General features: G+C 41.3%; 1 protein-coding gene across 1 annotated transcript; it reads left to right on the top strand.

Annotated features, from left to right (window-relative positions):
- Positions 1 to 5,061: 5,061 nt before the first annotated feature.
- Positions 5,062 to 57,571, top strand: fbln2 (fibulin 2; the record flags this gene model as incomplete). The annotated part of the gene is made up of 16 exons (XM_028405929.1): positions 5,062 to 6,751; positions 25,730 to 25,853; positions 26,425 to 26,557; positions 27,206 to 27,392; positions 30,513 to 30,722; positions 32,415 to 32,543; positions 38,677 to 38,778; positions 45,705 to 45,836; positions 47,018 to 47,155; positions 48,724 to 48,867; positions 49,089 to 49,217; positions 49,842 to 49,967; positions 50,711 to 50,827; positions 51,295 to 51,423; positions 51,909 to 52,032; positions 56,712 to 57,571. Coding segments are annotated over 16 exons (3,975 nt in total), but the record flags the coding sequence as incomplete, so codon positions are not given.
- Positions 57,572 to 61,735: the final 4,164 nt, after the last annotated feature.

Genomic DNA, 61,735 nt, shown 5'->3' with positions numbered 1-61,735 from the left:
CGTGGCAAAAAAGGCAACCCCAAAAGTACTATATACATAATGCATAATACAATCAGACAGCAAAATAAACAAATATGTGCAATTTGTTTTCTGCAAGTTAGGTCATATGAGAGCTAAGATTTGATTAGTTTAGCTTTAAAAAAAAAGTAAAGAAACAATGCACCTCACTGTGCAGTCATTTCCTGTAACAGTGTTCACATGGGCCCCAGAATAGCTGTTGTTTCCAATGTGAGACGTGAGCATAAATATATATTATGAGAGATTCTGTTGCCCCAAAATATGATGAATATGAAAGATATTGTCAGAAGCCGCACATCATCTGACACCATCATGTATGGTTGTGGCTGTGGTGGTGGTGATTAGTAGTTTGATTCCCGACCTGCTGTGTGCTGTGTCCCTGGGCACCTAAATCAAAGTTGCACCATTTAAGTGGTTGCACCATTAGTGCGTGTGTTTGTGTGTCCAAAAGGGTTAATGTGAAGTAGTGTAAAGTCATTGTTGGAAGTTGTTGGTTTCATGGTTTGAGCCAGGGCTTTTATTTTGTATTTCTTTTGCTTTTGCATTAGTTCTGGTTTTATTGTGTTACTTCCTGTTTGATTTTGTATTCACTGTTTCCCCTCTTGTTTCAGGTGTCTTGATCTTCCCTTCCTCGTGTGTGCTCCCTCCTTCCCCCGTTGATTGCCTGCTCGGCCCTAATGTGTCACACCTGTGTCCTATTGTCTTCCCGCCTCCCTTTGTATATAGTCTGTGTCTTTCTTTCATCTCTTTGCCAGTTCGTCTTTTGAGTAATTTGAGCGTACCAGCCTTCCAAGCAGCCTGTTGGCCCTTGTGATTTTCCTGTGTGTTTTTGGATTCTCTTGTGTTTTGACCTCGTTTAGATTATTGACTTCTGTTTTTGCCTTTGCCCTTTTTGATACCTCTGCTATGCTGACTGATTACCTGTGTACCGAACCTTGGCCTGAATTAAACACTGAGTTTTTGCCTTTTACCTCTGGCTCCTCTGCATTTGTGTCCGCTTTTAACACCGCCTGACACTTGGATCTTTTTCTTTAGTGGAATGTGAACACCTCAAAAAAATGGGCTAGCTGAAATGACATATTGCAACAAACAGATGCTTTTAAACAGCAAAAAACAGATTTATATGCAATCATCAATCAAATATGTAGACATACCACTTTTCTTCTTAACATGACAAAGTGATGAAGTTGTTTGTTTCTGATGAAGACACGTTGACATTAATCAAGTTGTAGCCAAGTTTTTAAGTATGTAACATGGCAGCCAAATATTGTGTTTCTCCTATATATATATATATATGTTATATATACGCTTAGTGGATCTTCTTGCTTAGAGGCACCACTGCACTACATTCCTATTAAACCACAGAAATAATTATATAACGCAGTGCAACTGTTTCAAATAAGTGGCTGCTGAGCTTGTAAACCTCGTATAGGCTGCTGAATTGATCCCACTAAATCAGCCACAAAGTGGATGTACGTCTGAACTACAGTCTTTATCATCTGAAGTACACATGATGATACATTCACGTACTGTTGGACAGGCTGAAGTGCATTTGAATGGTCATTGAATGGTTTGCTATATGCTAAACGCTGCCGTCCTTCTTCCTGTCTCCTGCTCCACACGTTACATTATGGACAAAAGAATCAGCCTGTCTCCACTGAGCCTCAGGTGGTAGAGTGGTTGTCCACCCACTGGAAGGTCGGTGGTTCGATCCCCGCTCTGCCTGCAGGCCAGTGTGTCCTTGGGTAAGACACGGTTGCTCCCAGTAGCTTGCGTGTGTGTGCTTGTGTGCGCAAAAGGGGGGTAAATGTGAAGTAGTGTGAAGCGCTTTGAGTACTTGAGTAGGTAGAAAAGCGCTATGTAAGTACAGACCATTTTCCATTTAGCCTGAGTTTATTTATTCATCAAGCGCCTGAATAAAGGTCTCAGGTATTTTTTTTCCATCCAAAACTCTCTTTAACTTTCTTCCTTTTTTATATTAACTAATTACAAACGAAAGAAATGTTGTCACCCAGCTGCCTCCTCCTGTGTACCAGCGGACGGAGTGTGGGCCGGCCCCCGCCAGCAGAGCCCTGTTCTTCATTATGGATCATGATGGGATCTCCTCCGGAGTCTCCAGCAGGGGAAACTTTTCGGACCTCCCCCTCCGCCCGCCCGCCTGTCTGGTCCCCGCAGCGTGTCGATGGTCAAAAGGTTCCCACTTTGCAGCACTCAAAGGACCCTGCAGCCGGCGGCTCTCCAGAACCACCAGTCTCGTTTACGGTAAGGTAACACAAAGCGGTGTTTTTCACGCGATTTTCTACCAAGGATAACCTGCGCGCATGCGTAAAACTTATTTCATGAATATAACAACTTTATAAGTCGATGAGTTTTTCTAGTTTTGTTGCAGCATTTGTTTCCACTTGTGGCTGCAATCTGGACAACTTTTCCACTCATCAGGTGGAGAGAGCTGCAAAGCAGTCAGCTGTAACTAATCCTGCCAATCAACTGTTTAAACAAGTGTTTTCATGCCACTAACTGCAGCACAATCAACACAAACATACCGTAAGCTTACAGTGATCAGCCTATTTTAGATGATCTTGAATGTTTCACTGTATAAAGTCTACTCCAGGGTCAGTTATTCATTATTCATTATTCTTGCTATTTCTATGCTTTTTCTTTCTAAAAGGTTTTCATAAGTGAAAAGTATCTTTTTTGTACATTTTGGCAGAGCTGCATCACATCAGGGACTGTTTAGTGATCAGCTGTGTGTGTGTGTGAGTGTGTGTGAACAGAGAAAGGGAGGAATCCCCCCAGTCCCTCCCTGCTCTGGGAAACACCAGACTGCTCTTATTGCTCTGCAGCCATTCCTTGCCACCTTTTATTATGTCTCCTACAGTAACGGTGTGTGTGTCACTTTGTCTGACAGAACCACAGTAAACTTCACAGAAGAGGGTTAGATCACTTTAGTGACAGGAGCTCCTCCAGGGCAGGATGGAGCTCCTTGTCGTGTGTGTCCCTCCTGTAGAGGCTGCAGCAAGAGCTTAGGTTTTGGTTCAGGGGTAGAATTACCAGCTTTTCTGTTTCACAGTTTGCATTGAGTGGTTTGAACTTCTTGGCTTCAACAGTGTAAAATATCAGAACCAGACATTTTATTAGAAAAGTCTGTGAAGGAAGAAACATTTAATTGTAAATATAACAGCTTGTGCAGTCCTGTGGGATAAAACACAATTGTTTTATACAGCTTTTTGCTAGAAGGAGCCTCAGAACCTAACTATGTACTACAGGCGTTTAAGTTATTGATTAGCATGAGAATGAATAATCATTTGTTCTTTTTAAGCAAAAGATATGTAGTATTTGCAGACGTCCACATCTCCAAGGAAAGTATTGTCTGCATTTGTCATATATCACTATTAACTGAATATTCTGGGAGCTTTTTGTTCTGCAACTACACAATGTCAATGTTTCCATGGACCTTAAAGGGTGACGGACCAGCTGGTACACTGTTGTTATTAACACCTTGTGAATTTTTTAGTCATTGTGTCTGTGTGATGATAATGACAATTCGTTTTATTTTCACATCCTGCAGGCATTATTCATTAGCTCTTTGCTAATTAGTGTGTCCCAGCCAGGTCCATCACCTTTTTACGGCCCCTGGAAACGTTGTATGACTTTCTGACTGTGTTGTATTTGTATTGCATGTGTTGTCAATTTAATGATGATGATAATGATGATGATGTTTTGTGTTGGAACAAGGAGGGGTGGTCTGGATGTTAATGAGAATATGTAGATTCTAGGCTACTAAATTAAACAGTATTTTGTCATAAATAAATAGGATTACAAAGTATAATTTGATTTGCACATTCAAATCCTTGGTGGCTTGAGGTTCATGCACACTGTGGAGGCTCTGTGCCAAAGTATTTTTAGCTGGCATAGGCTCCAGCCCCCTGTGACCCTGCACTGCAGGACGAAGCGGGTTCAGATGATGGATGGATGCTCTGAAGTTTAGACTTTATTTCTTGGAATGTAACCTTCCTGCAGCTCCGTGTTTATTTTTTTCCTATTTTTCCCATATACATGAGCATCAAATACCGGTAGTTTAACACAAAGTGTCAAGCTATTGATTTGTTTTTTAAAGGTAACTGGTCTCCATACATTTAATGAGCTCAAACGTAGTATGATCACCTCACGATGAGGACACTGTGGCAAACCAGTGTCACATTCAGCATGTAGATATTTTTTGAATATCAGCCCAAGAGCAGAGAGAGTTGATGTGTGGGTGTGTGTGTGTGTGTTTGCTTGCAGAGATGACCTAAAGGCTGAGGAAAGTATGCCTAGCATGATGATGATGAATTAGATCTGTCTGAGGATAATGTGTGGTTCTTGGAATTTTCTCAGGTTCAGAGCAGTGCAGTGTGAAGCAGGATGGATCTGCAGAACGTTTTTGGCTACGATTCTTCATTTACCATGTGACTGTTTAATTTGTGCGACATTTGACCCTTGATCTCTTATGAAGTGATTAGAGTCGCTTTGCGTCTGAAGCTGCAGCTCTTATCGTTTTATTAAAGACATAATTTTGAACAAGACTCATTAGTCAGAAGAGGCCGGGCCCTTTGGTACGTAACCTGCTGATTACTTTCCTTAAAGTGTAATCAATTCAGTTCAACAGCTTGAGGCACTGTGAAGCGTCTCTGGTCTTCAACATTATTAGAGCTGTTGTTTAAGCTCACATATGTGGTAGAAATTTAGAAGTTGGGCTGATTCCAGATTTCATCATCATGGTTTAATACACTGTACTCCAGCTGATGTTAATGAGGAGCACATATTATAAATTTTAGGGAGACTTAAGTCTTATGAGCTCAACTACAAAGCCAGATGTTGGTCTGCTTCCATTCTGACTGTCGGTCTCTCTGTCTGTGTTACAGAGCAGAGGTGATTCACACAGACAGAATGTGCCAGAATCCCTGAAGATAAACGCAAATCCTGGGACGAAACCTGATCTCATCTTTGATTGTTGTACGAAAACACTGTGCCATGGATCCCACTCAGGTAGCGCTGCTGCTTTTTCTCTACTTGGGTGTCTGCTTGTGCCAGCTTGACTGCACTGGGGTGGACTGTCCATTGCTGGACAACTGCATACAAGAAGTGCTGGAAAACAGTGCCTGCTGCTCCTCATGCATACAAAAAGGCTGCACCTGTGAGGGATACCAGTACTACGACTGCGTCAATGCTGGATTCAAGAATGGCAAGGTTCCCGAGGGAGACTCGTACTTTGTCGACTATGGAAGCACCGAGTGCTCCTGCCCGGCGGGGGGTGGGCGGATCAGTTGCCATTTCATCAGCTGCCCCGAGATGCCGCCTAACTGCATCGAGGTTTCAGAGCCTGTGGACGGCTGCATGCAGTGTGAACGTGTTGGTTGCATCAATGGTGAGCAGAAGTATGAGGCCGGGCACTCATTCCACATTGAACCATGCCGGGTGTGCCACTGTCCTAACGAAGGGGGGAAGCTAATGTGCTACCCTGTTCCTGACTGTGACCCACAGGCAGTCCATAAACCCATGTTAGCTGCCCCCACAGAGGAAAACACAGCCAGCAGACCTGATAGCTACCCCTACAGGTTTGACAGCGCAGATCAGTTCTCCTCACCGTACCACCTCTCTACTAATGGGAATCTTCCTCTGTTTAAACCTGAAGACTATGATTATGGTCCTACAGACTTTCCGGAGACCTACCAGCAGTCTGTCCTCCCTACACAGTCCTCCTCCTCCACCAAAGGAGCATCTGTGTCCCGAGGCTCTGCCAGAACCTCTGGCCTTCAGAGCTCTGGCAGGCAAGACAAGCTGGAGCTTAGAGAGCGATATGGAGTCCACGAGCATCCTGCAAACATGGAGAAAGCAACAGAAAGCCTCCAGAGTACTGTCAGGCCACATATGCATGCCACCACTTCTTGGCAGCCCCCACAAGACCTAACAAGCACTAAGAGCGTGTTATTGGATGATCAGACGGAGCTAGAGAATCCGCTGAACGCACACAAGAGTTTGGGTAGATTCATACTTCCCCTAAACCAAGTGATAGTGAGTGAAAAACATCCAGAGTATCAACATGTGACTTTTGAAAGCACCATTCATTATCAGGTTGCCACTGACGCTGAAACACATCCTCAAAAAACATCAGACAGTGTGACACACAGTGAGGGCAACATTAGTCATCCAGTGGAAGGTACAGAGGCGCATACCAGTCAGGAAGGAGGATCCGATACAGACAGTTTTCCACTGTACATGCCAAGGAGTCCAGAGACTCCCATCCTTCCCCAGGGAAGCATGCGTGGTCACGAACAAGAATTACACACTCCAGATGATGAGGAAATGCTGCATGAAGATGACATTAAGGAGGAAAAGGAGGAAGAAATAATGACTTTTCAAAGTGTCACAGGCCCCGAAGACAATGATGTCCCTTATAAGATCAAACTGCGACAACAGGAGAGAGGCCAGGAAGACTCAGAGGGCAGTTTTCCAACCAGCACCTATGAAAAGACCACACCCGAGCCTAGCACCAGGCATGAGTACCAGACTACACCCATGACCCATGTTATCACCACCACCCCCACCACTCAGCCACCGCTAAGGGTCAAAGTGGACGAGAGTCAGCCCAGCAGAAAAACAGGTCAGCACCACAGTGAGGAGGGGAAGGAAGAGGTGACGAAGACAGAGGAGGAGAGGAAGCATCACCCTGCACTTGTAAAACCGGATGGAGGTAAGTCAGAAAGAAGTCACCATAGGAAGCAATACTCAATACAGGCTTAGAAGTCAAAGTAGAAATTCTGTCATTATGGATTATTGATTGTTAATATAAAAATTAAAATGGGTGTATCAAATATTTCTATGTTCTATGCCACATAATGTGTAATTATAATGTTACTAAGTGAAAAAGTAATGGGAGCATTTACACTCCGTTTTGCACATCCTCCGTTGAATGCCTGCAGATTATCCAAAAACATGCAGCAACTTTTGTCACATGACGGCTGGTCATGCGTAACTCAATCATAGCTTCATAGTTATGCAGAATATTTTTTTTTTTGCAGAATTGTATTTGTGCAAAGAGTTTATTTGAAATGTTTAGTTCAGGCATAGATTTGTTGCTTTCTAGGAAAATTTGGAAGTCAGACAATTGGTTTTGTTGTTACAGTTTCAAACTGTGATGGATGGTGTCATTATGACTGTTCTCGATGGCTTAGACTTCTAGAGATGTTTTTATCACATAATTAATCTCTGAAGACAGAAAAGATTTGACAAAATAACCCGACAACAGAAATTGTCTTGCATTGCGGTGAGCCACAAATATGTCCAACTGAATAGAGGGTGTCTTGTTTGGTTAAGCTTTTGAATTGTTTGGCCTTTCATAGGACTGCTTGCTGATGTAAGAATGGTGGAAAGACAGTTTTTGACAGATGTTTTGACTATTTCAACTATTTTCTTTTGTTTCTAAGAACATTTTACATTTCTCAACCTGAATAACTTATACCGGTGAGTACCTATGCAGCACCATATAAATCACAATAATGGCCCAGACAAATATATTTCAGTCCACACACCACTCTGAATCCTTTATGTTTAGCTGCACAAACGTGTCCATGCAGAACAATGCTCCCTTTCTCCGTCTGAATACCAAGCCGGGCTATATGTCAAGTGCTTAGAGTAAGGAGTGGAGATGCCTGACGGTCCCCAGGTATCAGTGCAGGAACATAAATAGTGAGGACCAAGGAGTCAAGCTCTCCTCCCATGGTTAACATCCTCTCATACCAGTCACCACCATCCCTCACCCAGCACACCAGGCCTCCACTCCCCCACAGGACAGTCTGGACGTGCTCATAAATTCTCTTAGGGCTGCAGCCTTCAGGTGCTTTTATTTGAGAGTCGTTTCCTGGATAAGGAAAGTCCTATCTCTAAGAAATATATGCATTCTTGATATATTGTATTGTATTGTATGTATTTTTAAAAGGTATGTTTCACTGTCATATAGGAGTGATCGCTGCAGGTGTTGAATATTCAGCTCTCTATTTACATAGAAGAAAAACACATTTTCCTGTTTATCTGACCCATCAAACACACAGATTGAATGACAACATCGAGGGCAATTATTAAAATGTAATAGTCAGACTTGTGAGTGCATTTCACGTGGAACAGACTGAGTTGCTGCTGATGCACATGAGCTGGCTTTTAAGAGAAGTGTGCTGTGTGAGGGAGCAGCAGATCCAGATGTTGGTGTGGTGCCCTGAAGGGCTTAGATATACAGAGTTACATATGTACTATGGCAGCAGAGGGACTGAACACAAAAACAGAAAGACCTGCAGTGTATACTGATGTCTATAATCCATGAATGCTGACTGGGGGCTTGGATTTAAACTCTAGGATTTCCTGGACAAACTTGTTATTATTAACATCTGTTGCAGCCTGTTCCAGCATATTAAATGTAAAGATCAATGTAGAACCACCTAGATGTTTTTTAAGGTATTTCTGCCTTGGTAGCCTCTTCTGAAGTTGTTCTAATAAGCAGCCCTCTGTAGGCTATAATGGAAAGCATGCAATTCCTTAAAAAACAATTTTGACTTTGTGAAAAGTGTCTTTGTGAAATGGGTCTGAAATCCCTCCTCCGAACAGCCAGTTCCAGCAGTTCCGACGGTCCTGCCCCTTGGAACTTAAATCTACAGACCAGACTGATTCTTTGTAGAACAGAAAAGAATTAGGATGGATGGACAGGCTAATTTGAAAACAGAGATTTTGTCTCTTTAAAGGCTACATAGTTTGCAGTTATGCTACTTACGTTGAATTACAATAGAAAAAGTTATTTTGCACACTTACCTGTACTGTTAGTGCTTGAAGTGCTTAAAGGAAAAAAGGGTGTTTTGTATCAACATCAAATGGTTAGTATGTGTAAATGAATAATGTCTCTCCTCCCTCCATGCAGCCAGTTCCTGGTACATGCCCCTCATTTACCAGCAAGAGTCCACTGGGTGATGTAAAACACATCATCTGGTGGACTGAGCTGCTGCTAAACCACAAACTGTACTTCAGTATTTTTGCATACTTGTTGCAAACTACATCTCTCTAATGCCAGACACTATATATGTATATGTGATGTAAAACCACATTAAAAAACTAATCTAAACACATTCAGACAACAGACAATAAGACTGATAAATACAAATGTAATATTATTATTATTTATTAAGACAACCTAAAGGCTTCACCAAGGTGCAGGCCTGAATGGTGATCACAAGATTGCTTTTTAAGTGGGTACATCAGGCCACATTCTGTTGGATAGAAGCCACATTTACAGTGACTGTTCATTCCACTGCACAGAGGTGAATGGATCAATGCATGAGTAGGCAAAACACACTGCTTAGTCGTTACCTGAGGAGTTGGAAATGTCTGGGTTTTCTGTACAGTGGACAACCCTGTTGATGAAGATTCTCAGTCATCCAGGTCATATTCATTCAAAGGGTTTAGGCAAGGCATCTGGACTTGTAGAGTTTTCTTGAAGACATTTTGCTGCTCATCCAAGCAGCTTCATCAGTTCTAACCATTGACAGTAAAAACTATGGACAGGACGTCACCCGTTTGTTTCTGTAGAGCCGTTTTGAGGCTCAGTGGGAGGCTCCAGGATGCTCTGCCCAGACCTGATCACATCTGCCAAAACTCCAAATATGGACAAAGAGCATGAGCATGAGCACAGTTTAGTGGGGCTGGCGATCATGGAAGCAGGAAACTCGCACTGTGATATGGCAACCGCCTGTCACTCAAAGCGGCAACGCCCATAATTATGTGTAATTTTAAGTCTGAATATAATTAAAACGACTGAGTTGTAAAAAAATGTACCCCCCGTACAATTGACACTAGAAGGGAACCTATCATTTGAGACCAGAATGGTTTTTTGTACCAGGCTGTAAACATGTTCATTTCTGCTGTGAAGTTGACCATAATAACCACATAACTCGCTTCATGAGCCAGCCCCCTGCGGTTGCGTCGTGAACTACAAGTTTTGTCCCCTCCACATGGGCTTTAAGTTTGAGCCGCGAAGGTTGCCACTGTAGGTTGTAACTGTTTGTTGGGGAAACATGGTTTATATATGGTGGAGGACCTCAGTGGGTGGGTCTGTGAGAAACAAAAGGTAGCTCTAAATGTCTCCATGTTTAAGTGTGAGGGTCTTACTGACTGTGTCAGGTGTGTCTAATGACTGGCTAAGAGACTACTGAGGGGCTGTCCTCAAAGGAGTGTCCTTTCTCTTTAAGGTGGAGGTGAACAGCTGAGTCTTGTCCTGTGGAGGTGGCTGTCCTATGCTGTGCCATTCTTCTGTGGTTGTTTAGTTTCTCCAATGTACAGATCAGAGCATTCCTCACTGCACTGGACTGCATATGTCACATTGCTGTGTTTCTCCCTAAACCTAACAGATAATCCATCTTTTATGTTATGCTAACAACAGTCTGTGTGTCATGTTAATATGTGTCCTGTATGAAAAAAAAATATACAGTACATTTGGCACGTGCATGCAAAATACTCCTTAAATAGTGCATGACCGTGATAAAGAGTTCAGTCCTAATCAATTAATCTCTTGATGAGGTAATGTAATTACATAATCACCGCATGCCATGTTTGATTTATTCTCAGGCTATTTTCACAGTCATCCACGGCGATAAAGAGTGGACTTGCTGCAGAATCACTACCTGATCCCAAAGTTCATTTAAAAAAAATGACACATGGCCGTGTCCTCTGCAGCATAATGCAGGAGGATAAGCTAAGGAGAAGTTATCTGTCATAGTGGCAGAGCCCGCTTAGTCCAGATAAAATGCGTTCTTCAGATAGAACCTCTCTGGACTACAAACACATTGCTTAAAACCCCTATAGTGCAGATAGAGAAAGGGCCTCTCTTCAGGCTGCTGATAATAAAGTTTATCAGTGCTGATGTCACATTGTCTCAGGATAGCAGCAGCAAAGGAAGTCTTTAACATCCGATCTGAGGTGTCTTGAATTTTTATGAAAAAAGGTTTATAGAGCATTTTTTTACAGTGCAGTACAGTTGTCAGGTACCTTAAAGAGTCTGTCAGGGTGATACAGGATACTATGACTATCTATGACAATGACCTGTAGTCCATCTGAATTGACACCAGTACAGCATGAAAAAGACGCCAGTTTCTCCCTGAAGTCCGAGGCTAATGCTAAAAGCTAATCTGTTACAACAACAATTCCCTTTATCATCACTCAACAAATTATGATGTAAACTTCAGATACACTGGTAGCTGGATAACATGTTGGAAAAGCCTGAAATCTCATCTGTTGTGGTGCCAATTGACAACCCACCTGACTGGGTTTTTGGATTTATGTCCTGCTATAAACCTGTTATTACAGCTTTAAAAAAAAAATAAGATACACAACTAAGAAGATAATTGAATTCTCCATAGCAGAAAGTATGTTTTTTCTTGCAGCCTCCGCTGGCCCCTGTGTGCCGCTGTGATCCACATTCAAGGTCCCAGACACTCCACAGAGACAAACTGCAATCAGGATGCCAGTCACACTCCTAGTCCCTGACAGATAGGATGGTCATGGAATACGCTTTCACACAATCTGGACCGCTCATGGCTGTCGAGACAAAAATAGTTTTAGCGCATCATCAGAATCGCTTTCAAATTCTCAAGAGCCGAGCTCCTCGAGCAGACTCTCTCAGACCTGCGTGGAATCGGCATGTGTTCAGTTAATGCGAGTCAAAAGTTTCCATCTGTTTCACGTATAATCACGCTGCTTCCTCTTGGATATACAACAGCAAACACTGAGCCTGTGTGCTTTAGAGAAATGTGACTTTGATCTGAATGTTTGGAGCATCTCCAAGAAGCAGAGCATGTACACAAAGCACAGAAGACACATGTTTTTATGTGTGGATTGCGGATAGAAATGATTTGCTTCCTGAAGCGTATTGCTATAAAACTGAGCATTGTATAACATTTGATGACTATGAAATGACACACCACATGTGATGATGGCTGGGTGGACATTTATCCTACATCGCACACTTCTAGTTATGTCATGTTAAAGTATTTATCTCATATATGAAGGAATTCAAACCACGTGGTCAAACACAGGTCAGCTGCACTGTGTGTTTATTTGTTCTTTTGTAATGACATTATTGTTAAAATTAGGATGCTCCAGATTTGGAAAAATTTGAGACGTCTTTTTTTTTTCTTCTTTCTTCTTTCTTTCTTCATCTTTTTTGGAAAAAAAAGTGTTTTGACTTTTTAGGTTTTCAAAAAAAAAAAAAAACAACCTGTTTAGACTAAAGGCCAATTTGTGCACTGCATCATGGGACCATTTGCATATCAGAGTGAAGGATTATGGTAAGTGTGGAGTTCTTCCTATGCCTGTGTGAGTTTTCTCTGGGTGCTTTGGTTTTTTCCCACATTCTAAAGACGTGCTTGTTAGGTTGATTGGTCACTCCAAATTGCTTGTAGGTGTGAGTGTGAGTGTGAATGGTTGTATGTTGCCCTGTGATGGACTAGTGACCTGTCCAGGGTGTACCCCACCTCTCACCCATAGATACCTGGGATATACTCCAGCCCCGTGACCCTGCACTGCAGGATGAAGCGAGTTTGGATGATGGATGGATGGAATATGGGAATTCAACCAAAGCAGAGACAAAGATTGTTAATTAACATTCAAGAAACACATTGAGCAGTCATTTCCTGTGTCTCACATTGTAATGATTGATACTGAGACGGAGAAATAGGACTCTCACCACATCACACACATGGGCTTTTTAACTATACCCAGACCGGAAACAGGTTCTGAGTCTATATTGATCGTAAAGGGAGAGGTGAAAGTATTGTGTCGCTCTATCATCAACAAACTAAATATCAAACCTTCTTTCATTTATCACAAGCTACGACGTTCTGACACCAACAATGTCTTGTTTTTTCGATGGACAAATGTGTTGGTCTGAACCATGATTGGTTCCAATCAGCACATAGCAGAGAGCCTGTCAAAATGGGTCTGTTTAAGGTTGCTGATACAATATGTTTGTAAAGCTGATTGAGTTTTTCTCTGACTGAATCATCTTTGATTCAAACCTTCCCCCCCTGTCAACTTGAGTTTGACAGCCCTGGTGTACACCATTTAACCAGTAGGTGCACACAAAAATACTTTAAATTTAAATTATGAAATAATTATTAGAGTAAAACTCCAGCAATGCTGTAATAGTTTCTTCGTTTCTTGCCTCATCAGCTCAGTAGCCTTCTATGTCACTTAACAGATGAGACACCGGGACAGCCAAAGGGAGCAGCTTCCTATGTGACACAAACCAAGCCGTTAATCACTGCTATCGGTCTTAGAGAAAGAAAGATTCATTTATTTATTTTTTACTCATCCCATCTATAACTCTTTCCCATCCCAGCACAGACACCTGTGCTTCTATCTATAATTATCAGAATGGGTTCACCTTAAATACTTGCAAATTACGGTACTTTTTTTCATTGCAGAAACAAACACATAGAGTCACTGAAGTCATTTGCAGTTTGTCCTTGGCCCTGCTGCTTTTATGCTTCCTCCACCACCGGTGCTGATTAGGAATTATGATTATTTATACTGACTGCCTCAGAATGGTAAATTAATTAGTGTTGGAGTGAAGGAGGGAGAAGGGTAATGGGACAGGCACAGTATTTTAATAGTGTTCGCTCAGAGACAGAGCTTTCTATCATTAAAGCGGTGTGAGCCAACAAATGTTCCGAACACATGCTGTGGTGTTTTTGGGGATAGGTTTCTGCTGCACATCAGGTGATGAGCTTTATATTTCCCAGTTATTACAATTAACTAGCTAATTAGCATGAGTACTGATAGCTGACAAAGAAATATGCACATGATTATATCCAGTTAGCTGCTTCCATCGAGTGTTGTCAGTGCTCTGCAGTGCTTTCATTTGTGTGTCTCTGGTATTTGTCCTTGGCTTTCTTCCCAATATGACTATATATGTATATGCAGTCTGATGTCATACAACTCCTTTAGCAGGTGTAATATTTATCAATCATGATTCAAAAATCAAAGATAAATCACTGACATATTGTATTGTCTTTTTGGATTGTCTTGTAAGGTACTTTTAGCTACTTAGCTTTATTTTTTTTTAACTTCTTGCTCTCTAATTTTAGCAAAAGTATCTGTGTATAATATAAGTATAACTCCTTAATCTGATAGATTTGTACAGTGTATGCCAGATAAAAATTGTGATCATACATTAAATCAATTATATTGTAATTTATTCTTAGATATGAAATGGTCACTCTTTTGCATGCAGCACGGCGTCTCTCTCTCTCTCTCATATGCGGACTAATTTCCCAAGTCTTACAGCAAATAAGGTGAACATCAAAAGCCATTACTTCATGAAAAAGTGTAATCATTTTAGTTTAATTGGTTTTCTCTGCAAGAAGTTCAGACAAGACAAGAAGTCTGCACATCAGGTGGTCAAACATTCATTAGATATTTAATATTTATTTATCGATAAAAACTTCCCACCTGTAAATGTGTAATAATATTGATGATAATATTACAAGAGAAATGTACACATGAAAAAAAAAGATTTTTTTAAATATGGTTGCTCCTCATAAATAATATCCCTGTCCCATGTCAAATAATCATTTTCTAAAAAAACAAATTGTTTTGTTTATCTTGTTTGTTTATATTGCTTTCTTTCCAACTTTTTACCAAATGTCTAAGAGCTTTGGCATTGTTCATCCCTTTTGTCCCAGTGTACCTCTTCAGTGGATCACCTTTAACCTGTTGTGTTGTCATTGAATTAGTTTTGATGCCTCATCTCGTCAACACGAAATGAGCAAACCACAGAATTGTTGCAGCTCTCACAGTGTGATTTTTCCAGTGGGTTTTTCTTTGTTAAGTAACTTTTTCCTTAGCCTGTGTGTTATTTAATCAATCAGAGAACCCTGTGTAAGGGTCTCCTCTTGGTCGATTGACCTTTGGCAGATCAAGTTATTGAGGTCAAAAGGTCAACAGTAATACCTTTAAATGAAGTCAACCAGGCTGCTCAGCAACAGGCACATATCATCAGGCCCTCTAACAGTGCTGCAGACAGGATTGACTCGGCTGAGGCAAACACAATCCCAGTTATTTACGCCTGGCTCATTATCGGCTCCAATGCTGATGACCCTCAGGTGTCCTGCTTCTGTCCATCATCATCCAGTCTGCTGATTTAACGCCAGATCCTCCGCTGCCTTCTGGGCTTTTGTGGTTGAAAAGCTAGGGTTGCATGTGATGAATGAGAGGGGAGTTAGTGTGACCCCAATGCGTTCACAGTCCCTGGATAATACCACTGTTATGAAGGTCTGCTACCCTCCGACCGCTCCTGCTTGCGGTGTGAGCTCGACCTACTGTATGAACCCAATCACCAAAACAATACTGCATTCAGTGCAGCTAAGCACACAAGACTGCAGACATTCAATCCCCTGAAAATGTTACGTTAGTATGTGTAGCAGCACACAAAAGAGCCTTTCAATATTTGCATAGAAAAACACTGAATCTAGCTTCTACTGATCCCAATTATGTCATTGTGTTGTAATGACAGAGCAGAATGTAAGATATTTCCTTTATTTTTCACAGCCTCTGGTATTTTCCTGAGCTCTGAGAGGAACGAAGCTCTTCTCCATCTGTCAGAAAAGCAGAGACATTTTCTTATTGTTATTGCAAATAATATAGACTGCTTAAGATGTCTGCATTATATGTAACTGGCACAGATATAGTGAATAATGGATGATATTGATTCTCATCTCCTCAGTTCTTGCATATAACTCAGCCTGATGGCTTTTCTTTTTTACATATCTTAAGTGGATCTGTGAAAGCAGATTCTCGCTTTGTTTTCAGGGCCGTTTTGCTGGTGGGGCCCCTCACTGAAGCAAATCTTCTAAAAAAACAAAGAGGGGGGTGGGGGGTTTGGAGGATGATGCAGAGCAGGTCGCTCGTCTGTCACCGGGGTTCTTCTTCTTTCTTATCTGTGAACGTGAAGAAGTGGCTGGGTCGTGGTGAGCGTGCCCGTGTTCCGTGTAATAGCAGAGCTGCCTGCCAGCGGGGAAGTGGGGGCATCAAGCAGCTAATCATACAAAGCTGCATTTGTTTCTGTGTTTGTAGGACATAAACATGAGACTACTATCCCAACACAACACTCATTGTTTCTCGAGGAGATGTGGGTGCAATTAGGAAAAATTGTTTTTTTTGCTTTAAGCAACAAGAAATTATTGTAATAGTATAGCTCTGAAATAACAGCATGAAAAACTGTAGGACGGAGTGAGTGCAGCTGTTTGAATGAGTGGTAGTAGATTGCTAGTTTGCTAGAGAGGCAGGCGAGCAGGAGAGTGTGTGTCGCACAGGGAAACAGAATGAATTCAATATCAAGATTTGCCGGATATTGGAGCCAATATTCACTAAATAGCTACTAATCTAATAATGGGTCTGATCTATGCACTTCAGTTCTATGTTTGATCTGGTGCCATGTCTGACATCAGCAGCACACACAGCAAGCTGGTAGCTAATCACACACAGCAACATCACAGAATCAGTCAAAGCTTCATGGAAGTATGTCACACTTGCTGCAACATGGTTATGTGCAGTGTCTGCAAAGGAGAAGGGGATTGGTATCAGGTGTTGGTGAATACACAAAGCTCAGGTATTGGTACTGACATCTGACATAGTCCTTTAGATCAATAATCAATCATGAAACATAGCAGAACAGAGAGAAGAATGTATTTGCTTAAAGTGTAAGACATAGTTGCTATCGGTGGACTGATTTAGACCAAACGTAGGCTTAATAAGTCAAGAAATGCTGCTTAAATCTAATTTAGTCAATCAAATTTAGACCATACACTGCACGTCATCACTTAGTTTTGCATGGACAAAAAAGTGCGAGTTTGCAACCAGCCCTCAGAGGCCATAGATGTGAATGATAATGTTTGTGACACTTTACTTCTTAGACCGCGGTCCTACCGAACAGACTCTGTATATTAAGAGGCGCCACCTAGCGGTTTGGAGGACAACAAACAAGCCGGATTGAGCACGGACACGCGTGTGTGATAGCCAGATTTGAAAATAGGTCTGACCGTATCCAGTTTAAAGGCTATCCAGATTCAAACCTACTCTAGCTGGATTGACTTTCTCCAGTGTGTAGCCCTTAGTAAATGATGCTGATGATGTTGCTTGAGTCAATTTATTTAAACATAAAAATAATCTGCAATTACAGCTATTTATTTATGTATTTATAGCTATTGTTTAGTGTACACAACTTCATACATTTTTGGGGGCTAAAATCTCTCCACTGTGGGGCTGCTATGACTGACAGATGTGAGAGGCTGATTCGATTTTGTTGGTAGGTGGGTAAACTCCATTTCTTTCAAGGCCAGAGCAGGATGGGAGCATATAGCTGCTGCTGATGGATTCCTACCAAAGGGATCCTGCATCACCAGGCATACCACAGTTTGACAGAGAGAGAGAGAGGATATCCTGTAATATGAAGGAAATGACTCATTACTCACTTTTGCCTAGAGTGTGTTTGTGGCTGTGCTTATCAAAAAAGATAGTAATAAACTTTTGAGACCAATCTGGAACATTGACTTGAAGTTTGTGGTACAGCTATTCTTTGTGCTGTCTCGTGTTTTAGAGGGAAACATTTCACAGTGAGCATTCGGAGACAGACCCAGGGGTGCAGCCATGAACAGGCTGATGTTGACGCGCGTTTGGGGGCTGATAAATTGCCAAACATGAAAAGGCCTGCCTAGTTGGAGGCTGGCTATGTGGGCATGCCGGGCATCGTTGGAGATTAGCATTTCCATGCAAAGAATAATGACTGTGGAGAGCAGCAACAAAGCTAAATCGGGCTCTGTTGTGTGTCAGAAACACAAAGACAAAGGTTGAGTGGAAAATACAGTATTTCTGTCCCCGGCTCCGAGGACCCTGCTGTACCATACGGGCCTTTCTTTTTCAATTTTTCACGAAACCACATATTTTTGGCTCAGCTCCGACTCTGTAAGGACAGTCCTTTCAAGTCCACGGTTCATTAAACTCTCATGTGTTTTACAGATGATACCCTGTGGGTCTGAGAGGGGAGAAGGCTCAGATGATTCTTGCATTTTTCTGTGTCCTTGAAGTGACCTTCAAATCTGTAGCTAAAACATGACTACTGGCCATGGATTTTCACTAGGTGACATTGAAGAGACACAGAAATCCCACTACAAAGCATTAACTGACAGCTTTACACACACACACACACAAACAGAAACACAATTCTATATAAAAGCATACCTGTCTGTCCAAGGAAAATTAAAGTGCCTGCCAAGCTGACGGCTGAGATTGTTGCCTGGCAATGTTTTACACTAAATACAGAGAGAAACATTCATCTTCCACGCTTCTTCTACTGAAGTGTTCTATCACAGAGTATTCATTGATCATTAATTGCTAAGTTGTGATCTACTGAATTTACTACCTTCATTTATATGCAAGCTGGGCTGAGCTTGGTGTCTCAGATAGGAAGCCATGTGCAAAAATTCAGCGAGTGTTTGGAGGCTTTCTGTATTTGATGGGTTTTAGAGGATAGTGAAATATCAATAGCATGCAGTCCGCCCATGTTTGCTCTTATGTTCTTATATTTTTCGGATTTTTCTGTCTTTCAACATAACTATGTTTGAGTCTCTACATGTAGCCACAGTGTGTGTGTACAGAGGTGCATGACTTTATATTCCAATGAGTCCGCAGTGACTAAAACATAACATTGAAGTGAAAAACACAAAATTTGCTAAGTGCCCTCTGACTGCTAAAACTGTAATTCCCCGAGTGGCCACTTGAGGCTGGTCTCAAGTATAATATCCCGGCATTTTCGCATCCAAACGAAGAATATTAATCATCTGTGGAAGCTATAAAATGGTAAAAACGTCAGCCAATCCTCCGGGAAGACCCTGCGCAGAGTATGGGCTGGGTGTAACTCTCTTCCTGCTCTGCCGAAGTCACAGACCGCAGCTCGTCTTCAAGTCCATGTGATTGGGAGGCGTAGCTTTGGGGTGAGCTCTCACTAAGTTTTCAAAATCTCCTACCCTACCTTTAATGTCAGCTATATGAATATTTTTATTCATATATTCTTTCACCTACTTCGAGTTCCACCTGTCTTGTGATGTTTTGGAGTTACATGGACTCTGTTTTCATCTATCCTTATTAACAGGCTGTCGTTTAACCCCGAAATATGATCTTTTCTGTGTCATGGGCCAACCTGTGGGCAATAAGTGAAGAGAGAGGCTGGAGACATTCCTTTTTTACAGTGTATTTTGTCATAAAACTAGCTGACAGCTACTTAATACTTAATCAGCCCGTCATCAATGGGTGGACTTACGTTACCACACAGTGTCTAACAGGCTAATTCACTTAAGTGAAACTAACGAGCCAGCACTACATCATGGTTGAGGGACATTACACAGCACGCAGGATGACACCTTCACTCTCCATCTGCATCCAGAGTCTGAGCTCCCAGCAGCCCAGCTGTACAGTCCTCGCTGTCGGCATGCAGATTCCAGCCGTCTGTCCAGTTTGTTGTTGCTTAAACTGTCTTCTCATAGGAGGAGTGAGTGGTCTCTCCTCTGCCTGGTTTATTTGTGTAGGAAGCTGATGAATGATCATCACTGTGTTTTTCGGAGTAATAAGGGAGCTGAGGCAGCATCCTTGCATTGTTCTGAACCATTAGCTGCTCAGATTATTGTTACATCCTAAAACCAACATTTCCCGAGTGCCTCTTCAAGGCCATTAAAACTGGCTGCACAAACAAACATATCGAGACGGAATCCTTCAACTTTCATATCTGTGAAAGTTCAACAAGAACGGCTTGAGAACAGTTTGAGAACATATGGTGGAGGCTGTTGTTTTATCTTGGTCCAGCTTATATGTGTGCCATGTGCACCTCCATCTTTCTTTTCACTTCATATGTTTGGACCAGTATGGGTTTTATATTTAACAAGCTGGAGACACACAGCTGTGGAACTGTGGACACAGATTCATTTTACCAGAGTGGATAGTTCTGTTTTATATAGTCTTATCCTGCCATGATGGTAGTTTTACAGCAGCCACGAAACTACTGCGAAACACAAGCGCCGCCTTTTTATTCTGACTGCCTTTTACCTTCTGATGTCAGAATAAAAAGCCACAAATGTCACATCATATAAAATGCTGTGTCTCTACTTCCAAAATGTTCTGTGCCGGTTGTGATCAAACATCAGCAAGATTTCAGTCTCACAGCCTTTTATTTTGAAAGTCTACCAGAAACCTGGTGTTCTGGTGCCTGACTTCCTGTCTGCTCGATGTGGTTGGTGCAAATTGACGTGTTTTGGGTGCGACATAGCTCCAAAATAGAACTGCAGTGTAAAGTTTTGTCAAATTTGCAACATTATATTTTATTATTCTGGGTTAGAGGAAACCCCACATCAATTACAGACCTTCAAAATAAAAGCACCAAACATGAAACAAACCTCAGCATATAATAAATGACTTACATGGCCTTTAAATAGTACATGTTTAAATTGTATTATAACCAATTTCTGAATGTGTAAACCATCAATTTTCAGCTGTTACATTAGCTTCTAACTAATGTTACTATTTCAGTAGTACTTATGTAAATAAACAGTAGCATGCACAAGAACTTGTGCTGTGCTTTAATAGAAGCTAGTGTCTTAGTACACTAAGCAAAGACTTGATTTCCAGCTGTGTAGCATTAGCCTCCTGCTGGTAAAATAGCTGTAATTCAGCTCACTGGTACTGTGTCCCCATTTTATGTGTCAGTGCCATCTTTGGGAGAATTGTCTCTAACTTGTCTTGGCATTTTTGGTTGCATGCTGTATATAGGTAGGGATTGACTCGCTTTTGGAGCCAACCTCAAGTAACCAATTGAATAGGTGCATTTTTTGTCACTATAATGTTCTTGGAAAAGACCAAATCAAGAGCTAAAAGGAGAACGCAAGGAAAAGTTTGCTAAATTCTTCAGCCAACATCAACTTGCATTGTTATTCTACCAAACAGGCAGCTCCTAAATTGTCTGTTAACACATTTAAGCACAACATATACATAAAAATTTATATATGGTGTTTTCCATGTTCTTTAGAAAATTTGAATTGTTAGAAAACCTCTGTACAGGTCAGGGTGATTGGAGAGATCTGTGATAAAGTAGCTCCTTTCACATTACACACATATACGTACTTAATGGAATTAATGGACATAGCAGATCTGGATTGGTGCAGCTTAAAGGCCACTGCAGTCCGTCCTCAGTGTATATAATGTAATGAAAACATGTTTTGATGGCTACTTACTTTTTTCAGTTAGAGGGAGCACTTATCACTTTTCATACAGAGTCAAGAGCAGTGGTCAACACAAATTAGCTGACATTTCTGGACAGCCATGCATCAGCGTGATTAATCCAAAACGCATTATATCATCACCTCATTACCTCCTAGAGCAGAGACATTACTACCCGTAAGCATTCTTTACATAACACGCTGCTGTCAGCGCCTGGATGTTGTCATGCATTCTCAGGGCGGGGTAGATGTGTTGACATACGTCTCAGTGTGGTGTAGGCAGGTCTGTGTTTGGCCAGACGGAGTAATGATGGGAGAGCAGTGTGAGGCCCGGCTAATCTGTCCAGACCAACTCACATGGGAGCTCCTTAAGTGGACGGATGTGTCTTATTTTTGGTCTATTTGCTACAGAACAGGCCGGTTTGATGGGAAGGCAGTGCTGCCATCTCAGTAACAGTGTTGACTTTTTAAACGATAGCTATTGACAAAAATGTGGTCACAGAGGCTATATATACATGAGCTTGTTTCTCTGGTAATTAGAAGGACGGTTAAGCATCTGACCCTGCAGTTGAACCTCATGTTTGGCCTTTGGCAAGGACTCCTGGAATACTTCACATAGCTTCCAAAAATGAGCTTTTAGATTATCTAAGTCCCTCGGTTTCTTTTTATTCTGATCATGTTTTTACTTCCTGCCAACACTTCTGTGATGAAGGTTACAGTCTCTTGGAAATCCACTTGCAGGTGAAGTGCAGATAAATTGGAACATTTTATTTATTATACAGGCTAAAGATGTAAAACCCAATGTGAATTTAGTGAATGAATCTGGAAGGGGAAACACTATCCTGAAATGATGGTTATAATCAGATTGCTTTTGTATTTTATTTTTCGTCACAAGGCAATTTTTTTGGATTGTTTAGTAGAATAAAGAGTGGTGTAATGGCTCATCATTATTCACTGAAGACCAAATAAAAATACCTTTTTGTTGTCCAACTAAATCCCACAAGCACTACATTCAAAGAAAACTGGGAAACTTGTGAAACATGACATTTTACAAGCTAAGCTAACTACACAGAACAACACAGAACAGAACAACATAGAAGTGCTAAAAACTGCAGCTCCTCAGGTGGTCACTAGAAAAACGTGAGTTAACCCCCTCTCAAAGTGTCCAATATGAGTAAATTATAGTAGAATTAGCATGTAAATCATTTTTAAAAATTAAATTCTACATTATTAGGAGTTTGCCCACATCTGCCTGTCTATTCATCACAGCTCCACATGCACTCCTCCCTCTTTGCCCATATTTGGAATTAGGCTTAAGCAAGATGGCTATGGCTAGCATGGGCATAAATGCTTATAATGCTCTCTTTCTTTCTTTTTTATTGCAACTATGTAACATTTAATGATGTCAGTTGATGACAATTTTCAGTCGTGATTAATCCCTTGATTTTCATTTTTACCTCACCATTAATGGCACATACCACTGTTTGTTTCTTACATAGAAACATATACAGTACACAATATCCTTACAATTTTATTATAGCATAACTCACCTTTTTAACGTGGTGTCCACAAAAGGAACACAAGACTCTTTCTGTCTCCCTATGTAAAATACTCTTTTTAACATGGAGGTCTATGGGGGTGACTCACTTTTGAAACCACTCTCAAGTGGCCATTTAAGGATAATTTCGTCACTTGTAGATATTTTTAGATACTGAGGCTTGGTTTCATTGGAAAATGAAAATGATAGGCAATAATGGCACAGCATTTTTACTACAGAGCCATCCAGGAGTTTGTGTAAAACTCCCATCATCAGAACTGAAAGGCTGCTATAAGAATTAAAAAAAAAAACATCATTTAAATTGTTTCTTTGATAGGATTAGAGATTTAATGAAGGTTCGCTGTGAGGACATGGATTGTATGCAGTGACACAAAACAGATTTGGGGGTAAATTAAGAAGTGGCTCTAACTTTTTAAACGTCTTCTTTCTTTCAACTTGATGCTATTTTGTAAAGACAGTGCTTATGAATTATGCACAGGAAGCTTCAGACTGCTTTTGCTTTTAAATGTTTGTTTATGGCGCTACAAAGGATCCAGGACTGGATGAAGCTAAAAGTGAAGCTAAGCAAAAGGAAAAAAAGAGTTTCAAAGTAGAGCTCAAAGCAGAACTATTTATAGCCTTTCATCTGTCTTTTTTTTTACTTGAATGAATGTACATTGTACAGTGTGCGATTAGCATAGTTTAGAGATATTACACTTGAAGGTCGATCAAGGAGGCAGAAAATCTGATATAAATCTGATCACACTGCTTTATTTGACAGCAGTATCACTAATATTATATTTCAAAGAGAACACTAATGTATTTATGGCTACATGAAAGCACCTCAACAGTTTATAGAAATACTCCTGTATATTTTCAATAACATAAATGAGGTTCACATCCTCACAGTTCTAAATCAAAGTAGCATCAATATGAAGAATATGCAAATTCTCTGCTCTGTATGTAATAAGACAAAGAGGGCTCATTGAGTTGAAAAACAAAAGCTCTTTGTTGGTGGCTTTTCTTCAAAGTGCACAGAGCAAAGTTTAGCATGTGTGTGTTTTATAGTGCTCATGCTAATATGAGGATCAAGGCAGTGAGGTGAGACAGCTTTGGGTCCGACGCCGAGGCGATGGGGAGGCTGACGAGCTCCTGGCGCTCTGAGATGCCAAGCAGCAGCAGCACAGCTTGTCTAGCGGTGTGTTCATCCACCGACTGAGCTGCCAGGCTTACACACTTCAAATCAAATGAGCTGATCTGGAATCAGCCAGTTGGAAGTGAGACATTTTTTTCTGCATTAAGCATCAACTGAAATGGTGGTTCATAAACTTGAAAGGCACTCATTCATTTATGTTTAAAACAGCTTGTATTCTCATTTCCCTCATTTGATGACAATGAAATGATGTCATTTTAAAATAAGTGGATGGAAAAAATGGTTTTGAAGAGGTTTTATTTTGGTGTTCTTTTTACTGAATGGCTAAAGTGGCCAGTTAATGGTGGCTGATTAAATTTACAGTCATTAAAGCCAGCTTCATTATCAACTGTTATTCCCATAATACTGTATAATCAGCTCTGAGTCAGAGAAAGTCTCTGCTCTGCATGGTAGGAACATGACTAGAGGGTTCAGACATGGTGTCAGTCACAGTTAGAAGCTTTGTTCCTGTCATATACACTGTTTATACAAAAGTATGGAAATATATATGTTTCCAGACATATAGGAGGGACTGTGAGGAGGGTCTGTAGACTGAATATAAAGATGGATGACGTGACAGCTCCCCCAAAAATCTGGATTAGCCCCAAGTGGCTGGCTGCAGTGTAGGTCATAAACCATGCGTCCTCCATGCTCCAGTGGGTGGGACCACAAACCAAAAAATGAATAGTACTCCTCAAATAGAGGAGTTCCCAGTGATGGTTTGTGGTTTGTTAACAGAACTTGTCATGCTGATCTACAAGAGATAATAATGAGGCTGAAACCTACATTCATTCTGCCTCGATAGGAGGTCAGAGATTATTTTTTTATCTCCCTCAGGATGAATAGTAACAACCTCAGTAGTACATCAGTGCTTTAGGCTAAACACACATGGTCAGATTGAAATTCATTTTCCCCCAGACACCACAGATAGTGATAGAAAATTAACTGCCAATCATTTAGATCACTTTCAAACAAATAATGTTCAAACCTCCCCCCCGATGCCTAGTTTTATTTCAGGAAAAAATGGCTACCATTTTCTGACATTTGGCAAACTCTCCAGGGGCCTGTGGATCTGAGGCCTGTGGAATTTGTCAGAAAATGGTGACCCAGGCCTTGTTAATATGCTATACCAAAATGCTAACTATGGTTAACATTTTACTAGCATGCCAACATCGTCAAACAGCCACAGAGCAGACCTCACAGAGTGGGACTGTGGTCTAACACTTCTTGGGGTAATGTAAATGCAGAGAGTGAATGGAGATTTTGCTCTCTCCCCTGATGCTCCGTCGTGGCTTGTGGCAGCCTGCACATACTCTTTGTAATCTATCACATTTTTTGTTCACACCCCTACCAGAGGACTGCCACTCTAACTGAGCAGCTGAGTAGAAAGTTTCCAATCATAAAATGGACTACTGTATTCTGCAGCTTTTTAGTCAGCTGGAGAACTCCTAAAGGCGCCTCCAAGGCCTGGTGCAGTCTACCATATGTTTCTGTCTGACAGCTCACTGTGTTCACTGCATGCTTCAGGCTTCTGTCTGCTCCACTCAGTGTAGCTGTGCACACATGAAGGATTTACTGCAGCACTGTTATTATTCCGTCTGTCTGCTGTGTGCTAAAGTATGCATACCTGCATGTCTCTGTCTGCAGGCCCAGGTGTCTCTGCTGAAGACCTGCTGCAGGACTGCTGCGCCGCTGGCCACAGATGGGCCGCCAAACACCATCACTGCGGCCACATGCCTCTGCTGAACAACAACAGGCACTCTGTCTGCAGGTAAGTAAACAGACAAGGTGTCAGGTTTTCTGTAGGAATTAAATACAGCTTAAAATGAGATTTGAAGGGGCATTATTTCTATATATAATGCTCAGAAAAATAACCTGAGCTGAACTGAAGATGTATATTTTTTAGAGAGAAATGTTGACTTTTAAGATTATAAATCATACATTTGCAGCAAATAACACTAATCTACACTACCGTTCAAAATGTGACCCCAAACTTTTGAATGGTAGTGTATGAGAAAACATAGGATCATCTCTGATATTATAACATTATTAAAAGTTAAAAGTCATGAACTACCAAATAAACAGAATCATAATATTTAATATTTAGGTCTGAAATTTACAAAAAAACTATATAATACTGAATAATATATATAATAATGATAATTATTTAAAAGTCATCAAAAGAAGACTTAAATATATATATATATATATATATATATATATATATATATATATATATATATATATATATATATATTTACTTGACACACTTTGCATAATAGTGTGCTGGCCATACCTTCAGTGTAAGCTTGTGTCTGAGCGTGTGTGTGTGTGTGTCTTAGTGTTGCACAGACGCAGTGCTGCCTCAGCTCTGTGAAGGAGAGCTGGTGTGAGTCAGGTGTGACCTCAGCCAGACGAGGGGACACCTGTGAAGTGGAAAAGAAGGACGACTCGTGCACAGATGACTCCCATCAGGTACATTCAGTGTAAGATTAACAAGGACGGAGACATGACATCATAGGTGGATGGTGAACCCACTTATCTCCGTAAAACAAGCACTGAACTGATTAAAGGGTACATATGAGATCAGAATGAGTCAAACAGTGGATTATCTGCCACAATAACAGGTATTTTAGACTTGAAACTCTTTAAACATCCTCTCATTGTTTGCCCAGAGTGACATTTAAATTCAGTAACCAGTGCCAGCAGAGAGGTCTGTTTGTGTTTGTTGGCAAACAGGTTCATATGTATTAAGAAAAACTGCCAAAATCTCCTGTTTCTGTTTGCTGTGAATACTTCCATATGGCAGTGGGACTCATGCTTTTGCTCTCCCTGCTTCTCCAAGAGGAAACCCGGTGGTTTGGCCCCCGAGCCAAATGCTCATGTGCTCAGATCATCGTGCCAGGTCATTCACTCACCAGGTTGCAGAGGAAAGTTATATTGAAATCCTTTGGAGTGAGATGAACCAGGCTGCTCATCTGTTTAGCTGGTATCCCTTCCCCTTCTGCTGTTTACTAAGCAGGGCAGAAGTGGAGGGCTGTACAGAGAGGTGCTGATTACAGATGTGATGGGTGCCCCGCTGATGCAGGATTTGCTGTTTTGTGTGTATGTGTGGATGGGCAGGTGTGCTGCAGCTGTTGTGCGATCGGCTTACGAGTGCGCAGCGAAGGCCGTGGTTGCGATGCTCACAAGCACCTGGGCTACCCTTGCGGTCACATTTTCCTCACCTGCTGCGAGGAAGAAGAAGGGCCAGGCCAGATCCCACTGAGGAGGAAGCAGAAGCCAAGACCGACTGCCCTGCCTAGAAAAGGTATCCATTACCCACTGCACTGCAGTTTTCCAATCATGTTATGGAAAACACATTCATCATGCACATTGGTACTGTTAGGATTTACTGTGTGTGGAAATTAGCTTGTAATTTAAACACTCCACCAAGCCACAGTTTCTTTCTATGAACTGGAAATGACCCTTTACATTTACTGTTGTCAATTAAAGTGCAACTATGGAAAGCAGAAAGGGCAGAATTTTCTGAAAAACAAGAGAAAGGAAAAGATTTATTACTTTTTTCTCTCCTTCCTTCTCAAGCCACAGTCACCATTTTTGTAAATGTTTTGCAGCTGTGAATAGCTTCTTCCATTTTATTTATGCATTCCATAAACAATAGTATACTTAATTTAATCACTTTCCACTAAAAACCCCAAACTTGCTTAGAATTAGTGTGTAGTCTGGAACAGAGCTTCATACTAGAAATATATTACTGTTAAGCTAAGCTAGTTAGCTAGCTTACCCTTCCTGCTTTGACATTCAAAATTAGTAGAACATTTCTTTAAAGGGACTTGGTTCCAGGAACCAGGATTATAAATAGGTCTTTTTTTATTTTAAAGATTTTGGGTCAGACATTTTTTACCTAAATGAGAAATTAGAACTTCTACAGTGTGAAGTAGAAAGTACATACACCTAGCAATCCTACAAACCGTTACAAAGAGAGAGGTGGCTCAGTAGGGGGCCATTACTGTAAACACAATAACTTACACCTGCCCCTGGTTTGGTTCCTGCAGTGGAAAATGATCTTTCATATGCCTCAACAATCTGCAGCTGTTTTCTTTGTTTTTTATTGTGCTTTTGTTGAACACTAAACAGAGAGGAAAAGATGAGAAGGGATTCAGATGAAATTGAGAAGGTCTGTCTTGAACTTTTGCATTAAGGTTCTCTTCCTGTTAAGGCTGTTGCATGCAAGAATGACATGCTCTCTTTGAAACATGTGACTAATTTGGCCTATATCTTCACGGGTAGAAACACTGATAACAAAAGGCCCAAGGCTTGGAAAGTTCTTGGACAGGACTGGCAGCTTATAGTTCTAAGTTGAGGCCAAAAAACTTTTCTTAATTCAACCTTATCATCATTTGTTGCTTGATTTGACAAAGTCTGCACTGTGCCTGTACCTGGGAACAGACGAGGCTTGAGCCATCACTGAACTTTTAGGTCAGAGGTGGGGTACGGTCCGAGTTTGATGTTGCAAGAGACAGATGCTTTGTGTTGATTGGTCAGGAGTCAGGTATGTGTGATGAATCAGGAACAGATGGCAGCTCAGGCTGTTTGTCCTCTGATCCATCAAGCATCAGATGACAGGGACAGGGTAATGCATTTTCAAGCAGGTAAGGTTCAATGCAAAATACTGCTACACCCCTCTCCAACTTCTTATACTGAGAATACTTTTCATCAGTGACATCAGAAGTGTTTTAATTAACACTTTAAATTTGTTAGTCTGTTCTCAGTGGTGTAATTATATCCTCTTACAGGTCATTTATTTGTGGTTTTGTATTTTATACATTGGGGCCAAACACACAGCATGCATTAGAGTTCATCAGTCTGCCTTGTCCTTTAATGGGTATAGTTACATCAGAGGGTGCTGGTGAGGTAAGGTCAGTGTGCTGTTATTCTATTCACAACATCAGAGGAATTCCTCTTTATACTGCTCTTTAATGGTCTCTGCTCTAACCATCCACTGCAGCTCATTTCCTTCAACTTTAAAAGGGAAATGTAAATGATGTCACTCCAAAGTGGGAATCAATTAAACTGCTAAAAGCTGCGAAATCTTGAAGAGCTGCTCAGTCAGTTTGTGCAGTAACGCTCACACACACACACACAAACACACACACACACTCAGGATGTGTTTTGTGGATGTAAAGGGTGGATGAGATGCACCGTAATTATTTCCATGGGGGATATGTTTTTAGTCACATGATCTGCTGCCTTTTAATTAAAGCAGGAAACATTTAATTGCCTTGCTCCTCTGAATTTAAATTGAGGGTAATGACCGTGAGAAAAATTTACTTAAAACCCACAAAGTCCACTCATTATTCATAAGATATATATATATATTTTGGACTGTACTCCTCATTATGTATTGATTTACAAAATGCTGAAACTTTGTGCTGAACATTAATTGAGTTATAAACAATACGTCACCTTCTGACATCTGTTTGTACTACAAAACATGAGATAAGTGTGTGATTAGAGGCAGCTAGAAAAAAAAGTTACCTAGCACTCATAGAATGTAGGACCCCCCCCCCCAAAAAAAAAAAACAAAAAAACAATAAATGTAATGTGTAAATCAATCCAAGTGTTTTATACCTAAATCCAATCAACCCAAATATAGACGAAATGTAAAACAGCAAGACAGAGTGGAAGTAAACAGCATGGTATAATGAGAAGTGCAAATGGAACTTCACAAGAATCAATCCCGGATCTCAGGGTTTAAACTCTGGGATGACTCACCCCTCACCTTACCCAGTGATCAGCTGTCCGATATGTGACTTGGCCTTTTTTTTTCTTATTGTTGTGCGCACCTGATTCTTTCCTTTGCACATATGAAACTTTCTCGATTTACACCTCCTCCTCTGGAGGTGACTGGTAGTTAGATTAGTTTCTGCTACTTATGAGAAAGAATCCAGTATTCACTTTGAGAATTTATTCATTCTACCTTGGTATGCTTGCTATGGCTGGTAATGATTGTTAACACTGTGTCATGACCATGTGTATTTGGAGAGGTCACATGTTTCTGCTGTTTAATGGGGCGACACAGACATGAAGTGTAAGGCAAATGTCATAAAGTGCATGGTATCATCTCAGTTTAGGTGCAGTAATACATTTTAATCTCACCTCTTCACTCTCATGTTAGTGTCTTGTTGTTTAAGTCTCACATCACTGGTTGCTTTTTTGTAATGACGGTAATACAGGTACTCTGTATAAACCGTGACTTACACACTGAATGTAAATGTAGAGGAGGAGCAGATGTTGTTTTCATGTCTTCATGTCAGTTCCATGAGGTAAGTGTGCAGGATAAATTATACAGGCAATCTGGTTCTGTCTCTAATTTGAGATACACCCCCTTCCTAACCCTCTTCTCTCACTTTCTCTGTCCTTCCAGTCTCAGACAGCAAGTTCCCCAAGGAGGCCTTCTCCATCAGTGCCACAGATGAAGCTGCCAACGCCGTGGAGGAGCAGGAGGATGTGGATGAGTGTCAGCTGTACCTTGGCCAGCTGTGCCAGCACACATGCTCCAACACATGGGGTTCCTACCGCTGTGGCTGCCACCAGGGATACATCCTGCAGCAGGACAGGCACTCCTGCGCTCCAGGTAGCTCCCATTAGAGGGTTGATTCATGTGTAAATGGTGTATATTTCAGGATGTAGTTAAGCCACATAAGCTCATAATCCAGATTTAAAACCCCAATGAAGCAGCCAGGTGTTAAAGGATAATTTCATTTTTTGAACCTGTAACTAATATTTCCATGGCTGCAGTGTAATCAATTTAGTCAATTGTCTGCAGGGCAGACTGCAGTAAGTAAGGTGAGTGTCCACTTGTGTAGTCAGATAGTGAATGCTAGTATCAGCAAGGATGATTTATGTGCTGCGGCCCACCAGCCGCTGAGTCTGAAGAGCCGTCTGTAAAAGAATGTAAACACAACCAAATGTGCAGGGGAGCCGATCAGATGAAATGTGCAGACTCACAGAATATTTACCCTCACTGTGATGAGGGACTCATCATCCTGACAGAGTAGATTTGTTGTAATGACCAACCTGCCCATTTCTCCATTTAGCACGCTGCTGCTCACTAAACAAACAACAACAAAATGTGGATTTCCTGGTCTTTAGTGAGTGTTTGTGGTGCATGGAAGGAATGTAGCATTGTTCTGCATTATTTCAGTTTGGCTGGATTTTGGTGGTTACACCTTTCTCATAGTTATCCAGCTATTTCCTCTCAAAATTGTAGTTTTGATCACACTAGGCAGGGGCAAGATTGTCTTTTTCTGATCTTTCTTCTGCCCATTGAAGGAGATAAGACCAAAAGTAACCATAGAAAACAACACAAAAAACATAGTTATAAATATTAGGGGAACTTAAGAAGTTAAGAAATGGAAACTGTGCGTTCTCATTTGGTGCAGATAACTTTTGTCAGACCATCAATTTTAGAGTATAAATACAGAATTTGGATGTTTTTTTCTCTGAATTGTGAGGGGAAAAAGTCAGAACTGAAATGTACTTCTCATCGTGGCTCTAGTAGTCCTCTGTAGGTGCACAAGCTGTAAAGACATAAAGCATCACCTTTTCATTGTGGGCTTCTGTATCATTAGGTTCATTATGAGCAGGTGCTCTGGGATCCTGCTGCTGTCAAACCAGCTGGGAGAATATATTACATGCTGGCTCCTCACATACACAAATAAGAATAGAGAGATAGAATATTTGACTGTTTTGTATTTCTGTTCTGTAACATAAATATTCCCTAAACAGAATATTCAAATTATATTGAATTGAACAGATATCCCGTCATTACTGTGGAGCCATATTTGTAATGCATTCATGGATTTTTCCTTACAGCGTTTAAACTCTGTATATGGCCATATATATTTTTTTAAAATACCACTCATGTTGTCCTCTGTTCGACCCTGTGTTCCTTCACTGAGATCTAGATGTGTGATTGAATCACTGTCATGAGGCAACTTTAGATCAATAAAAACTTTATTTCCACTAAAACACACTTAACTACAGGAATCTTTATTTTATTGGATGTGCATTTATGGCTGTCATATGGTCATGCTGTGGTTATACACTCAACAAGCACTTTAGCATTTAAAGAATTTTAAAAAAGCTCATCCAAATTCCCCAAGACCTCGAGTAAAAGATAATTTATAAAAAACTTCCAGCACGGGTTTAGACCACGTCCCTCATTGTATTGCTCTTCTTTAAATTGACTTCATATTTCAGAAACGTCAAATTGTGATTTGCTTATTTTAAATTTAAACCCTTCATGTTCTCTGTTGATATGCAGTAAATCCAGAAGAGGACAACAGAGTCAAAGAGGTGGACAGTCCTGCTGGTCGCCTGACTCAGACCACCACCACTACAACCACTGCAACCACTACCAGTCCTGTCCACCGGGAGCCCTGTGCAGGTAAGGGTTTATGAGGGGATTTGTATTTGTTTATATTATAATATTATAATTATTTATAATTATTTATTTTTGCCATGGAAACACTGTTATTCTATGGTTGGTAAATTTTTGTCTGACTTTATAATAGTCCTCCAAAGTACCATGTGACAAAATCTGAGCACAGAACAAAATTTAATAAGAATTTGCCTTATCTGCATGCAGCTGATTTACAAAGTACAGTTAAAAAAAACAACTTGTTTGTAGCGCTAAACATCCAATATGTACTTGATAACATTGGTAACACCTGTGGACATTCTGTACTGGTCAGTCTGATTGGTGGACGAGCCACAGGTGTGATGAAGGCTGCAGGACCACTGATCACCCTCAGGTGTGTGTGTGTGTGTGTGTGTGTGTGTGTGCGTGCGTGCGCGCGCGTGAGAGGAAGAGAGAGAGAGGCTGTGTTCAAAATCACTCTCTAATCACTATATATGGCACTATATAGTGCCTTCGCCATTTTGTAGTGTAATGTATATATATATATATATATATATATATATATATATATATACACTCAACAAAAATATAAACGCAACACTTCTGTTTTTGCTCCCATGTTTCATGAGATGGACTTGAAGATCTAAACTTCATTCCAGATACACAATATTACCATTCCTCTCAAACATTGTTCACAAATCTGTCTAAATGTGTGATAGTGAGCACTTCTGCTTTGCTGAGATAATCCATCCCACCTCACAGGTGTGCCACATCAAGATGCTGATCTGACATCATGATTAGTGCACAGGTGTACCTCAAACTGCCCACAATAAAAGGCCACCCTGAAATGTGCAGTTTTGTCTCACAGCAAAATGCCACAGATGCCACAAGCATTGAGGGAGCGTGCAATTGGCATGCTGACAGCAGGAATGTCAACCAGATCTGTTGCTCGTGCATTGAATGTTCATTTCTCCACCATAAGCCGTCTCCAAAGGCGTTTCAGAGAATATGGCAGTACATCCAACCGGCCTCACAACCGCAGACCACGAGTAACCACACCAGCCCAGGACCTCCACATCCAGCAGGTTCACCTCCGAGATCGTCTGAGACCAGCCACTCAGACAGCTGCTGAAACAATTGGTTTGCATAACCAAACAATTTCTGCACAAACTGTCAGAAACCGTCTCAGGGAAGCTCAACTGCATGCTCGTCGTCCTCATCGGGGTCTTAACCTGACTCCAGATCGTCGCCGTAACAGACTTGAGTGGGCAAATGCTCACATTCGATGGCGTCTAGCACGTTGGAGAGGTGTTCTCTTCACGGATGAATCTCGGTTTACATTGTTCAGGGCAGATGGCAGACAGCGTGTGTGGCGTCGTGTGGGTGAGCGCTTTGCTGATGTCAATGTTGTGGATCGAGTGGCCCATGGTGGTGGTGGGGTCATGGTATGGGCAGGCATCTGTTATGGACGAAGAACACAGGTGCATTTTATTGATGGCATTTTGAATGCACAGAGATACCGTGATGAGATCCTGAGGCCCATTGTTGTGCCATACATCCATGAACATCACCTCATGTTTCAGCAAGATAATGCACGGCCCCATGTTGCAAGGATCTGTACACAATTCTTGGAAGCTGAAAATGTCCCAGTTCTTGCATGGCCAGCATACTCACCAAACATGTCACCCATTGAACATGTTTGGGATGTGCTTGACCGGCGTATACGACAGCGTGCACCAGTTCCCACTAATATCCAGCAACTTCGCACAGCCATTGAAGAGGAGTGGACCAACATTCCACAGGCCACAATAGACAATCTGATAAACTCTATGCGAAGAAGATGTGTTGCACTGCATGAGGCAAATGGTGGTCACACCAGATACTGACTGGTTCTGAGTCCCCAGACCGCCAATAAAGCAGAAACAAAATGCACATTTCAGGGTGGCCTTTTATTGTGGGCAGTTTGAGGTACACCTGTGCACTAATCATGATGTCAGATCAGCATCTTGATGTGGCACACCTGTGAGGTGGGATGGATTATCTCGGCAAAGCAGAAGTGCTCACTATCACACATTTAGACAGATTTGTGAACAATGTTTGAGAGGAATGGTAATATTGTGTATCTGGAATGAAGTTTAGATCTTCAAGTCCATCTCATGAAACATGGGAGCAAAAACAAAAGTGTTGCGTTTATATTTTTGTTGAGTGTATATATATGTATAGGGCCCTCAATGTATCCCACAATGCATCATGAAAAGTAGTGTCCATCCGACACTTTTAGCCACTACTTTTAGCAATATGTTCCATCTTGCATTGCGCAGACCGGCAAAGAGAACAGGAACGGATGTTACGTCACCTGACTTACAAAAATAATGATGGTTTAAAGAATGTAGCATGACCGGCTGTGTTTGCTTTATTTATGTTTTGCCATAAAATGTTTGTTGGGCTATAAAGGCACAAATTATAACTGCTAACAACAGAGATTGTTTAGCTGGCAGAGATCGGCTCGTTTAATTTGCGACAGCAATGACTTTATTAACACCGACATACAATGAGGGAGGTAGTGTCCGAAATGTTTGAAAATACTTTCACAATGAGTTCACTATATAGTGCCCTGCATTGAACTCCCCATATGGGGTGTAGGGGGTGAGTGAGGGAGTGATTTCGAACACAGCCAGAGAGAGAGAGAGGAGGACAGGAAACACAGAAAGAGGAAACAGAAACCCCAGAGAAGGTACAGATCTGAGGTCTGTACAAAAAGGAAAAAAAACATTTGTCTGTCATTTCAGCTTAAATCTGTTTTCTGTCATGTACCTGAGTCTGAATTTTTCCTGTTGCCATAGGGGGCACTTACAAGTCTAGAATGAATAGGGTCCTATGGAGCTGTAGGCCAAAAATCGATTACATATAATTAGTTTGGTTGCCCAGCAACCAAACTCTTGTTCTTCTATGTCTTTATTATTATTATTACAATAATACACTAGGGCAGAGTGTATTATTACAATAATACACTACGGCTTTACATTAGGCTCTGCCAATCATCCCACTCCGCTAGAGTGGGATGATGTCACGCACTCTAGCTTTCCCTGTTTTTTCCAAAACAGAAAAAAAAGGTAAACTACTTCAATTTGCGGCCACACTGGGTGCTCCACATACATAAATATGCTATCAAAACGTAGGGATTTTTGTCCCGGTCAAGCTGGTGCGCCTCTCTTTGTCATGTGACCCACGGTTTTTGGTCAGGTGACCCTCAAGCGAAGGGAGCGCCACTCCCTCCTCCCATCCGCTCCCATGTTAAACTTGGCCAAGATTTCAGATGAAAATCCTGATGGGCAAGGCATTTCTAACCTGCCAGAAAAATCACATACATCGATCAAAACACATGAATTTGAAAATGGCATTAGTAGACAAGTGTCTGGCGCTCACGGTGAAAGAATTTTTCCTCTGTGACTTTTCGTTGTCCAGTAAAAAGAAGTTGTTTGGGAGGCTGTTTCTAGCTGCCTCTGAGTTTTCTCAGAAGCAGCTACAGAGTCTGTGCTCTCTCCCTCTGCAACAGAAGGGAGGGGGCCGTTTCCAGGGTAACCTCCACAGGTGCTCTAACTGACTTGGAGGCTTCTCTGATTACATCACCTAAGATGGCCGCTCCCATTGACAATGCATTGGGCTCATTGAAACCAATGTAACTAGACTGTATTGATCCATACAGAGACAGACACACACACCTCTGCAACAGAAGGGGGGCTGGGGGGGTTGAGGCAGCCGTTTCCATGGTAACCTACCCAGGTGCTCTAACTGACTTGGAGGCTTCTCTGATGACATCACCAAAGATGGCCGCTCCCATTAACAATGCATTGGGCTCATTCAAACCAATGTAATTACACTGCATTGATCCATACAGAGGCAGACACATACATACATACACAACCATACAGGAACATACACAACTACACTCACACATGCACACAGACACACACACACACACACACACACACACACACACACTGATTTTCAAAATAAAAGCCTCCAAATCATTACAGACCTTACTAGGCCTGGTAAACTACACACAAGCCACCCAAAAATATGCAGACACACACTATACACACCTGCCAACACACAGACACACAAACAGGGATCAAAATAAAAGACCCTGCACAATAACAGGATATGGCTGACATTGAGATTTTCAAAATAAAACAGTTAAAAATGTTTTAACATGCATTAGGAAGTGTCCCCAACCCACCCCCGCACCCACACACACTTACACAGACACACACTGTTTTTCAAAATAAAAGCCCCAAATTCATTACACAGCTAACTAGCGCTAGCCACCCCTACAAATTATACATCAAATCGACCGGCTCGGTCGGGACTACTACCCTCTGAGGTTTGGTAGCGATCGGACAAACGGTATCCGAAAAAATCCCGAAAAACTGCAATCAACCCTCCCCACAGGCATCAAATCACTGCCAAACTTTGAACGCATGCCGTTTGGGCATGCTTTCACACAGAACCTTCATTCAAAATGTAAAATGTAGATAAACATCACACCTCTGACATATTGAGTCCCCATCTTCCTATCTTTTACCCAACTCCATAAAATAGCAGCCAAAGTTGCATCCACATCTTTAGGATTCCTCCATTCAGAATGAATGGACAATCTTGGGGCCTATTAAACCTTATATAAAACCAATCAGAAATACTGTAAAACCATGAAAAGTCATCATTGGAGTCTTGGAGACGTGGCAGTGATGGCGGTGTCTTCCAAAAGCATTTATAGGGGGGCGAACCGGCAGCAGAGTGTGGGCGAGCGCGCATTGGCCCACTCAAAATTTCTTGTGAAATTTTCTAGTTATTATTATTATTATTCTGTACGTTTTTTGGCTCAGCATATCTTCAGAATGCATGGGCCGATTCAAACCATTCAAACATCAAAAGATTCAGCTCATTCAGGACATTCCTGGTTGCAAATATGATAATATTAAAGATATTAAACATTTTCCATGTCTTCGGTTGGCTCAGCATATCTTCAGAATGCATGGGCCGATTCAAACCATTCGAACATCAAAAGATTCAGCTCATTCAGGACATTCCTGGAAACCGTCAATAATAACTGCAAACATTATAATATTAAAGATATTAAACATTTTCCATGTCTTCGGTTGGCGCAGCATATCTTCAGAATGCATGGGCCGATTCAAACCATTCAAACATCAAAAGATTCATATGTAATTGGGTTTTCTCCGGGTGCTCCGGCTTCCTCCCACATTCTAAAGACATGCTTGTTAGGTCATTTGGTGACTCCAAATTGCCCGTAGGTGTGAGTGTGAATGGTTGTTTGTCTGTATGTTGCCCTGTGATGGACTGATGTCAGTCAGTAAAACAATATTGTTGTATAAAGGTTGTAAACATAAGTGAATATCTTCAGTGTAAGCAGCCAGTATTGGATAAGTCACCAACTGTGTGAAGGTAGCTGTGAGCTGGGACATAAACTTTACTACATAATTGAGTAATATCAAGCATTATTCCTCAATCTTTGGGTCTGATGTTCACTGCTGTGTGACTCTTCCTCATTTGGGGTAGAAACAGTCACTGCTTTCTCATACATAGTAGCCCTGTTGGCTGGGTGCAGCTCCCCTGCTAAAACAAAGCACACAGTCTGGGCTGACATTGCTACCCTTCTGTGAGCAGAAAAGAAAACAGGGACAGTTGCTTCACTGCACATGCTTTCACTGATAAACTCTTCCGTTGTGGTTGATGCGCCATGTTTACGCTGCAGCAGCTCCATGAGCTGAATCTTGATCAAGTCCAGGAGGGGATCAGTGGGAACTGTTGAAATACTGGAGCCTCTGCTCCAGGTTTATTCAAAGTGTCTTTGATTGTTATTCATAAGAATATCCTGATCAATTTATCGAGTGGCCCTCACCCCAACAGAAGGCTTAGATTGGTGAGAGATTGTGGGGAAACAGGTCCTGGTCCATACCTCTTTGTGACAGGGCTATTGAGCTTTTAAACAGGGAGAATTGATTCTGCTGTGTAATTGCAAACGCTCACAAAAGGGTATAGCACCCGGGGATTGGTGGTGGAGAGTAAAGATGGGCTCCAAAGGATCCTCCTGGAGGCATGATGTGTGGAATCCTGAGTGATGAGTGCTGCATGTGTCTTTCAGAAAATGGAGGCTGCAGGCAGCAGTGCACAGTGGTGGCCGGCCGGGCTCGCTGCTCCTGCTTCCCAGGGTTCTCCCTGATGAGAGATGGACGCATGTGTGAAGGTAAGAGCCACCTTGCTCCTTGTCAGGTTGCTATTGGCAGTAATTGGAGCAATTCTCAAAGCTCCCGTGTATCTCTTAAGCTGTCACCCTCAAGCACAAGGTAACAAACAAACCCCAGCAATACCAGCTAACACTGCACAAATGAACATACAGTCATGACTAAAGAACACAAGTGCAATGGAGCAGTTTGTCCAGGACACTTTTTAATTGGATTCAGTCATTCATAAAAGGGTGAAAATCCAGGTATTGCTGCTACTAAACAATGCATGAAGTGATTGGATTGCCATTACCTGGTGGTGGAGACCGTCGGCTGAGCATGAGCCAAACATGGCCAATTACGCTGTGACAGCTAGTGCTGTAATAACAAACGCACATAGACTCTGAAACTTTAGCCCCCCCCTTCATAAGGCTCTGCGTGAATACACAGCACTGCAGGTCAGAAATCACAGCTGATGTCTGTCTGAACAGTAAAATGCTGTTGTTTTTACCATTGACTAAGGTTGGTGCAGACCTCCATATGCAAAAAGACAAACAACTTGGAATTGTCTACTTAAATTTGGGAATCTAAGAAAAAGGCCCACTTTGATTATGCATCAGTCCACATCACAGGGTTGCTGGGAGGCTTTTTATAGAAATCTAAGACATAACACATAACACAAATACACACTTACATTTGCTATTTTGACTATATTCATGCTGACAAGTATGACATCATAGAGTACCCAGATGGTACCTCAACTGCACTTTATCTTGAACTCCAGTTGTGGTTGTAGTTATTATGTGCTATAAACAATGGTCATCAGTCCTTTTGTCCTTTTTAAAGAAAATTGTATTGGAATGGATGGAATGGATACACAACTGACTATTAGCATGTAGGCTTCTTAAATAAAACTAGTATGTTCATGAATGTTTTTTTATTGCACTATAAAACAGAATGTGGGAAATATTTGAAAAAGAATCCCCATAGAGGGGCTAATAATTTTGTGTCTAATTGTAGATCATGGTCAGTAAAACCCAACTCCAATACAGACTATAACTGTTACCTTGCCAAACACCATTTTCCATGAAGGGCCTTCTACAATGTATTTGCTGCAGTAGTAACTTATTCATTAATATGTAAAACTTGGCAGCAATGTTACTTTGTAAAAAAGAAAGAACAAGAATCCACACACACACACACACATGCAAATCCCTGCCTGCACCACAGTTAGCATTGACTGTATAAGATGGCAGATGTTAGTTGAAGGTTACAGTGAAAGTCTGTGCATGCGTTACATGCTGAGTCCAGGCTAAGTTTGTTTAATCTGCCTGTCTGTTAACAGACGGGATAATACCTCTTAAATGCGTAAGCTCCACATAAGAGTCAGTGTTTCCCCCTCCTATCAATTCATTCAGCGGGCAGAGCGAGCGCTTTCCCTGCTAAAGTGTTCCCACATGTGGACGTGTGGGTGGGCAACATTGGGTTCAGACTGGAATGAAGGAATGAAACAAAGCAAACAGCACGACAAGATGTGTGTGTGTGTGTGGGGGGGGGGGGTCTGAGGATTTGACAGAGATGAAAGTGGACTGTGACATGTTGGAGTGATGCAGACTGTGAAGGCATCAACACCTGCGATGTTTGCAGTCATCTGTGATGTGTGAACACGCACTCCTGTAAGAAATCCTGCTCACATATCAAAGTATGTGATTAATGTATGTGTGAGAGTGTAATTTACTGGTGCACAGGGTAAAATAAACCTGCTCCTCTCCATGGTCTGTTTATTTGCATATGGTTGTTGAACGCACACTTGTTCCCATCGAGATGTATGCAAAGCAAGGCCAGGGTGAACACAGCCTGAATAGTTAATGTGTGGGTCAGACATTCAATCTGACATTATTCTGCTCATCACTATGCTGTGAATGGAAATTCAGAAGTTTCCCAGGCTCTCCCTCTCTGTCTCTCTCTCTCTCACACACACGCAGGTCTGATTCATGTGGTTGGCACCTTCACCCATTTATGAACTGGGACTAAACAAACCATTGTGGGCAGGGATGGATTTGTTTTGCATTCCTTAAACTGCTGTGTGGTGATGGAGAGTTATTACATGGGATGATCATCCTGCAGTAAATAGTAATCATAGCTCTCTGCATTATGCTCTCTGTGGTCACATTGCTGACATAATCTGGAGATTTCAATGGCTGGGATTGTTGGAGAGACATGTGATTCTGCTCCACCAAACCTTGGGAAGATACCAATCAACCACAGTCTCAATCACACCCAAACTGTGGTATCATCCATGCTCAAGGTTGTCTCTTTAGCCATTTAGCTCTTCCAGATGTTATTCAAAGTGTGTATTTGGATTATGGAAGCACAAATTTCTTTTTAGAATTCAACCAGAAATGCAAACTGACGGTGTCTTAAAAAATAAATAAATCGTAATACAAATTATGTATAACGTGTGCATGAAATACTAATTCATGGCCACGAAATACTAGTTTGTTCCCACAAAATACTAGTTTGTTCTGGCTGGGCACCCAGCTCCCCTGCACTTTTGGAGCTCCCCCTGCTCCAGCACATTCCCCAGAGAGGGACGCTCTACCTGCTGCCTGGGAAGGGTGCTCCCTGGCCGGCAACCCAGCCCTTTCTAGGAAAAAATACTTTTTCTTTGTTAGGTCACTAATGTTGTGTTTTCTATTGCTTACTTCCATACTTCCATACATATATGCACAACAATTTCATTGTGCATATATGTATATGTATTATTGTAGTGCACTGTGCACTACAATGCAATGGTGTCCTTAATGTTTAAAAACTTCAGTGTGAAAAGATGTCAGGAAGAACAGAGTATACAGCAAATGTAGTCATAGACTGTTATAGTATGGGTCATAGCCATTAAGTAAAAAGTATTATTCATTACTTCTGCTTTGGTCTCTCCAGTCTGCATCTGTGTAACTCCAGCTTTCCTGTCTCTCTAAAGAGCCAAGGCTGACTTCATTTGCCACAGCTTTTCAGAGAAAGCTCATGGTCTACTGGGTCCAGTGTGGAAGAAACACAGTGTGTTCCCTAGCTCACAGTGCACCTCCCTGTGCAGGGCCTGGTCCCGCTCTCTCCGTGGAGTTTATTCTGAAATTCAACTGAGCATTAGTATTACTCAAAAACAGCTCCTTTTTGTTCCCACCTTGTATTGGATCACTTCACATGCTGCTGTCCCCAAGGAAGCGGGGGGGGGGGGGGGCTTTTCCCTCCATGAATGACATATTGGAATTAATGCCGGCCACGAGAGCTCTGTGGTGCAGGGAGAAGGCAACTTTCTGCACCACTGGTGACTCATAAACACTAGAAGCAGTCCCGTCCATGCCTGAGCTTGAAGGAGAGCAGGGTGGGAGATGGACTCCACATTCTAATTGTCCCTGGAAATATCCTACCTCCAGCACAAATAACATATTTCACTCTGTTGGAAAACAAAAGGGCACATCTGTGAAAAGAGTTCCCAAAACAAGAGTTTGTCACCACAGCACAATATCGAAACTGTTCATTTTAAGATGAATGTGTTTGCTGCATATCCACAGAGGCCCTGAAGTACGTCCTGTGCTGTCTAAGTCGTTGCTTGTTTTAGGAAGTGAACCTTGCAGGAAAAAAAGCTCACGCACCTGGTTACATGCTGAAAACCTCAGATCAGTGTTTTTTCCCTGATCCTGCTCCCCGTGGGAAGGTGCTGTAAGGCATTCAAATTCCCTGTAGCACAAGTTACAAAGTCATGAAAGACATTTGAGTCAGGAACTGCCAGCAGACACGCAGGAGAATATGTTCCCCTCTTGTTCCTGATTTTTGTTTTTCAGACTCATGCAGATTTGTACAAGACCTTTTCGTTAGGTTCCCTGTGGAATGCACTATATTTTGTGGTGATTTTCAAATCTGGATGGGTGCCACACAAACACACACACAAATATTTCCAGTCCAAACCTATCAGCGCATCCAGCTAATCGGCCGTGCACTGCGATCCACGATAAGGGAATGCAGCAGTTTGATAAAGGCGAGCTGCACCAGAGCGCCGATCCACTGTCTCAGCAAGAGCCCATAGTGTCATAAATCAACAGCGCCTGTTTACCAGCTGCACTGCTGTTTGACTGATAAAGATTTAAAGGTTTGCAACTGTGTATTTTATTTCACACAAACAAGCATAACATGCGAAATATCACTGAGCTTTTGCCAAGGCCCAATATTTTTAATTTGACTGGGGATTTATAGAGCAGTCCCTGTCCAAAGTTGATATAATAGCCAGCCAAACAGAGCTCCAGCACACATTCTAAGGGTTTATTTCAGCAAGTTACAATTATATATGTTATCTTTAATCAGAAACTTTAAGACCAGTTTTTGTTTTTGTACTCACGAGCACTGTAGCACTGTTTCTGGCTAATTCAGTTACATCTGACTTAATCAGGGCTGTTTTGGTGAAAAGACAGCCAAAGGGCAAGGCTCTCAGCTTACCTCTAGATCTGCGTTCCTAACTAAAACAAACAGTGGTAGTTTGAACACTTTTAACTATGCAGATTATGCAATGACATCATTTAGTGGGACAGCCAACGGCTCATTTCTTACAGGAGTTGGCAACACTGGAGCATCTTTCTATAGCACTAACACAAACAGTGACAGAATGGAAACTTTAGATGGGCAACAAAAAAACGCAATGTAATAACTGATTCTTAAATATGGTATATGTTTTAGGCAACATGTTTTATTCTAAACTATGGTATTTCCAGAGTGAGAAAAAACTGACCTCAGAACTGTGATACAAACCTAACCATGGATTTTGTGAACTGTTCCACCCCTACTGGGTAATGACCGAAAGAATGAGATCGCAACAAGTGGTCAAAACATGCTTCCTGCATCTGGTTAGGATGCCATCTTGGCACTGTCCCAGTGAGGTGTTGTGGAGTGTCCAGCATAGAGGAGGGCCCAGGGTGCAATGGAAAGCTAAAATCTTTCAGCTAGCCTGGGAATGCCTGATATACTCGTTATAGCCAGGCACCTCTTCCTGATGAGCTGTAATTCCCTGCAACCTGACCCCAGAAACGCAGAAAATGGATGATAGTATGGATGATTTAAGTAGTAGTCCTCTCACATCAATCCATAGGCTATTTTGCACAATAAGCTACTTACACCAGAAAATGTCCCCATGTCTGGAGACCAGATTAGTTCCTAATCAGCATGTCTGCTGTAGCACTGTACAGTGGACAAACTACAGACAGGAGACAGGACCCAACATGTCGCACTCTGAAAACCACGCCCACTGGAGGAGAAAACATCGTGATCACAATACACTAAAAAGCATTTCAAATCTGTCGCTTTTAACACAAGGTTTCACTGTGTTTAAAGGATTATTTAGCTTCTTATATGTACAAGAGCTCTGTGTTAGCAACCTACTCTACTGTGTCCCTTTGTAAGTTAGCCTATTCACTGGCTTTAAGATTAGAGTAGAAAATAAGAACATGAGGTTGATGTTTCCTGCCAATTTTGATGCCAAATTGTGATTCCTAGAGGAATAAAGGCTGTTCCATACTCCGCGAGACAAAGAGCAGAGAACGCGCTCTACGGGTGGTAAGAGATAAAAAAAAAAGGTCTTTTCCGCACTGAGGTACCATACTCCGCGAGACGTGTGTGTGCAGAACTCCTCATACGGCCCGACCACTGCAGCGCACGCCGTGTATACTACAGGGAATTTCTTGCCACCGGGATCACCACTTTTACTATTCTGCACACGGCGTTTTGCCTTCGCAAATCTGTCGTGCAGGTAGCGCCACTTTTTGCGACACACACTCTCTTCTGTGCAAAGTATCGTTGCTATCTCCTTCCAGGAGTTGTTGGCCATCAGCGTGTCTTTGTAGGTCCTCAGCGATGTATTGTAGAGATGCTCGTATCTCCTCACTGCCTCAGCAAGCTGCTCCTCAAAAACATCCATTGTTGAATTAATTAAATCTGTTGAATCAGTGCTGTTTATACACCTACCTATATACCTGGAGAGGCTCTTGCGCTTCTCCACTTTCATCACGCCCACAATAAATTCCGACCAATCACAGCATGGTTGCCGCACAGCCTTGAAAGACAAAGTTCGGCCCGGACCCTGTGCTCAAGAGTGCGGAACAGCGGGCGGTCAGAGACAAAAAATGACGTCATTTTGTGGGCGTAACGTCTGCACGGGGGGAAAAGTTCTTTGTCTTGCGGAGTATGGATCCAGCTTAAAGCAAGCTAGACTACACTACACATGGCAGTGTGTGCTTGACCTGTCTCATTTAGCCACTTGTTAGCAGCCACTTTTTTTAAAGACAGAACATAAATAGAGGTTATATGTGTATTGGCTGATATATTTTGTGTTATAGAATTAAGTATGAGTTATAGAAATAAGTTTTTCTTCGGGCATGTAACCATAACACATGTAAAAAGCAAAAAAAAAAATCAGGTTTCTCAGGTGCTGACTTCTGCACTGGGTCTACCACCTTAACCTCCCCTTTCTGCTGTTTGTAGCTGTGCAGATACCTATTATTGATTTTCATCTCACTGTTTAAATCTTTAACACACTCCATAGGACCACAGGAGGGCCTTCAGATTCAGTAAATTATTCACTCAATTCACTCAAGTTAGATAGGCATTAGAACTACTGTAAATATAAGTATATTGATTTGTGCTACCTTTTATATGTGTGTGCGTGCATGTGTGTGTGTAAACTAGTGCTAAAACTGAAAATCTTTTTTGCATCTTTTTTGACTACAAGCTTTTTGTGTGAATGAAATTCTCACGACAGCTTCCAAGTAGATATTCATATTAGCAAAAGCAAAAAATGTCCTGGTGTGCTTCACGTTTAGATGTCAGCCATTTCCTTTGTCAGTTTCATTCTTTGTTAAACTGCATCTCCATCATCTCACACACACTCTCTTTTTTTTCTTCACAGATGTGAACGAGTGTGTGACAAACACCCACAGCTGCCAGCCCAGCGAGCGCTGTGTGAACACAGTGGGTTCATTTGTATGCGGGCAGGTCATCTGTCCTGCAGGCTACCAGCTGAGGAACAGTGTGTGTGAGGGTGAGTTCACTGTGCCTGATGTATTTCATTAGACCAATTTACCCAGAGAGTAGACAACACTGCTGATGTCTGCTTTAATATGCAGGTTTATTTACTGCTTAAAGAACGACAACCCTCATATTCATTATTATATAACTATTAACTATTCCAATCTGATAAATTAATATTTTTAGTACTGCCTAACATCCTCCCTTGCTCTGTATTATTATTGGCTTGCCCTTTGAAATGCACTAACCTTCTCTAAGTGCTTCTTTAAGTCTGATTGAAATAATATCACTAGATACTACTCTAATATATTCCAAAAATGTATCAACAGAATATGGAATATAACTCTAATATTACATGCAGAATTGTGTCACATTCTGAATAATAGTGAAATATTATTAAGGAGTTTCAATGTGGAATAAAGCCCCACAGTGTGACTGACCTGTTTATAGTGCTCCTGAGATTCCAAAATGAATGGAGTTCAAAATGTGTGTAAATTAGTTTAGCAACTTAAACTCGGAGCTTCAGCACAATCACCACGTCTTCATTAATATGCATGTCTTTTGGCCCCAGTAGTGATGTTTGTGCTTGAGCAGATGCACATGCAGGTTCAGTATGTGACAGGCTAATCACCCAGAGAGGCAGCATTGCACAGGCAGTATGGCACTTTGAAGATCTGTGACTGGTGTCATCAGCACTTGGCACCAGGGAGGACTAATCAATGTAGCTAGATAATGAAGGTAATATTTAGTCGACCATCCAACAGGGGAAAAACTTATTAGCTGCATGAAAGCAAGCAGAGATCTCTGCTGCGACACTGGAATCTTGTCCCCGTCGTGGTGATTGGGGGAGAAAAAGCCAAATTAAGACCTTCCGCTCAGAGGACCCTGTGAAAATGTGAACTCCCTCGTGGCACAGAGGAACAAATCTTCCACTTAAACTCCATCCATCGCTCATGAGATTCAATAACTGTCATTTAGAAAGTTTTCCCCAACTTCTGTTAATTGCACAGACACATCCAGTGATGTGTATATTGGATTTTTTTTCTCCAGTTGTACAATAGCAGGGTTCTTTCTGTGCTTGAGCCACAGTGCCACCTGCTGTAAATCTGACAGGATGAACCAAGAAGGTATAGTAGATGATTAACTAAAAAAAATCAAGGTTAATTTATGTTTATGTGTTCTCTCTCTATACAGACATTGATGAATGCATGCTGAGAACCCATAACTGTGGTACAGGCTTTGTGTGTGAGAACACAGTGGGCTCTTTCGTGTGTAATACCAGACACAAGTGCATCAGTGGGTTCACACAGGACTCTCATGGCAACTGTATCGGTAAGTCAGTGCCAGAAACACTCCTCTAACAGGCAGCAACTTTCCTCACACTTCCTGTGTAGAAGGAAGGATTTATTTTTTCAATATACATGTACAAGGAAATCATACAAGTCTCAAAATGTACAACACATCAAAACTTAGCCAGATCTGTTTAGCCTATATTGAGAGGCTAGATCACCATATAAACCAATGCTGCAAAGAAAAGTGATCCTCAGCAGCTCAAAACATTGACTTGTGAAATTGGTGCTATACTATATGAGGGAGTGTAAACAGCAACAACTCTGGTGGATACCAAACTGAGACAACCTCTTCCTCCTGTAAAATGTATGCAGCCCACAAACACTCAGTTTTTCATGCAGACAAAGAGTTGCAGAAATCCTGACTTAACAGAGAAAGTTCATGTTCACCATCACAGTCCCAGTGATCTCTCTCAGAGCTCTGGAAAGCTTATCTTTTTGTTGAACTCACCAATCTCTCAGCATAGCAAGGTGAGTTCAACCCCTTAAATTCAGCAAAAACTTGGATTTCTGCCTTGATGCTAAAAGTTTGGGGAGCCAGGTGGTCTAAAGTTACCAGTGTACTTCACAGGAAGTGCTTGTCAGGTCGTCAAATAGGTTTCTGGATTCAGTTTCCTTCTCAATTAACACATATGACACCCCACACAAGATACACATAATTAGAAATCTTGGAATATATTTTTGTTCACATTTATGCTAATTTTAAGTAATATTGAACAGATATTTGAGCTGAGGATGCCTCTAAAGCTCACTAATTAACATTTAGTGGTACAACTAACAATTATTTTCATGCAGATGATTTATTCAGCCAGTTGTATGAACTGTTAAAAAGTGAGTATAATAGCCATCCTTTAATGAAACAATGCAGATCAGTCCTTCCTGTCTACATTTCTCTGTGTCATGTCCAATGTATGGATGTATGGGTTTCATTGTCTGGCTGCAGTGACCTCTTCAGCAGTTGCACACTCACTCTCCACTATGTCAATATCACTAGAAAACTTGTCTGACACACAATCATTAGTCTTTAAATTTGCATCAACAACAGGCTCAGCTGTGTTTGAGGTAACATTGCAGAATGAGAGACAATGGGTGCTGCTGATGTCATAGACCTGTCTCCTATACCTTGGCTGATTTACAGCAGTGCAGGGCCCAGTAATCATCATCACTCCCTTTAATGACTCCCTCCATGATTGCACATATATTACAGATTTGTCACTGTGAGGTTGAAAGGTTCCTGTCTCTTTCTGCAAATGTAAAATCTGCTCTTTGTAATTGCAGTTTGTAATTTGTGCCAGTTAAGCAGAAGTTTGGTATTTTGGCACCCTCTGAGCCTTTTATGTTTTTAAAATGGGAGTCAATGAAAGAGGCTGTCAGATTAAACCATGATTGCGCCAATAAGTGAACTAAATACACCAGTGTAATTGTTCTGTTGAGATGACAGGGAGGAAGTAATCAGAAAACAGGCCTGTCAGTCAGGATTAAACCACTGACCAATCACCCGCTCTCTTCAGCTACCTGGAGGCCTGATTCTCCATCCTTGTGATTCTGCAGACATAAATGAGTGCAGCAGCCTGAGCGAGCCGTGCAGCTCTGGCTTCAACTGTATCAACACGGTGGGCTCCTACACGTGCCAGCAGAAGATCATCATGTGCAGCCAGGGCTACCATGCCAGCCCCAATGGAGCCAAGTGCATCGGTAAGATTTAGCACTTGAACACGCAGCACGACTCAATTAGGATCATTCTGAATAATAACTTGTCTCATACCAACGTGAACTGCTGTTGATAGCTTTCATGCAGAATTCTCAGAAAAAAACAATAGTAGATGGAAGGTATATGCTGTGAACAGGAGCTTAGCACTCTCAGGTGCACAGTGGGTCACTGCTGAGGTGTTTTATCATCCTGTCCCCTCGTGTAGACATTGATGAGTGTCAGATGGGGACGCACCGCTGTGGAGTGGGCCAGATATGTCACAACCTGCCTGGCACCTACCGCTGTGACTGTCAGACGGGCTACCAGTATGACGCACTCCGCAAAGTATGCACTGGTATGTAAGGCCAGTCTCAGGTCTGCCCATGACGATGAGCAAAGTAAAGGTTTGGCCATACAGATCTGGTTTTAAAGTTGTGGTTGAGGTTTTATAATGTCAGCGTCTGCCTCTGTTACTGCAATGTACCAGCCAGCTTTTGTGTTGAAGGGGAAGAACACTAAAAGTGGGGACGCACTGAACTGGATTTATTCTGGACATTAGAATGCTAGACTAAAAGTCCTGATCCGAGCCACTGATGAACTAGTGTCTGACCTCTCTTTGCTCTTGCTGAGCAGAGATTGTATCCTTGACTTACTGAGCATCTGTCTTTCCTAAAATAGCAGCAACGTGTTTACTTAACAACAACATGAACATTTGGGGTGTTCGGCTTATATAATCTAGTGACGTATCATACACCCAACACCATCACACTGTCTCAATACAAAGCAGCAGTTTTACTGTCCACAGCAACAGGGCTCAACTTCTTTACGATTTCATATTTTATATCTGCAATTCTTAATACTGCTACAAAGGTGGCCCTCCCAATCATGATGTGTGTGTACACTGGGTCTGCCGTTGACTCCTCGGTGGCCCCTGAGGTATCTGCTTGCTGGCTAATAGATCCTACTCATGTCCTGGCAGATGTAAATGAGTGCTGGCGCTATCCTGGCAGGCTGTGTGCCCAGACCTGTGAAAACTCCCCAGGTTCCTACCACTGCTCGTGCACAGCTGGCTTCTCCCTCGCATTGGATGGCAAGAACTGTGAAGGTAACTTACATATTGAGAATATAAATGCCCCTTTATTTAGATTGGCTGTCCTGTTTTCCCTCTGGGGAGGGGAGTCGACATCAGAAGCACTAATGCAGACATGGCTAGACTATGGAGATAATATACATAGATGGAAACGTGTTTATAAGTCCTTTGTAAGTCCTTCTTATCAGTTTAAACTGCTTTCTGTTGAAATTTCATTTCGTCTATCAGTGCTGAGAGGAGGGTGACGTGAATACGTAATGGATTGCAAGTTCGGTGTGTTGTGCTTCAAAGAGCAAAGCTGACCAGGAACGTGAGTCACAGCCATTACTGATGGATCTTAATCAGGCTGTGAAGGTTTCTGTTCATGATCCAAAGGTCTCAGTGTTTATTAGAAAGAGACACGATTAGGTTTTGATTGGTTTTTCAATTCAATTTGCTCCACACACTTGGAGCTTTTTGGTTTGTTTGTTTTTTTTTGGTGAACGCAAATAAATTCCCTCCCCTCATAAATTCAGCTTATTCATTCAAATCACTGTTTACCATTGTTGTCCAAAAGCACATCACTTACACACACCATTGCACTTCAGGACAGGTTGCTTTATCATAATAAATTTACTGCAGTTCATTTAAAACTCATACAAATCATCCTGCTGTTAGAAATATAACAACTAAATAACTAAAACACCTAATCTGCTGGTGAAAATTAAATGTCCATCACATCTATAAACTGAAAGTGAAAGTCTGTCTTTTTCGCTCAGACATGAATGAATGTGAGAAAAACCCGTGCAGCCAGGAGTGCGCCAACATCTACGGCTCATACCAATGCTACTGTCGTCAAGGCTACTTCCTGAAAGAGGATGGACACACCTGTGAAGGTATTTTATTCTTTTAAGGTTATAGCCTGGTAGTATACAGCTTATTATATCTACCTACAACAGCTGCTATACAAGATTCAATACATGAATCATGTATAGAAGATGAAGATTAATGTAAACCAGAAAATAAAAAATAAATACATAAATACATGTTTGAACTGTGTAACCTCTTCTCTTTTCTTTTTTCCTCTTTGATAGCAGGGAAATAGCCAGAGTGATGGATACAACACTGAAACCTGACAGTAGAATCAATATAAATATAAATGACTTGCTCAGGACAGCCTTTCCAAAAATTAGAGAAATGTCAATGCCATTGTAATAACGTTATTCATTTATACCAGGCATGTTGCCAAACACTGGCTCATACAGGTGGTTTGACCGGCTTCCATCACTGCTGTACTGTATTCCAGATTTGACTTCTAACCTAACTGATGAGCTGTGTGTGTGTGTGTTTTTTTTTTTAACAGATATTGACGAATGCTCCCAGAGCATTGGGACGCTCTGTACCTTCCAGTGTGTCAATGTAGCAGGCAGCTACCAGTGCGCCTGTCCTGCTCACGGATACGCCATGTCCGCCAATGGACGCACCTGCATAGGTGAGGTCTCAAGTGAACAGCATTAGGGATTGATTGATTTGCATTGTCACAATTTTGAGTTAAATGTATTTTTCTACAAACTACTACTTTTGTCTAACTACTTAAACATTAGCAAATGTTAGCCCGGTAGGTTAAAATGTTGCTAACACTACACTGTTGAAATTCACACATACATTATGTAGCATATACAGTGTACTACATGTAGGTGTACTGATAGGCATCATCATTGGGACTCCCACTTAATCTGAGTATGCACACAGCAGAAAGCTGAAGTGGCCAGACAGAAATTATCATTTACAGGCTGTGAACATGTTTATTTCTGCTGTAAAGTTGGCCATTTTAACATAGAGGTCTATAAGGGAGAGACCGAATTTTACAGACAGAGATACCCTCCAGTGGCCACTAGAGGAACTGCAATACTTGGAATGACTCTACGATAAATATGTAGCAAACATTGTCAGTGTGTGTTTATTGTTATTTTACAGATATTGATGAGTGCACAACTGGCACTCACAACTGCTCCTCTGGACAGAACTGCTTCAACCTGCAAGGAGGCTTCAGGTGTCACTCCTTCGCCTGTCCTACCAACTACAAGAAGGTGTCTGACATGTGAGTCACACTGCCTTTCAGCACTCTGATTTCTTTTCACAGATTTATGCCTTTTGGTAACACTAACCTACATATGCAGTATCTTTTTTATATTTTTCCTCCTGTACATTCTACAGACTGTGAAATACTGTACACACCCATCCTTATAGTACAGTGCCCTGCCTTGTTAGCTGTGAGCCTGTGCTGGCTGTAGAGGCCGGCTGCTAACTGAACATGACTCCCACTGAGCTGTGCAGTGAAGTCAGATGGCTTTGATCAGCTCAGTGCTTCTCTGGGCTGTCTCTGCAGCTCTCCATGCTCTGCGCTACACTGAACAGAAACAACACACACACACACACACACACACACACACACACTATCCAGCCCACGAGAGGCGTCTTATCAATGTTATCTAGAGACACCTTATTAACCTCAGTGTGACGTGGCTTGGCTCACCATGGAGACACATCTTTCATTCATGAGTACAGCTGGCAGTCATAGACGAGTGGCCGAGATTAAAATGTCTCCCGGCCTGCCTGGATTGGGTTCTAAGACACTATTGTTCTGGCAAGAGTTGTGCAAATTTTACAGTACACTACATAAGGTTCCCTGTGACCCTGCACTGCAGGACAAAGCCAGTTCAGATAATGGATGGATGGACTACATATGGCTGTAAATTCTGAGGTGTAATGGATAAGCAGTGAAGCAGACTGTAGACTGAGAAAGCCCTGAAACATAAAAATCACTGTCTTCTTAGAACAAAGATCTTGTTTACGGCAGATGTCTGACTATATTCAGATCACTTGTCTCATTGTGTGGTTATGTACATGTGTATGGCGGTGCGGGGGACAGAGAGGACAGTGCAGCCGGACTGATGGGGGTCAGAGTCTGAGGATGAGGATGAAAAGTGAAGGTGCTTATAATGCTCCTCAATCATGATGCTGGTACACTGTTAGTATCACTTTGAATCAGTGAGCTATTAGCTACTAGCTAACTACATCCAAAACTGAGGCTGATTAACATTATAGTAGGAACATGTGGCTGCAGTCAGGTAGTTTTATACATAGTAAAATAAAAATCCTCAGTTTTATGCATGTATTGTGTGTTTAAAATGACCTTTGGTTTATTACCTTTTGATTATTTTGACATTGATTTTGTGTTCCTCTAAATGGAATAACATTGATGTGAATGCAGTCAGCTGTAATAATATGGACATGTCTTATTGACTGTTTTATACCGTCCTTTGTAGTAAGCAGGAGGTCGCTGCATTCAATCACTTCAAATGCAATTCAATGTGTAAGTAATCCAAGTAATCTGAATACAACAGAAAACAGAATATTACGGTTTAGAACATGTAATCTGTATTCTGTAACTGAATACACTTTAAAAGTGTGCTTCGAAACTTCGAAAAAATTATTAGTTTAAATATTAAAATGACTTGGTTAGGTAGGTTCAGGAAAACATATGTATGACATGTAGTCTTGATTAAAACGTTGGTTTCTCAGCATAAAACACATTTATTACAGTTTTTTCTGATTGCTTAAGCACATTTCTGTAACTATTGGCTATTTGTGCAAAACTCTACACACAAATACAAAAACCTTACACCAAATCAGCAAAACATTGTAGATCTCTTGCAAAAGCTAATACATCTTGCTTAACTCTTCAAACCTTTGTAAAAATGTATTTTTGTACCACACAGTTAACACAAACCATCATATTACTAAGCACACAATGTGCCAACTACACACTGATGGTATTAACTGAAAACACATCTGGCTTTTGCGTTCTCTGTGCATAAGGTCTGTCCATGTGAGGTCAAACCTTTGTCATAAATAGTTCTATAAACACAGGGATTCAAATTTCAAGTATGAATGTTTATTCACATACATCAAAACAAACACAAGAAAACATACAATTTCACTGAAAGAGAGAGAAAATCAGTCTTGTCGTCTCTCTGGGTCCAGCCACAGAATTTCATCAACGTCGCATGCAATGTCTTCTAGTCCAAGGCACCGGGGAACATGTCTCCTGGAGTGCCGTATCCAGGCCTGACATGATGCCTGGTCCATATCCTTGCATGCCTCCTTCCAGATGCTGGATGTCTAGTAATTCTGTGGAGTAACAGTTTCAGTTTTACATGTACAGTATTGTTGTTTTTCTCATTAGAGTATGGTACTACTACAAAACTTAGAGTGAAGGAACTGTACTAACCCATTCTCATCAATATGTCCTTATGATGCTTGCTACAGTGTAGCGGCTCAGGCTGAACCCGTTGTCCAGCTTCCCTCAGGGTCATTCCATGGTTGATCACATGATCCACTATTGTAGCTCTGATGACATCAGTAATTCTATTTCTTCTTACTCTTCCTCCTTCCTCTTCACCTCCTCGTCCTCTTCCTCTAAATTCACCTCCTAGTCTTCGTCCTCCTCCTCTTCCTCCTGCTTCCTCATGTTCTCATCCTCCTCTAATTCTCACTCTTCTCAGTCTTCTTCTCCCTCCATTGTTCTCCACACTGAAGCTTATCTGTGGCTTATTCACAGTGCTCATGCTGATTGCAAAGTGAACTAATGATGTAAAACAGTTCTCACAAGTGACAGTGTAGCCAGACAGTTGGCAAAATAGTGTAAATACCAGCCATAAATGTGTGTAGTTTTACTAGGAGTGTGTTGATCATTTGGAAATTGTGTGTAAAGCAGTGAGTTGTGTTTACAGTTCAGCAAAAAGAGTGCTGTGAAGTGTATTATATTGTATATTGTATAATTGCAAATTGTGTGTTACAAAAGTGCAAATTGAGTGTAAAGCAGTTGTTTTGCTTTTAGTTTTGCAAACTCAGTGAGTGAGTTTGCTATAACTATTAATAGTTTTAGAAATTGTGCTATAAGAATCATTGATAGTGTTTAAGCAATCAGAAAAAACTGTAAGCAAGCGTGTCATGCATTGCAGTTAGATGACCACTGGATGGCGCCAGATACACAACCGTTTGTGGTTTTCTAGTTGCTTAGACAGAGGCTGTGTGTTCTAGCACTGCATTGGTTTCAGTTTGTCAGTCCATCTGCATATGTTGCTGACCATGCATGTGACTAACATACCTAGCTAACTATACTTGATTAACAAATAGCAACCTCAGGCTAGTTACTCAGATCCCTGGGGTGCAGTAAGTACTTCAGTTCTGTGTGATTATTGTGGATACATGGATGTGTTGATGCAATTAAAAGTCATTTTTCTGTGTTTTATTATTATGTGTCATGAATTATCACTCTGCCCCTGCTCATTCTCAGTGCAGTGTGCTGCAGCCTATGACAGCCAGATGTTTAGTGCTGTAACAACTGACACCGCAAAATAATGAGTACACGTGTTCGGTGTGTTAATTAACAGTAGATGTTTCTCAGTGTGAAGCAGCTTGAGTCTATGAAGCTTACTTAATTTATTGGTAGCTTGTAGTGTAGCTGCTGCTTTTAATTACAACCTGCAGGCTAATGTGTGATCATAGAGAGAAACAAGGAAAATACAATACAATTATTTATTAATATGTACACATCCAAGAAGTTTAATTTTAGGCACTTTTTAGGTAATATTTTCTTTTTTTCCAAGTTTTTTTTAAAAAAAGAATGTAATGTTTTAATGATAATTTCTCTATAAAGCAAGGAACCACTGTGCTCATAATAAAAAATAAGGAAATGCCTGTACATTGCAAGGTCACCCAGGCCTCCAATAAGGGGGTGAAAGTTCATTCACTGACTGCACCCCATTCTAATCTCGTTACGACTGATTATAATCTAATGCGAAGTATTTTAAATGCTGCCCGTCATAATTATCAGACTATTTAAAAATGTGTATATTTAGCATTTAATTATTTAGCAATGGCAGGCTGGTTCTCTGTAACTGAGACTAAAGCTGTGGGCAAGTCTGAAATTTGTTCGTTAGTGTTATTGTGAAGGTGGCCTTAGTAATGCAGGACCATGGTACATATGGATATTTGGATGAGCAGCTGTAAGCAACTTATTATTAATCAACCCTTATTTACATTAAAAAAAAACACATTTGCGCAAATAAGGGTTGGAAACAGCTGCTCATCTGAGGAAAGTTTTTCTGTGCTTACAGTTCCATCCATTTTCTGAACCGTTGGTGTGTACCACAAGGTCATGGGGGGCTAGAGCCTTTCCCAGCTGTCAATGGTGAGACGCAGGGTGTACACCCTCACAGGGAAACACAGAGACAACCTATAGCCAGTTTAGAGTACCAATTTAACCGAAAGTGCAAAACCTTGTTATGTGGGAGAAAAACCACACAGGCTCACAAGGAGAATGTGAAAACTCCACATAGAAAGGCTCAAGCTAAATCCAACCAGGAACCTTCTTGCTGTCAGGTGACAGTGTTATGTGACAGTGCTAGCCGCCACTAGGCTGAAGTGTTTACAGTTATCACTCAAAAGCAGTTGACCAGGGAACATCTGGAAGTGTTTGATTTCCTGGTCATGATTTGCATTAGCATTGGCAGCTCTCTACTGTCCGCTGTGCTAATTTAACATTAGCATGAGCCTCAGCCAGCTAATCCTGATACCCTCAAGACAGGAACTTCACCGTCCTTATGTTCAACACAACAGATCTCCCTAGAAGATATGTAAAGCAGTTGTTACAGGTTGTACTACCCTCCTCCAAATATGCTCCTCCTTATCTCCCCTCTGGCTCCTTTTCAGGCGCTGCGAGCGGATCAGTTGTCCTCCTAACTCCTTGGACTGCCAAAACTCTCCCATGCGGATCACCTACTATCAGCTCAGCTTCCAGAACAACATCATCATTCCAGCTCAGATCTTTAGGATTGGACCGTCCCCCGCCTACTCAGGTGATCACATCGTCATCAGCGTCATAAAGGGCAATGAAGAGGGCTACTTCAGCACCCGCAAGCTGAACAGCTTCACAGGCGCCGTCTACCTGCAGAGAAAAGTCCGCGAGCCCAAAGACTTCCTGATAGACGTGGAGATGAGGCTCCTGAGGCAGGGGACGTTCACCTCCTTCCTGGCCAGGATCTATGTCTTCATAACGGACAGCACTAAGTAACACAAGAGACTAGATATTTCATATGGTGCTAAACTGTTTTGTGTTCAGAGTTTTTTTTTATAAATGTTTCTCACTTTTCTTGTGAAATTCAAGAATGTTGCCAAATGTTTTTTTTTTTCAATGATAATCTTATTTCCTCAGAAGCTATATTTGTATGTACCAAAGAATCTTTCAGCCTCCCACATTCTCCAGAAATCTTTTATATTCTGACAGCAGTTACTCTTGAAGACACATATAACACCTTGCAGCACTAGAAATTAAGGGCACTTGTTGAGGCCCAAAACTGACGATATGTAATAAAGACACTGGTGTTAGAAGGTAACATTTTAAAGTGACAAAGCAAATGAACTTTGGCAAATATGTTCACAAAACCGGCCTTATTTATCCGTATTTATATTTTTGTGTTTAGTGAAACACAAGTCTGTGGCTCGACAGCATGTGCGTACAAAATAAAAAGCACCACACCAACAAATCTCCAATGAAACAGTGTTTATTCCTATTTATTGTATAACATTCACTTGCCTGTATATGTTTGCAATTATCCCCTAAAAAATGAATAGATTTTTTAAAAATATTTGAAAAAAAAAATACATACAAGCTCACGTTAGAACAATTCAGATGTATAAACAATTACCGTATTTTCCGGACTATAAGTCGCACTTTTTGGCGCTAATCATTTATCCATGTGACAACTTGTTGAACGGTGTGTGTCTCACTCTCAATGCCCTGCAGCCATACCATTTAAGTTAAGAGGAATTCCAGAGGCAATGTTATGCTAAAAATGTAGTGATTTACGTAGACATCTATGGATTTTTGGCTGGTGCGACTTATAATCTGGTGCAACCAACAGTCCGGAAAATAGGTTAAAATATTACATTTTGTTCGTCATCAAAATAATCCAAGATAAACTACATTTCCATTTCGAATGTGTGAAAAGGTCATTTATTTTTGTCAGTTGTGGGCCTCCGTATCACCACTCAGTTTTTCATGTTGTTAGAAAAAGCAGCAGCTTCTTCATGTAGTCTGCTTAGCATTCGGTGTATATTATTTTTTTCTAAAATGACGTGATATAATGAAATGTAAGTGTTAAAAGTCACACTAAACATTCACATATGTTAAATTCCAGCACTGAGAATCATATTGTAGTGGATGTTGCTGTTGATTATTGTTATGATCTTATATTTCTAACTATATCACATCTTTTTTTTAATGTTACTTTGTTGTAATTATCTCAGGGTAAAACAAAACAAAAAATCATGGAATCAAGCAATCTTGTACACATTAGACAATTTCCTGTGGTGTTACAGGAAAGATTGGCTCTACTGCTGTGTGAGCAGACTGATATTGTATCCATAAAACAACGAATAAATGGTGATCAGACAGTCCATATTTGTTCACTAAGTGTCTGGGTCAGTGTTTCCATCACGTGCTGCACCGCACTCTCATGTACAGGTAATCATTTCTATTCTTACTGATCCAATATCCCCATCTGCTGGTGACAGCAGACCAGTGCACCTCCACCTCTACCACTCACACCACATAAAATCTATGAATACTCATTATTTAAGGTGAAGCAGCAAACTGATTTCAATTTAGATGTTATTTAGAAAATAAACTGCTTCACACAAACTCAGCTCTTCTTATCTTTAGTGCTTGTTTTATCTCCCACTTCCACAAGGAACATTTTACTCTGTTACACCCTGTGGAATTCCCACCCGGAAAGTGTGTGTATATGCAGTACCACAGCCGATCCCAAATGATGGCCAGTTTAGCTGGAAACAAGGGTGGAGGGATCTGTCACAGGTCACCATATAAACAAACACCACAGCTTGACTGATAGGAGGTTTTAGGAGATGATAGCAAAGACGATTTTAGGCTGAAGCTATGAAAAAAAATCCACAGCAGCTTCTTAATGTAAATTAAACAGCATTTCTTTAAAGTTTGTTTACAGATTAAAAGCAAAGGGGGGCAAAAGGGGGCGGCTGTCCCTGCTTCTATTGGGACCCTGCCAAATGGCAATGGCTAAACACTGATCTCTTAGAAAGTTCTTATTTTTGTAGAAAAGTAAAGAAAGAAAGAACAAACATTCACATTCAAGCTCTGAAATAATAATAAAAAAATAGTATACATGCACCTTTGTCTCATCCACCATAGCCATTTCCATTGCCACTATGCATTTTCCCCATTGTGGGACTAATAAAGGTTTTCTTAATCTTAATCTTAATCTTAATAGATAATGTTTTTCTTTTCTTTCGTTTCTTTTTAAATTAGCGAACGAATAAATAAGGACTCTAAAGAGTGTGCTATGCTGTAATAGTAATGACAACAATGACATTGAATGAAACTGTTCCCATTCCCAAAATATAAACAACACCCTGCTCTTAACTGTCCACCCTATGTTAAACCTTATAAATCCATCACTGTCCATCAGGGGATTGTTGCTAACTGATCTGTAATCAGCCTGTACATTAACTTGCCTGTATATGTTTGCAATTACCCCCTAAAAAATGGATCGATTTTTTTTAATATATTTGAAAAAAAAAATACAATTTGATAGCTCACGTCACATCAGGTCACATCAGAACAATTCAGATGTATAAACACTTACCGTATTTTCCAGCCTATAAGTCACACTTTTTCTCATACTTTGCCTGGGTATGCGACTTATACTCATGTGCGACTTGTATATTAAAATATGTTTTTTTTTTTCACACTGAGCCATGTTCGAACTACACAGTGACTTTCAGGGGAGCAGATCGGGGAGGGGGTGTTAGCCTTAATGGAAATAACTGGAAACATTATTTAAGTACTGTCTTATCATGAAAAAAGTAAAATAACTTTCCGAAATAAAAGCTCCTGTTTCCTATAGCTCTAAGAGGCCAGAAGCTCTCTCACACACACACACATTTCTGTCCATCTCTGGCACAGTTTGACACAGTAGTGCCCAATCATTATTCTCATTGTTATAAATAATATCTGCAGTGATTTCTTTAATGGTGCGAACACACACAGCCCCACTCAGCTCCATCTTTGGTGCTCAGCAGTCTGCGCCGTGCTGGTTTTGCACTCAGGATCACTGGTCGGTCAGCATGTTCACTGCTGTGATCTTTCAACTGTGATGTTCTGTTATTAAAGCCCAGTTTTTATGTTTTAAAGCAAACCACACAAAAAGCACTGTGAACTGGAGCAGAAACCTGTAGGAGTTATATCTGAGATCCTCCCAACAAATAACACATAAACATGTCTGAGTAGAAGAATGACATGTGGTCCACAGTTTGTTCAGGAAGCTGCTCAGCCTGTGCAGCAGTGACACTGCTCTGCACTGGGTGGTCTCTTTCCTCTGCTGAAGCCCAAACACATCCGCCTAGTGAGATGGTGTCCCACACATGTGGGGGTGTGATCTCTGATTATCTGTCTCTGCTTCAAAGGGTTATCAAGACAACTAAAGTTGTGCTGACTAGTGCTGAGAGCCCACCTTGTTAGTGACAATAACAGCTAACGCCTAACATGATGAGCCAAAAGATCGTGATGGGGTAAATGATCCCTTCTCACAGCTAATACAACAAGCTCGTTTGATTTCACTGGAGGGCTTATCAAAAGTATTGATAGGTAGTTGATTAAGAGGACTGGACAGACTGCAGGAATAAAACCCAGAGACTATTTGCAGATTTGTGCCTCATTACAAAACTATTAAGTCCACCTGCCCTCAGAGAACCTCATCAGTAAAAGACTAATAAAAGCACATCAACCTTAGGCAATGGAATGAAAGAAGTGTGTTACAGAAAGTGAGCAGTGACCCTGATGTGGAGCTCTCAGGTCAGACCAGTCCACTTTGATCTCATATGAAGAGATGGAGAAAGTGGAACATGCTTTACACTGAATGGAGGATGGTGGAGAGACGCTCTGTGCTGGAGGGAAATCAGCAGGTTTTACTTCAAACAGCTCCAGGCTGAGAGGCACTGTGCTTACTGAAGTCAGAGTGTAACAGGAGTCTGGCTTAAAGCCCACCATGCATGTCTACACAGTCTGTATGGTGAACTTCTATCCACTTCTAACCTCTCTGAACTCAAATGACCCCTAAACACACAGTCAGGACAAGATATTTGTAGATACTATGCCCATAATGCAACAGTGTGTCAGCCTTTTCAAAGATTCAAGATTTAGCTGTTGCTGAGCTTTCTTCACCAGCTGTGTGGTGTTGAGTGTCCGGGTGAGGTCCTGGCTGATTTGGACCCCAGATATTTCAGGCTGCTCACCCTCTCCACTTCCAGTCCCAGTGACTGATGAGGGTTCCTCTCTCCTTCCTCATGTCCACTATCATCTCCTTGGTCTTGTCAGTGTTGAGGGTGGGGTTGTTGTCCTCACACCATGTCACCAGAGTGGCCACCTCCCTGCTGTAGGCTGCTTCATGCCCACCAGTGCTGCGTCCCATCACAGAGGTGTAGGGCAGACTTCAGAATGATGCTGTCCTTGTCCCTGCTACAGTCATGTCTTAAATCTCTGTTATGGTTGTACATTGGTAACATAGGCCATACACTGGCCAGCTATCCATGTATCTTAAGCTCTCCTCACAGTGTTTAAATTAACAATGCGTTTTTGTTTTGTTTTTATAAATGTACATCAAATCTAATTAATATATATATATATACTGCACAAAAAAGTA

The sequence above is a fragment of the Parambassis ranga genome, chromosome 5 (genome assembly GCF_900634625.1).
Source record: "Parambassis ranga chromosome 5, fParRan2.1, whole genome shotgun sequence".
NCBI classification, from domain to species: Eukaryota; Metazoa; Chordata; class Actinopteri; family Ambassidae; genus Parambassis; species Parambassis ranga.
This window is presented reverse-complemented; position numbering and strand designations above follow the sequence as displayed.